This window comes from Crotalus tigris, unplaced genomic scaffold, assembly GCF_016545835.1.
Source record: "Crotalus tigris isolate CLP2741 ecotype Arizona unplaced genomic scaffold, ASM1654583v1 scf7180000024075.62781, whole genome shotgun sequence".
Taxonomy (NCBI): Eukaryota; Metazoa; Chordata; class Lepidosauria; order Squamata; family Viperidae; genus Crotalus; species Crotalus tigris.
This window is the reverse complement of record NW_024100368.1, coordinates 1-62,781: the sequence shown is the minus strand read 5'-3', so window position 1 is coordinate 62,781 and position 62,781 is coordinate 1. Positions and strand designations below refer to the sequence as shown.

Below are 62,781 nucleotides of genomic sequence, written 5' to 3'. Positions count from 1 at the left end.
TAATAATAATAATAATAAATAATAATAATAATAATCAAACATCCACATCTGCCTATCCCAGGTCCTGGGTAAGGACTCGATAGGTAGACAAAATGCCAAATCCAGTCTGAACATCTGGCTGACTGTGCGATGATCGATAATAATAATAATAATAAAGTTGGAAGGGACCTTGGAGGTCATCAAGTCCAACCCCCTGCTCAGGCAGATAACCCTATACCAGGGGTAGGCAACCCAAAACACTTAAAGAGCCACTTGGACCCGTTTCCCACCAAAAACAAAACACTGGGAGCCGCAAAACCCTTTTTATATCTAAAATGAAGATAACACTGCATATATCCTTTTTTACCTTTATTATAGGTGTGTATGTGTTTGTGTGTGTGTTTGTGTGTGTATGTATGTGTGTGTATATATGTATATGTATATGTATATATGTATGTGTGTGTGTATATATATATATATATATATATATATATATATATACACACACACACACACACACACACACACATACACACACAGGTAAAAAAGGATATATGCAGTGTTATCTTCATTTTAGATGTCAAAAGGGTCTCTCTCTCTCTCTCTGTCTCTCTCTCCCTCCCTCTCTATCTGCCTTTGGTCTGCCACTCCTCTTCCCCTGCTCTCTTTCTTTCTCTCTCTCTCTCTCTCTTTCCTCTCTCCCTCCCTCTCTCTCTCTTTCTCCCCCCCCTCCTATCTGCTGCTCACCTGGCAAGCTTCAAGCTGTTGTCCAACAACCTCCAGGGTAGGCAACCTGTCTCTTTTATGACTCATGGACTTCAACTCCCAGAATTCCTGAGTCAGCCTAGCTGGGCTAGCTAGCTCTCTCCTGCCCTTCCTGCTTCCTGCTTCCTGCAGAGATGCCGCAAAGGGAGGAGCTCCGCCCAGTAAGCTTTTCAGCTCCTCGGAGAATACTGTGAGTGCACTCTCTTTTACACATACAGACACACACACACACACACACAAAAACACAAACACACACACACACACACAGAGAGAGAGAGAGAGAGAGAGAGAGAGAGAGAGAGAGAGAAGCAGGGAAGCGCAATTGCCTCTCTCTGTCTCTGTCTCTCTCTGCAAAGGCAGAGGAGGCTGGGAGCCACAGCGGAAGGCTGAAAGAGCCGCATGCGGCTCCGGAGCCGCAGGTTGCCGACCTGTGCCCTATACCAGTTCGGCCAAATGGCTATCCAGTTTCTTCTTAAAAACTTCCAGTGTTGGAGCATTCACCGCTTCTGGAGGCAGGTTGTTCTACTGGTTAATTGTTCTAACTGTTAGGAAGTTTCTCCTTAGTTCTAGGTTGCTTCTTTCCTTAATTAGTTTCCATCTGTTGCTTCTTGTCCTGCCTTCAGGTGCTTTGGAAAATAGCTTGACTCCCTTTTCTCTGTGGCAGCCCCTGAGATATTAGAACACTGCTATCATGTCCCCCCTCGTCCTTCTCTTCGTTAAACTAGACATACCCAATTCCATCAACCGTTCCTGGTATGTTTTAGCCTCCAGTCCCCTAATCATCTTTGTTGCTCTTCGTGGTGACCGAAACTGGATGCAGTATTTCAAGTGTGGCCTTACCAAGGCATTGTAAAGTGGTATTAATACTTCATGTGATCTTGATTCTATCCCACTGTTAATGCAGCCTAGCACTAAGTTGGCTTTTCTGGCAGCTGCAGCACACTGCTGGCTCATATTTAAATGATTGTCCACTAGGACTCCGAGACCCCTCTCACAGTTACTACTATTAAGCAAGGTACCCCCTATACTATACCTATACATTTGTTTTTTCTTGCCTAAATGTAGAACCTTACCTTTTTTACCACTTAATTTCATTTTGTCAGATAGTGCCCAGTGTTCAAGTCTGTCCAGATCCTCCTGTATCTTAAGCCTGTCTTCTGGAGTGTTGGCTATTCCTGCCAGCTTGGTGTCGTCTGCAAATTTGATGAGTTCCCCATCTATCCCCTCGTCCAAGTCATTGATGAAGATGTTGAAGAGCACTGGCCCCAGAACAGAGCCCTGGGGCACCCCACTACACACTTCCCTCCATGTAGATACGGTTCCATTGAGGACCACACACTGAGTACGGCCAGTCAGCCAGCTATGGATCCATTTGGTGGTGATGCTGTCTAATCCGCATTTTTCTATCTTATCAAGTAGTAGGTTGTGATCTACTTTGTCAAATACCTTACTGAAGTCCAAGTAAATTATATCCACAGCATTCCTCTGGTCCATTTTGCCACTTGGTCAAAAAATGCAATAAGATTTGTCTGGCATGATCTGTTTTTGACAAACCTGTGTTGGCTTTTAGTAATGACTTGGTTTACCTGTAGGTATTCGCTGATTCATTGTTTGATTATCTTTTCCAGAATCTTCCCAGATATTGAGGTCAGGCTGATAGGTCTGTAATTTCCTGGATCCATTTTTTCCCCTTTTTTGAAGATGGGAACTACATCAGCTCTTTCCCAGTCCTCCAGTAGTTCCCCAGTGCTCCAGGATCTTTGAAAAATATAGTTCAGTGGTTCTGAGATCACATCTACCAGTTCCTTGAGAACCTTGGGATGTAATCCATCTGCTCCTGTGATTTGAACTTGTCTAGGCTGGACAGGTGCTCACTTACCATTTTCTTGCCTATCTTAACTTGTGTTTCTATTCTGTTTTTTATGGCACTATTTTTGATAGGTGGGTCTCCTTTTTCCCTTTGTGTAAAGACAGATGCGAAAAACGAGTTAAATAGTTCTGCTTTCTCCCTGTTGCTTGTCACCTTCTTGCCACTTTCACCCACTAATGGACCAATTGTTTCCTTCACTTTTTTCTTGTTTTTTACATGTTGAAAGAAGCTTTTTTTGTTATTTTCTGACTTTGGTCACAAGCCTTAGTTCATTTAGAGCCTTAGCTTTCCTCACTTCATCTTTGCAGGCTCGGGCTATTTGCTGATTTTCTGACTTAGTTATGTGACCCTCTTTCCACTTTCTATACTTGTCCTTTATATCTTTCAATTTATCAGAGAGTTCTTTGTGCAGTCATGCTGGTTTCTTTTGAGAGCTGTTATTTTTCCTCTTTGTTGGTATTGTACTAGACTGGACTTTTATTATCTCACTTTTCAAAATTTCCAAGCATCTTGAGTTGTTTTCCCCTGGAGGATTCTCATCCATGGAATCCTTCCCAAACCCTAAGTTTATTGAAATTAGCTCTCTTGAAGTCCAAGACTCTAGTTTGACTGTGTTCTAGTGCTTGTGCTTCCATAACGTTGAATTCCAATATTGCATGATCACTTCCTCCCAAGGTTCCTATGGCTTCAACACCTTCTATCATTTCATCTCTGTTAGTGAGAATTAGATCCAAACTGGCTAATCCCCTAGTTCCCTTCTCAACTTTTTGGGAGACAAAGTTGTCTGCTAGGTTTGTCAGGAATCTGTTTGATCTTCCACTTGGTGCAGAGTTTGTCTCCAGTTGCTGTCAGGGTAGTTAAAGTCCCTCATTACTATTGTGATGTGCTTCCTACATACCTTAGTTAGCTGACTAGCAAAAAGTTCATCTATTTCCTCTGTTTGGTTGGGTGGCCTATAGTATACACCTATGGCAATGTCATTTTTTCCCCTTTTATATTGACCCAAATGCATTCAAGATAGTTTTCATCATTGTTGTGCTCTATTTCTGTAGAGATATCGTTATTTCTTATATAGAGAGCCACTCCACCTCCTCTTTCATTTGGCCTGTTTCTTTTAAATAATTTAAATCCCTCTAGGTATGTGTTCCATTTGCGGGTTTCATCCCACCATGTTTCCGTAATGGCAACAATATCATATCTTCCCTCATTAATGTGAATTTTTAGTTCACCCTGTTTGCTGTTCATACTCTGTGCATTGGTGTATAGACATTTGAGTCCTTTATGACCGGCCCTGTGTTTACTTTCTATATAACCTGTATGGTGCTTGAGTTCCTCCATTGTCTTACCACCTGTTTCGTTAGTGCACTTTGTGTGGCACTCGCTATTAGAAGCAAGGTTGATGTTCTTGTCCACACACACATCTGTTAGAAAATTTTAATTTCTCTATTGGTGAAAAAATAAATCAGAAGCTCTCACAGTTGACTGCATTTAGCTGATTCAAAATAACTTCTTTATATTCATATAAAAATATTTACAATACCATACATTCTTCTTTACAGCAACATAGCTCAATTGAAGACTTCTTACAGAGAGATACAGAGACAAAACTGAGACTGAAAATTCAGCTTCTAACTCAATACCTTTTTTGCACAGACTCAGTAGCATTTTCTTCACATTGGCTGACTGAGTTACCACATGACTCTTCCTGCTCATGAATATTCCAACACTCCTCCCTTCATGACAGGAAGAGACATCAGGCCTATTGACTTAATACATTCTCCATAGTGAATACCACCCAATGGTTTAGTCATCATGTCTGCCAAATTATCCTCATAAGAACAATGATGTAAACTAATCAATTTTCCTTTTACAGCTTCTTTGACATTACAATACTTAATGTCTACATGTTTACTTCTGTTCTTCACCCTGTCACCAGTTGCCATTTTTATACAGGCAGCATTATCTTCAAATATCTTTACAGAATCTTTTACATTAATATTTAAATCATGCAACAACTGTACATACTTATTTGGCAATACCTTTTTCTTATATACCCACTTACAACCCACAGCTTTGGGTCCCTGTGGCAAAGTCACTGATTTAAATACTTCATGGTCTCCCATGGATTTCATCTCTTTATCCATAGCCTCCTTCCATCTTTCTTGTTCACCTTTTGGTAATGCCAACACCTCTTTATAACTTCTTGGCTCATACTACACATTGCAAACCTTTACCTTGCTGGCAGAATACCTGTCAGGCGGAATTCCGTTGTTACATCACTCTGACCTACGTGGTATTAACTGCTCCTGTGTCTCAAGTCTATCTGGCTTCATGTCTTGTTCAGCCTCTCTTCCCTGAACATTGACATCTTCAATAATAATTTTTTATCATTAGATGAGTTATTGTCATTAAATAGATCACCGTCATTAAGTGAGACATACCCAGAATTTGCATTAATTCTGTCCCAATTTTGGTCTGCAAAATTAGCAGACCTTGAAATTACAATTCTTTTACTTCCATCGCTAAAGCGATATCCTTTTGACCCTGGCTCATAGCCCACAAACCTGAGCTTTCTTGCCTTTTGCTGTCCCGTACTTCTGATTGCTTTTGGAATATGTACTCATGCAGTACTTCCAAAAATTCTCAAATGTGCCAGTGATGGCTTTCTCCCATATAGAATGGCATATGGAGTATTATTAATGGAGGAACTCCATAGCCTGTTAACTATATAATTGGCAGTCAATATGGCTTCTCCCCAATATGACCTGCTCATACCAGAATCTTCTAATAATGAATCTTTCATTGTTTGCAACACACCATTCCTTCTTTCAGCTATACCGTTCTCTGCTGCTGTGTAAGGATTTGTACGTCTGTGACTTATCCCCAACTGCCCCAACTATTGTTGGAATTTAGTTGACATAAATTCAGTACCTGTGTCAGTTTGCAACGGACACACTTGTTGTCTGTGCCTTCTCTCTACAAAACTTACCCACTGTTTGAATTGTTGTAGCACCTCTGTCTTTCCTCTAAGCAAGTAGCAAAAACTATACCTACTATAATCATCAACAATTACCAGTGCATATTTTGCTCCTCCCAAACTGGCTTGCATAGGTCCCACCAGATCTGCATGGACCAGCTCTAGAACTCTTTTTGTTTGTCTTGTGCTACATTTACTAACTGGGAATACCTTTGACTTCGATGCTTTGCATACTGCACAGTCCAAATATGTTTGGCATCCCTTCAAATTTAGCCCTTCTGCAAAATCTTGCATTTGCTGCAAAACTTTAAAGCTTGCATGGCCAAGTCTTCTATGTAGAAGATGAACACACGAATCATGCTCTGCAACATTCTTAAATATATGGGAACATTGAAACTTTTGTCCCTGCAATACATATAGATTATCTTCCTTTATGCCATCTGCACAAATATTCCCATTCCTTTTGATGAGACACTTCCCATTTACAAAAATGATCTCAAAACCTTGTTTGTCTAAATTAGACACAGTTAACAAATTATGTTCCATTTCAGGTACACAAAGCACATTGGTAAACTTTGATTCCAAATATGGAATTTTTACATCGCCTCTTCCAATGACTTGTGCTTTCTGGCCATTTGCCAAAGCCACAGTTTCTTGTGCTAGTGGAACAAACCTGCAAAATAATTCAGAGTCATTAACAATTGTTTGACTTGCCCCACTATCTATTAGCCACTTGTCTCTGTTGTTGCTATAGCAAACTTTTGTAACACCAAAATGTTCCTTTTGCAAATCAGTCCTTTTTGGTTGCACAAATGTCCTTTGCTGCAAATTGTTCCTTTGCAAACAGTTCCTTTTCAGATGTGTCTTTGCTCCACAAATGTAGCAATTATTTTCTCGCTTAGCTCTCTGCTTGCAAAATGTTTCTTCTTCGGAGACTTGCAGTCTGGACCCCCTCCTCAGGAATTTCACCTTCTTGTGGCTGCTTCTAAAATGGCGCTTTTCTTGTTCATTAAGCAAACATGCTTTTAAAGCCTCAAAATTTAAGTCTTGCTCTTCTTTACACTCAAATATAGTAGAAACTGTGCCCCAGGTTTTATCTAAACTGTTCAACACCAATAAAACCTTCCGGGACTCAGGGAATTTAATCCCACATTGTTCTAAGTCCAAAAATAAACTTTGCATTTTATTTAAATGCTGTTCCACAGATTCAACTGGTTGCAAACAGGCCCTGTAAAGTTTTCTTGACAATTGCACTATATTGCATGCAGAAACATTCACGTGCACAGCTCTCAACTTCAACCAAATCTCCTTTGCAGTCTTTAAATTTGCAACATTTAGAAATTGTTCATCATCTAAATTCAAGATGAGATAAGCCATTGCTTGATTATGACTCTTCTGATCAGCAGCTGCAAACACTTGTGGTGGATTTTCTACAATATGCCACAGCTCTTTAGCCTTGAGCAAGCATTCCATTTTAGCAGCCCACACAATGTAATTCTTCTGGCCCAAAGAAGGCACAGAATTTTCCTCAAATTCCATTGCAGCCTTTCTGCTAATTCTGCCTTGTTCTTATACTTTCTAAACACAGGCAATTTCTTCCAGCTTTAAATTACAATGCAGTCCTTAGTAAGCTCTGGGCCCATAGCCTGTTAGAGAATTTTAATTTCTCTATTGGTGAAAAAATAAATCAGAAGCTCTCACAGTTGACTGCATTTAGCTGATTCAAAATAACTTCTTTATATTCATATAAAAATATTTACAATACCATACATTCTTCTTTACAGCAACATAGCTCAATTGAAGACTTCTTATAGAGAGATACAGAGACAAACTTGAGACTGAAAATTCAGCTTCTAACTCAATACCTTTTTTGCACAGACTCAGTAGCACTTTCTTCACATTGGCTGACTGAGTTACCACGACTCTTCCTGCTCATGAATATTCCAACAACATCTATGTTACATGCACTGATAACCCTATAATTTTTAGATTTCCGGGGACAGGGATGTTCTGTATCAATTAGCTCACTGTCCCCGCTGTTTAGTTTAAATATTCCTCCAGAAAATCTGTGAATTTATAGCCGAGTAACTCAGTCCCTTTCTTTGATGGATGCAAACCATCTCTTTTGTACATTTTTTCATTGGACCAGCTGCTGACATGTGACTAATATATCCAAAGCCTTCCCCTTTACTCCACTCCTTTAGCTACATATTGAATTGTGCTATATGCTGGCCTTTTCCATTTTGCTCCTTATGTACTGGTAGAACCTCTGAAAAAATAAGCCTACAGCCCAGTCTGCTAAGTTCCTGCCCCAGACTCTGGAAATCATTCTGCACAGAGAGTACATGTTTTTGAGACAGACCGTTAGTGCCAAGATGCACAATAGCCTCCATATCACAGTCCTTGCTGGTATTCTTGATTATTTTACAAATACAGTTCTTGTCCCTACTGGCAGTAGCACCTGGAAGACACCTGACCTCTTTCGAAATCTGTGTCCTTTCCTAAATTTACATCCCTTATAATTGAATCACCAACCAGAAGGTGGCTTCTCTTTTTGGATGCCTTTCTGTTCTTGCATGTGTAATACCTGATTTGCACTTCTCCCTGTCGAAAACAAGTTCTTCATCTTGGACCAAGATCCCCTGCTTATTTGAGTTATCATCACAAATACTTTTACCTGTCTCCTTAATGTCCCTATTAAGGTCAGCAAGGGCACTGTATCTGTTGTGCAGGGACACACTGAAAGCTTTGTGTTTGTGGTTCACAGCTCTCACCCTGCCAGATCCCACGGTTGTCCACACTGCCCTTCTCCTGCAGGATCTTTGTGGTAGAGGGGGCTGATAGCGCGGAGGCTCAATGGAGTAGAAGGGCTGAACCGGACACCTAGTTTCTGCCTGAAGAGCAGAGATTACAGACCCTAGATAAATAATCTGTCCTTGTAGACTAGTGATTTGTTTACAGATAGGATAGTTTCCAAGATTGAAAAGGGTACTGCGAAAAACAGCTGCAAAACAAGTGTTGCACTGAACCATGCCAGACATTCTTAGATATAAGGAATCTCAGATGCACTTGCCCTAACTGTACCGCTGCTGTTTTGATTTTTAGTTATATAATTTGCACGCAATTAGGCAAGGAGGCTGCTACGTTTTGAGCAAATCCCGGCAAGCACTGGGTAGTTTGAACGCAATAGATCCAATCAGCAAGGCCTCCGCTATGTTTTGAGCTGCACCCCTGATAAAACTTACAGTTATAGCAAATCCCAGCAAGCCCTGGGTAGTTTGAATGCAAGTGTTTATATTCTTTTCTTTAATCAAAACAGACAACTTAGCCATCTCCGCCAACTCCATCAACTTCTGTAGCCATTCAATCCATAATGGGAATTGAAATGTCCTTCTATTTTTGTGCATACAGTAGTCTTACTGCCATCAACCTATACAAGATCAAAGTTCCCAAAAAAATTTCCAAGTCTTTTTCTATTAAACCCAAAAGAAAAATTTCTGATTTCATCTTTATCTTTACTTTAAGGATTTTTTGTATTAAAATATGAATCCTTCTTTCTTTGCTTTATAACATGTCCACCATAAGTGATAAAAGGTCCCTTCTTTACATTTACATCTCCAGCATTCATTTGAAATATCTTTGTACATTCTAGATAGCTTATTAGGTGTTAAATATCAATGATACATCATTTTATAAAAGTTTTCTTTTAAATTGTAATTCAATGTAAATTTTAAGCTTTACATCCATATATTCTCCGATTGTTCCAGCATCACATTATATCCAAATTTCCTTGCCCACTGTACATACAATGTTTTTATGTTCATTTTCCAAATTCAATTTCAATAGCATTTTATAAACTTCAGCAATAAGTTCATCACTACCTCACAATTATGTTTCAAATTCATTTTTAACGAAGTCAAGCCCATAACTTTTTATCTAGTTTAAATCTCTCTTTCAGTTGTTGATATGTAAACCAACAACAGGCATAACCTTTTGATTCTAACTCTTCTCTCGATTTAAGAGCAGGGTCATCCGAGTTGAAGAGTATTATTTTACCATAAGCCTACCAGTCCAGTTTTGCAACCATTTCTTTTCTAAAAAAAAAAAAAAGATATCCTTTGTCATCAGCATTGAGGAAATGGGCACTGAGTTGAATAAACAAAAGCTATATAATAATTCAGCAAGGTGATTGGGAAAGATAAAGCTATTGCTGTAATGGCGAAACCTGCATGCAAATTGTTGGAAATTTGTATGTTAATTCGTTACTAACCCCAGCTGTATTGTTGGATTTTTCTTTTGATATTTTTAAACCCTAACATTGTAACAAATCCTAGAGAAAAATATTGGATTTAAGTTTCTACTCCCCAGTTCTGTTTCATTAAGTTTAACAATGTTTTCTGGAAATGGTAAAAATAGTTTTTAGCTAAAGACTAAAAACAAAAAATGTTTTTGCTATTTGGCATATCAAAAACTATTGTCATTCATTTCATAGGAATGCAGCCTGCCTTAACTTTAAAAAGACAGTACTCTTTTTATTGAGGTGTCAGCATCAATTCCTTCAATAGTTCAGATGTTTCTCCTCTTACTCTTCATATAAATTTATTTCCTGAAAGAATAGTGCAACTGTTCCTGCTGGAAGAAATGAACAATTGTCTCCTGATGCTTTTCCAATTTGTTATATGAGAAGGCATATAATACAATTGTTATGTAAGTCTTGAATTTTTCAAATGTACAGTGTATATACTAACTAAAAACTTGTGAAAGTCCAGTAAAGGAAAAACTTGTCTATTTAACACTTGCAAAGATTTCACCAAATGAGGTGTCTGGCTAATAATTATTAATATATCAACAGAAAAATGTAATGAAATAAAATTATGCATAGCAATTCCCATAATATTATCTGTACTGAGAAATACATTTCACACGTATCACATTTTAAATATTTTTATTTTTGTAAAAAAAATTTTATACACAAGGGTCATGAAGTCTTTCACAAAAACACACAGCTAACATTGTGGTATTTAACAGATTTAATGGTACAAGGAAAGTGCTGTTATTTTCAAATATATCACATACAGAACATAAAAGGATGTACTTTAATAAAATACAGGATGTATTTTGACATAACTCAAAGACAACTAGAAAAACAAACACCATAACTTAGCAAGGTGTACAGATCAGGTCAACCATGAGAAATGTATTTATTTTACTTGTCTTCTATTTCTACCACATTGTTCAGATGGCTCATAAAATTAATACCTTACAGTAATCAATGCAAATGAGAGACAATTCTTGCAACTTCAAATGTGAGCATCATTTCTTAATAGTATGACAGGCATCTTTTATGATTACACTAGTAAAGCTTATTGTTGTTGTTGTTGTTAATTGCGAAGTCGTGTCCGACCCATCGCGACCCCATGGACAACGTTCCTCCAGGTCTTCCTGTCCTCTGCCATCTTCTGGAGTCCATTTAAATTCACGCCTACTGCTTCAGTGACTCCATCCAGCCCTCTCATTCTCTGTCGTCCCCTTCTTCTATTGCCCTCAATCTTTCCCAGCATTAGGCTCTTCTCCAGTGAATCCTTCCTTCTCATTAGGTGGCCAAAGTACTTGAGTTTCAAAGTAAAGCTTATATTCAGATTTAAATCATCTGGACTGTACTACAAAAGAATACAGAAAGAAATCCTCATAAGAATAATTACATGGTACTAATCAAAACAGTATGAAAAAATATATTACTCTAACCTTTCTGCAATCTAATTGGTCAATCGCCTTTTGGTGTAACAATTATTTTAGTGCTGTACCCAAAGAATCTCAGAATTGGAATTAGTGGTTGCAAAATTTAGCAACTGTTGCTATATTCAGAAGTTAAACTTACAAAGACATTAGGAGAGAGAGACCTGGCCATTTAATAACCAAAATTATTGTCTATTATTGAAAAAAATATTGTCCATGTTTAAGATGTAAATTAAAATACAATCAATTAAAACCTTTCAGACATGCCCAAATAAAATATACTGCAAATATTTAAGCATTTAATGATTTTCTATTTCCACTGTTAATTTTGCTTGATGTGTTTGATAAACCAACAAATAATTAATATTTATCCATTATAAGTCTAGTCTTCACTGACAAAAATAGTGCTGTTATCTGAATTCCAACTTATATAATCCTCTTTTAGCATTCCAGCTGTAGGTCTAAAATAGTAAGTTGCACCCCACTCATAAAATACTACAACTACTACTACAGTGTATAGTCATTTATCAGATGAAGATTTCTTAAATTATAATTTCAGAATTCAATAGAGAGAATAAAAGGGAAACAATTAAAAGGATAAGTGCAAAAATATTCTTTTTCATCATACTGATAGAATTCCTTACTCTAATTTCTGTTCTAATTGCTGTATACAGAAATACTTTTCCTAAACTTCATCTTTTTATGCATATTCAGTTGCACATTACAATTCAATATATCTGCCTCACTGAGTGCAGTGTTTATTAAAAGTCCCACTACATGAAACTGTTCATTTATAGAAGTAGTTGAATTACTTGCAGCATTATGCCACATCAAATAGTATGTGCCTCTATCACTCTTTAAATGAAGACTTGAAACAACTGCAGGAACTGCAGTGATCATCTCCATGCTCATATTTTTATTGGGAATGAATACAAATTAAGAAATAAGACTGGAATAGATTACTATATTTTTCAGATGTTAGAGAACTATTATTAGAGTAACACACAAATTCATAGTCAAAACATAGTTTATGCAATTAGTGCACATTTTAAAAAATATTATATACCATTAAAGTTGCACTGCAAATGATTATCATCAATGCTCTGGCATCCTCAGCAAATATTCAAAACTTCATTCCACCAAAAGCTGTACACTATCAGTCTGTTTCTGTGGTTGCTGCTGGTGGTCATATTTCCTTGCTAGAAAATAAATACATTTAGATATTAGGCTGCAATCCGAATGTATTTACTAGAAAGTGATCCACACAGCATCAATAAGGCTTACAACAAATAAACATACATGGTATTGCTTTCTAAATCTTTATTGAGAGATAATTGGTTGAAATAACAAACTGCAGTGTAAGTTTATTAATTTCCAATATAACATTTTGAGCCAAAATTAATCATTTCTCACAACTACCAAATGTACATTTTTAATTACAAAGAGAATTCTGTTGTTCAGTACTGAATTATAGTAAATCATAGCCTAAGATCTTCAGCAGTCAGGGGTGTCAAACTCAATTTCATTGAAGGCCGCATCAGCACTGCGGTTGTCCTCGGGGAGCCAGGTAGGTATGGTCAGGGAGGGTGTGGCCTACTGGGTGGGCATGGCTGGAGTGGGTGTGGCCTACTGGGTGGGCATGGCCAGCTCTTTATCATTCGCATCAAGGTTGTCTGTGGGGGCCTGGACAGGAGTGGGACAGATCTGAAGGTCTCTGACAGAAGGGGGTGGGCCTGGGGCAAATGCTAAGGCATGGTCCACTGGAAGAGCCTCACTGTTCCTCTCAGGCCATGCAAGGGGGGGCTGGATGGTGCTGCGGGCTTCCCGGAGCCCTGGGCAGCAGAGATCAAACACACAGCCTGGCCCTCAAGCACCCACGGCACCAAGCCCAGCCCCACTTCCCCAAGGGGGCACCCAGCTGCACTTACCTCCTCCTCAAGGCTGCTGCTGCTGTGCTTGCTCTCCTTAGTCAGGTTGCTCATGATGGGTATGAGGGCAAAGTCAGAGGGAGGCCCACTCCCTCTCCATGGGAGGAGATCCGGCTTTGTATCCAAAGCTTCCTTCGCAATAGGATGGAGATCCCCAGGATAGGCCAGGAGAAGGGGGCAAGGGGATGGTGAAAGGGCAGCAGGACAGGACTAAGGCAGGATTTCCCTCAGACCCACCCTCCCTCCCTCCCTCCCTCCCTTCCTTCCTAAGAACAGACTGGTGGAAAAATATGAGGGAGAAAAACAGGCAAGAAACGCAGCTGGGGAGGTATCACCCTTCATGGGGAATGAAGAAATGCACCATCGCCTGGAAGTGGCCAGCACATAGCCCTCGCCTACTTCACATATCTGGCTTGGTGGGCTTTGGGGGAGGGGACACCTTGAGCAACGTGAGAGTCGACACTACCTGCACAATGCCATCCAGCCCCCAGCCTGCCCAGTTTTGGCAGGCAGCGGGACACTCTCCTCACAACGCTGAGAGGCTGAGCCAGGCAGTGCGAAGCTCGCTAGCTTTGCATCTTGCTGCCTGCTGAAATCGGATAGCGGTGAGCTTCTTTTTGGATTCACGCCGCCTGCCTCAGCCTCGCGGCGCTGTGAGGACAGCGCCCCACTGCCTGCTGAAACCCCTCCCCCAGAGCCCATCAAGCCGGATATGTGAAGTAGGCGAGGGCCATTTGCGGGCCATTTCCAGGCGATGGTGCATTTATTCATTCCTCACAAAGGGTGACACCTCCCCAGCGCGCACCCAGGGAACAGGGCCAATGCAGCAGGGACCGGTCCCTTGCTGTTTCCAGACAGCCTCGTGGAACTAAGACTGAACACTTTTCAGCATAGATGGCCACCAAAAAATTGTACATTGACTCCTGGGCGGCCTGGGCCAGGGCCAAGGCAGCAGGGGCCATTCCCTCACTGTTTCCAGGATGTGGGCCACATGAAACCACGTCGCCGGCTGCATCCGGCCCCCCGGCCTTGTGTTTGAGATGTCTGGATTAAGTGAACTGGTCATATCCTTTAATTGCCCTGTTTAAATCAGAAAAAAATATTTCTAGACCTTAGTTATATGGAGGCACAGTTAAACTTCCAATTAGCTGTTTAGGACTTGGCTTTATATAAATCTCACTTAACAGAATTACAGGACTGGAAAGACCTTTCAGGTCTTTTAGTCCAACCCCGTTCAAGCAGGAGACCCTGTACCATTTCAGATAAATGGTTGTCCAATCTCTTATTTAAAAATCTCCAGTGATGGAACACCTATATTTCCTGAAAGCTAACAGTTTTACTGATTCATTATTTTCACTGTTAGGAAATTTCTCCTTATTTCTAAGTTGGATCTCTCCCTGATTAGTTTCCATCCATTGCTTCTTATCCTGCCTTAAGGTACTTTTGAGAATAGTTGACCCTGTCTTCTTTGTGGCAGCCTTTAGATATTGGAACACTAGTATCATGTTACCCTAAGTCCTTCTTTTCATTAGACTAGACATATCCAATTTCTGCAACTGTTCTTCATATGTTTTACCTTGCAGTCCCTTAAGAGCAGTCTTTGCTGCTCTTCCTTGCACCCTGAAAAAAAAAATAGAAATAAACATCTTTTTTATATTTTGATGACCAAAACTGGATGCAGTATTCCATGTGTGATCTTACTAAGGCTTTATAAAATGATATTAACACTTCACATGATCTTGATTCTATCTTTTTGTTAATGCAGCATAGAACTGTTTTGGCTCTTTTGGCAGCTGCAGCACACTACTGGCTCATATTTAATAATTGTCCACTACAACTCCAAGATCCCTTTCACAGTTACTACTGTTGAGCTAAGTACCACCTATTTTACACTCGTACGTTTGGTTTTTTTTGTCTAAGTGTAAAACCTTACTTTTCTCACCAATAGATTTCATTTTGCTGGATAAAGCTCAGTGTTCAAGTTTGTTAAGTTCCTTCTAGAACTTGAGCCTATCTTTTGAAGTATTGGCTATTCCTGCCAGCTTAGTGTTGTCTGCAAATTTGATGAGTTCCCCTTCTATTCCCTCATTTAGATCATTTATGAAGACATTGAAGAGTACTGGGTACTGTAGGTACTCTCCTACATACTTTCCTCTATGTAGATATGGGTTCCATTAACAACTACATATTGAGTGTGGTTAGTCAGCCACTTATGAATTCATCTGATGATGTTGTCTAGCTCAATTTTTTCTATATTACAAAAGAGAAGATTGTGGTCTACTTTATCAAATGCCTTACTAAAATCTAAGTAAATGATGTCTACAGCATTGTCAAAAAGTGTAGTAAGTTTTGTCTGATCTATTTTTGACAAAATATAGACTTTTGGTTATAACTTTGTTTGTCTCTAGGTGTTTGCAGATTCATTGCTTATCTTTTTCCAGGATCCTCCCAGCCTTCATTCTAAGCTTTAGTTTTCATCTTTGCAGTTTTGGGTTATCTGTTGATATTCTACCTTAGTTATATGCCCCTCTTTCTACTTTTTATATTTGTCCTTTTATCAGAAAGTTTTTTGTGCAACCAGTAGTATTGTGCTAGATTAAGTTTTTATAATTTCACTTTTTAAAGTTTCCCAAATTTCTTGAATTGTTTTTCCGTAGGGATTTCCATCCCTGGAATCCTTCCCAAGCACTCTTTGTTGAAATCAGCTTTCTTAACGTTCAAGACTCTTTGATTTTGCTCCATTGCCTGAGCTTGCAATAAATTCCAATATTGCATGACTGCTCGCCCACCCCCAAGTTCCTGTAACTTCAATCCCTTCTATCATTTCATCTCTGTTAATGAGAATTAAGTGCAGTATGATTGACTCTCTAGTCCCCTTCTCTATCTTTTGGAAGACAAAATTGTGTGCTAGGTTCATCAGGAATACGTTTGGTTTTCCAGTAGGTACAGAGTTTGTCTCCCAGCTGATGTCAGGGTAGTCAAAGTCCCCCATTAATATTGTGGTGTGCAATATTAAGTAGTGGCTAACTACAGGTTAGAAACCAAAAACCAGAGCAAGTTCAAAACACTGAAGGAATATCCAGTTAAACATTCTAGAATAAAATAATAAATATCAGATAAAATCAATATTAAAATCACAGTTTGGTATCCAATCTGTCACACATGAGCAAAACACAACATGGCCTAATTATACCCTAATAGCAATCCTTAAACTGTGAGGCTTGCAGTCATTATATACTAAAATGCAAAAGAGTAGTAATGCAAAAGGGTTCGCTGCATTGTATAAAATAGCTCTGATGAATTAATTATGTGTTTCCGACAAATTCCCAGTGCTGCTGCACAGAATCTAACCACCTGCACATAATCACAGTCTGTTCATTCTTAAGCAGCCACTGGAGATAAGTAGTGCTGGAATAGCCAGGATATCTATTGATTATTGGGAGAACATGTTTTTTAATATCTCTATAAAATGAACTTCAAAGGAATGTATGTCCAACTGTTCTCATCTCTCCTGACCCACTTTTTCTGAGCCACAGAATCTTTCAATCAATGGTATCTTTTTATATTTGCCATGCAGGATAGCCAATGGAAGTGCATGGCACCTTGCAAGCAAAAATGCTTTCCAGTGGTAAGTGTGAGATCTTTAAGAATTGTTTTACTGCCATTTCTAGCCTCAGTTTTGTGCATTTTATATGCTAAGGTCTTTCTTGGTTTCTACACAGTCTTTGTCAAACCATGCTTTGGAAGCAATTGCATGGCCTCTTAACTGAGAAACAAGGTCACGTGCTAGTAGTGGTTGTAGCTTATGAATTAGGTCTTTATATAGTTCCAGTAGCTAACTGATTAGCAAACAGTTCTTCTATTTCCTCTCTTTGATTAGTATTCACTAGTAATAGTGTATTACTATATACACTTATGGCAATGTCATTCCTTTTATATTAATCCAAATGGTTTCAAGAAGTTTTTCATCACTGTTGTGTTGCATTTCTATAGAAGTGTAGTTATTTCTTATATATAGTGCAACTCCACCTCTTTTATTAGGTCTGTTTCTTTTGAACAGTTTAAATCCTTCTAGCTATACATTCCAGTCATGAATTTCACCCCACCAAGTTTTGTAATGGTAGTGATGTCACGTCTGCCTTCTATACTAGAATTTCAAATTCATTCTGTTTGTTCCTCATATTTTGAGTATTAGTGTACAGGCATCAGAGTCCTTTATAACTAACGCTGTGTTTATTTTCTACTTCTCCTGTTTTGTGTCTGAGTTCCCCTTTTTAAAAAACATTTGGTTGATTTGAGCTTTGTGCTTGGAATTAGCTTCTAAAAATTTGTCTCCCTCTGCTTCCAGTTTTAGTTTAAAGCCCTATGGATAAGGAAAGGCAATTGGTTTCTAAGCTATTCTTCCCAGTTCTTGTGAGGTGTAACTCATTCCCTGCCAGAAATGAGGTATTGTAGTCCATGGGTGTAAGAATCCAAAGTTCTCTTGATAGCACCATCCCAAATGGTTTGTTTCAAAAGTCCTGCACATCTTCACTAGGTGTGAGAACACCACCTAGGCACTCATTTCTTTGACTTTCATGCCTAGTTGTTCATAGTCTCTTGATATTGTTTTCAAGGTCTTTGTGGTGTCATGGATGGGGAATAGAAAAGGAATAATAATCTGTGGATTTAATTATTTTAATAAGCCCCTCAGTAACATCTTTGATAATTGCTCCTGGGAGACTAACCTCACTAGATCGATTGTTCTTTGTTCTTTCTTTGTTTCCATCATGGGGATCAGAATACCTTGGAAAACAGAACATTTTACTCCATACTGTAATAGGAATAACTAATAGCAATCTCATTCCCTAAGTCTTATTCCTTTTGCAGCCCAAATGGCACAACTGTTACAAAGATAAACAGTTTTGCACATACTTTATCACCATCACTCACAAGTCTCAGAGAGTAATCATTTCCAAAGAGTCCAATGAGTAAGCATACACAAAATGCTAAATACTGGGGGTAGAGATACAGGAGAAATTGAGAATTCTAGAAAAGAACATGGGTAGAACCCTAACTGGGAGGACTAGATATGTCAACGTTTTATGAATATCCAATTCAGGTATTTTCTAGAGATCGTTAGATCTTCTAGAGATCTTTCTGTCTGATGACATTTTTTTTTTTTATTAAAAGTTTTATAAATTTTACAAAAAAAACAAAAACAATACAAAACAAAAGACAACATATACAAAAAAAGAAAACTAAACAATACATATATAAAAAAAAAACCCCATCCCACACCCCTCCCAAAAACCCTCCCTTCCCCCCCCTGAGCTTCCCAGAGCAGAATATAGGCTTAAGAAATAAAAATAAAAATTAAATTAAAAACTTTATATTTATATATATAAAAAAATATCTATAATATATGTAAAAATAAAACTTATGAAAAGGCTATATAATATTTTTGTATACCCAATCTAAATTGTATAAATTTTATCCATTTGTCCCAAACAGCAAAAAACTTCTCTTGCGTTTGTTGCTTTAAGAAAGCCGAAATCTTTGCCATTTCCGCCAGATAAGCTACTTTAAGAAACCATTCCTGCAATGTAGGCAAAGATTCCTTCTTCCAATATTGTCCTACTAACAGCCTAGCGGCTGTAATCAAATTTAACATCAATACAACCTCCTTTGTATCACAATCTGTAACAATGCCTAACAAAAATAATTGCGGAGTAAATTTTACCCTCCTTCTAAAAATTATCTGGATATTCCACCATATTTTAATCCAAAATGCTTTTATCTCTCTGCATGACCACCAAATATGATAATAAGAAGCCTCCTTATAACCACATCTCCAACATTTGGGTTGCACGTCAGGATACATATAAGACATTTTTTGTGGATCAAGGTGCCATCTATAAAACATTTTGTAAAAATTCTCCCTTAAGTTCTGTGCTTGAGTAAATTTGACATTTCTCACCCAAATAGTTTCCCAGGTGTCCAATGAAACTGGCTCACCAAAATTCTGCGCCCATCTAATCATACAATCTTTAATTAGTTCCGTTTCTGAGTCCAATTCAACTAAAACCCCATAAATTCTCTTAATGTGGGTTTGTCTTTGATCCTTCAGTTGCTTAATAAGATTTTCATCTTCTCTAAGAAAACCCACCTTATAATCCATCTTCCATCTATCTAGTAGTTGCCTATATTGGAACCAAGAATAAATAAGATTTTCTTGTGCTAACTCTTCCCGTGATTTTAATTGCCAGTTCTGTCCATCCCATTTAAGTAACTGTCTATAAGACACCATATCCATTTTAACCCCTCTTTTTATTCCTTCTATCGCATGCCAAGGTATAGCCCATAATGGTACTTTAAAATCACTTTTATAATATTTTCTCCAAGTCCTAAGTAAAGAAATTCTTAAAATATGAGATTTAAAAGCCCAATCTATTTTTTTATTAAATATTAAATAGGCATGCCACCCATAAAGTAGATCCCATCCCTCTAAGTAAAGTATCTCAGAATTTGTCGAATTTACCCAATCACTAATTAATGTTAAAACCACCGCATCATAATATAATTTCAAATTTGGTACCTTAAGTCCACCCCTCTCACAGAAGTCTTGCATTATTTTGAACTTAACCCTTGGTTTTTTCCCAGCCCAAATAAATTTATTGAGACCCTTCTGCCACTCATTTAAATTAATCTCATTTTTCAAAATTGGTAACATTTGAAACAAAAAAAGAAACTTGGGTAGAATATTCATTTTTATCACTGCAATTCTTCCCATGAGGGATAATTGTAGCTTTTCCCAGTTCTTCAAGTCCTTCTGTACCCTGACCCACAACCTTTCATAATTATTTTTAAATAATTTTGCATTAGAAACAGACAGCATCACCCCCAAATATTTTACCTTATTAACAATCTCCAAACCCGTCAAGTTGACCAAAATCTGCTTCTCCTGACTCGACATATTTTTAGGTAAAATTTTAGTCTTATTTACATTAATCTTAAAACACGAGACCAAACCATAATGGTGAATCAACTGTAATAAGTTTACTACAGAATAATCAGGTTGCGACAAAGTAACAACCAAGTCATCCGCAAAAGCTCTCAACTTATATTCTTTTTTATTAACATATATTCCTTTATTTTCCTGAGACTCTCGAATTTTGATCAATAATATTTCCAATGTTAAAACAAACAACAATGGCGATAAAGGACACCCCTGTCTAGTACCTTTCTCTATTGTAAAAACCTCCGACAGACCTCCATTAACAATAAGTTGTGCCGTTTGTTTTTGATATATTACCGTAAGGGATTGTAATATCTTTTCACCAAAATTCATTTCTTCCATTACTCTTAACATAAAATGCCAATTCAATTGATCAAATGCTTTTTCAGCATCTAAAAATATGAGCCCTGCAGGAACTTGGTTGTTCTTGTCTAAGTATTCTAGTAAATTAATAATTTGTCTGACATTATTTTTCATATACCTTCCTGTTATAAATCCTGATTGATCTTTATGCACAAGATGATGCACCACCCTCATAAGCCTATTTACCAAAATTTTTACAAATATCTTATAATCCACATTTAAAAGAGATATAGGCTTGTAATTTTTTGGTAAGGTAAGATCTTGATCCTCCTTTGGAATCAATGATATAAAAGCACTACGCCATGAAGGAGGAATCTCCAAACCCTGTAAAATACCATTAAAAAGATTATGTAATGGTTGGATCATCTCCTCTATTAGAACTTTATAATAAACAGCTGTTAACCCATCCGTACCCGGTGCTTTCCCTAATTTCAATTGTTGAATTGCTGAGGTAATTTCCTCCTTAGTAATTAAACCATTAATTTCATATTTCTGATCCTCAGTCAGTTTAGGAAAATTTGCCTCAGCTAAATATTTATTTATATCTAGCATTTGTACATTAGTAGATTTATATAAGTTTTGATAATAATCCAAAAAAGATTTTTTAATCAATTCCTTCTGAGAGACTAGTTTACCCTTATAGTTTATTTTCTCTATTATTCTCTGTCTCTGTTTCTTTCTTAATTGATAAGCCAACCATCTCCCAGGCTTATTGGCATTACAAAATGTATTTTGTTTCATAAATAATAAGTTGGTTGCAGCTGGGTCTGCTATCAACATATTAAATTGTGACCTTAATAACTTTACAGATTCTTTAATACTCTCATCAGAAGGATTTAAAATCAAAGCCCTTTCTTTTAATTTAATTTCATCTTCAAGTTCTCTACGTTTCTGAATCTGATTTCGCTTATAAAAATTATTCATTTTTATCAAAACACCGCGCATAAATGCTTTACCTGCATCCCATACCATTGACATTGAAGTCCCCTTGTACATATTCAAAGCAAAATAGTCCTTTAAACACTCCTTTAATTTTTGAACATTCTTCTCTTGTCTAAACAAATTTTCATTAACTCTCCAGGATCTTCTTTCCTCTTTCTCTTGAATCAGCTCCATCCAAACTGGACTATGATCCGTCAGTGATCTAGGAAAAATCTTTACATTCTTTACTTTATTATACAAGTCCGTGGTAATCAAGAAAAAGTCAATTCTTGAAAAAGATTGGTGTCTATCAGAAAAAAAAGTAAAGTCTCTCTCCTCTTGATTACGTTCCCGCCAATAGTCCCTTAATTCCCAGTCTTCTTTCATATCAAAAAAGGCTTTAGGTAGCCTTGCTTGTTTAAGAAAAGGAGAGGAACCTTTCTTATCCCTTTGTGTATCTAAGACACCATTCCAATCACCCATTAATACCACTGATCTATAATCAAGCAAAGTTATTTTTTGATGTAACTGTTTATAAAATTGTTCCTGTTGTTGATTTGGAGCGTAAAGTCCAACTATAAGTACTTTCTTACCATATATACCAAGTTCAATCATCACATATCTCCCCTGGGGATCTGATTCTACCAGACAAGCTGGTAGGTTTTGTTTAACATATATAACAACTCCCCCTTTCTTCCCAGGTGCAGGAGATATAAAATGAGATCCCAAACGAGCATTAACTAAATATTTCTGGTCTTTAAGTAAAATATGAGTTTCCTGTAAACAAATAACATCATTGGTATATTGCTTCAAATAATAAAAGATTTTTTTCCGTTTCTGAGGAGAATTCAATCCATTAACATTCCAGGTCAAAAACTTTGCCATCTCCCTTGGCACGCAGCCTGGAGAAGACACCATCAAATTCTGACAGAGCTGCGTGTGTTGCATAACTCTTGGGTCTTGCTCCTCCCACCGGCGGTGATGGACTTCCAGGAGAATTCTCTTTGGGCTCTTTTTTACGTTGCTCCTTCTCTTTACGCTTGTAGGCTGCACGAGTCATCCTCTGCTCTTTAGCCTCCGTCTGGCGTTGCTTTACCGCTTCTATCATCCCTGCGGAAACCAAATCTAATGCCTCAGATTGCTGCTCAACTTCCTTACCACTCAAAGATTTCCGACCAGATGAAGTTGAGCCTGCACTCAGGACCGAAGTATAAAAATCTCTAGCTTTGTCAACTGTGTTCAATCTGTAGCGTGTCCCAGCATGGCTCAAAACGATACCCATCAGAATTTCCCATCTAAATGGCATCGATCTAGCTTTAAGCTCATTGGTTAAAAAAGCAAAGTCTTTCCTACTTCTTAAAATTTTGGATGGGATTTCCTTTAGAATGATGACATCTTGGGCGGCAATCTGAAATCTTTTGTTGTAAAAAGCTTGTATGATCTCATTCCGCAGGGACTTCTTTGTAAAGTAAATCACCACATCTCTGGGCAAATTCTTCTGCTTAGCAATCCAGGAGTTGAGTCTATAAATTTTTTCCACTTCTCTCTGTAATTCTCCTTTATCCATATCCAAGGCCAGCGCCAGATCAGTAAGAACCACCTCCACCAAATCTTGATTCATATCTTCCTTGAGGCCTCTAATCCTCAAGGCATACTCCATCTGTCTGTACTGAAACATCAAGATATCTTCTTGTGAGGAGTCCACCTTCCTTTCCACGTCTTGAATTTTGTCATCCAGAGAGTCAACTTTGTCTTCCACTTCCTCAAGCCTTGCATCGAGCTTAACCACCACAGTAGCCAAACCTGAAACAGCTGCCAGTATATCTTGTCGTAATTCATTATTATTTTCTTGCAATTTAGACTTTATCCCCGTTATCTCTTCTTTGAGATCAGATTTAATTTCTGATTTAATCTGTGAAACAAATTGAGTCATTTCCTCTCTCATTTGAACTACAATCTCTCCCATTATGCCTCTAACCTCTTGTACTGAAAGTCCAGGTAGAGGAGGGGAGGGTGGTGGCTGAGCCGGTGGTGCATGTTTAGATTGTTGTTGTAGCTGTGCAGTGGAAGTTATAGGAGAAGAAATAACCTTGGGTATTGAGGAAGGCTGCTGCCTCTTTGAAGCCATTTTAAAAAGCACAATTGTCACTCCCTTTCCCCTCCAGCCAAAAAGGGAGGAGGAAAAAAAAGAAAAAAAATTTTTTTAAAAAGAGACAAACTATAGTCATTAAAAGTCCAGAGTAAATCCAAAGAATAAGTAATAAAAGAGCAAACAGTTCAAAAAAAAAAAAATTTCTAAGCCAAAAGCAAAAGCAAAAGCAAAAAACAGTCCTTAGAAAGGGAAAGTAAAACAAAAGAGAAAGGAAAAAAAAACTCCGACACTTTCAAAACGCCATCTTAAATCCTTTCACTAGTATAACAAAGAAAAGGAGGAAAAATAGTAAAAATCAAAAGATAAAAAAATAAACACCTAAAATATAACAAAAAATCCTTTAAACTGCTCCGTCCGTTTAAAAATTACTCACCAAAATGCTGTGAACACGGAGATAGAAGCGGCGGTTTCTTTTGCTTCCAGGGAAGCAAAAACAGCTGGGAGGCGGAGATCAGCAAGAGCTCCGAGGGAACACTCCTTTCACCCCCTCTAGAAATAAATCCAGAGGGGGTTCAGGGGTTCTACCTCTACTCTTGCGTTCTCTGTCCCTTCCCTTTGCCCGGGAAGGGATTTCCGAGCCGCGGGCCAGCTGATGCGCGCTGCGCTCCGCGGCTCTAACACTTCCCCAGCTGGACGGCTAAAAGCTAGCCGCCATCGCCGTCACCTCCCACCGGAAGCTCCCTCTGTCTGATGACATTTTAACATCCATTTCTCAGAACCATGTTATAAGGAAGAATACTATCCCAATTCTGCAAATAAACAGAATAGGAAGAAAAGCATGAGAAACACATGAAGATTCAACAGTGCTACTGTGCATTTCTGATCAGTGTAAAATGTAGAGTATGGATAGTAGAAGTAGTGTATACCTTTTTTTAATGAAAATTATCAGCACTTTTGATCAGTGACGTCATCAAAGTAAACAAACCCACGTGCTGATTACGTCAGCAGGGCACAGCCCTAAAAGGAAGTGACGTGCTCAGCCCCCACCCTCCGGATGTGACGTTTTGGCCTAATCCCATCAAGATTGGCAGTCAATCCTCTGGGTACATGATTAGGTTAACCCTAGACTAATTCTATGGACATTCAAAACCAAAAAGAGCTAAGTAAAGTGAATAATTAGCAGAGGCCTGTGTTTTTGGGGAACAAGCCCTACTTTGGGGAGCTGTTAACCCTAGACTATTTCTATGGACATTCAAAACCCAAAAGAGCTAAGTGAATAATTAGCAGAGGCCTGTGTTTTTGGGAAACAAGCCCTACTTTGGGGAGCTGTGAAATAAAAAATAAAAAAGGCTTTTTATTTCTAATCATTCTAGCCTAACGATGCTTTTAATTTTTGTGGAGTTTTAAAAATCAGTGCCTCAAAAGCTGGGGAAAAAGAAGCCCCTGAAAGGCAGCCAGAGCCTGCATTTAACCCCTTTTTTCTAAAAGATATTTTTTTCTAAAAGGTATTTATGTCTAGGTGGTTTTAAAAGCATTTCCTCGAATGCAGGGGAAAAAACAAACAAACACAGCCCCTTTTAAAACCCACAGCTGGTTTTTACCTTTGTAAAAAATCTAAAGACACATATTTTGCCATTTGCACCCTGAATAAAATTTATTCTGCCCCCCTCCCCACTATAGCAAAAGACAAGGAATATTAACAGGAATTAAAATGCTCACAAGAGGCAAGCAGCCAACCAGGCTCACAAGAGGCAAGCAGCAAGCAGCCATGCCTCTCTGTCTGCTAGTAAAAAAAGGGGGGGTTAGGCCTTGTTTGGGATGTGCCCGGGCATGTCATGCTCCCCGTGATCTGGGCATGCGCAATGCTCAAGGGCGTGTCATTGCAAGGGGCAGGGGAGTTTGCTCCCCGTGATCTGGGCATGCGCAATGCTCAAGGGCGTGTCATTGCAAGGGGCAGGGGAGTTTGCGCGGGCAGGGACATGCCCGGGCATGTCATGCTCCCCGTGATCTGGGCATGCGCAATGCTCAAGGGCGTGTCATTGCAAGGGGCAGGGGAGTTTGTGTGGGCAGGCCTGAACAGCTAGCGATTTAGTCCCAGCAGTCTTTTGAAGATGGCAGCCTCTGATTCCAAAGGTGTTTTTACACCAACAGCAAAAGATAGCTTCGGACACTCTGATACAAGGCCCCAGCCAACAGAATGCAACAAAATCTGTTGCAGGGGTTATGATAAAGAAAATTTTTTATTCAGACCTGTGTTACATGGCTGTAGCATGGTGTGTTGTAACTTTAACAATGAGATGCAGAGTACTTACCGGACAGCCTGTGAAATGGTGAATGATACTACATTATCTCCCAGCAATGGTAAGTAAATATGTTTTTATTTATGATAATGTAAATGATGCTGGAGCGGATACACTGCTAACAGAATGTGCTTTATATTTTGCAGACTCTGAATTAGTAATACCTAGACAGCAAACACTTCAAGACACCCCGCTTTTAGATTCCTGTGGTAATCGCCGTGGTCAGAAAGCTTCTGCAGATTTTTCTGATCTAGACTATAACAGGGATTATGAGTTATCCCAGAGACCACGCTATCTACCTTGTGAGTTAAAGAGCTGCAATTTGTGTAAAGACTGGTTTGCTTGTGACTACGGACGTGATTTATGGGGCACAGGCGGGCCAGAGTATTATAAAATAGCGTGTTATAGGCCTTTATCTTCTGATTCTGATAGTGGTGATGAGGGATATTTTTCTGATGGCGGTGCTGTGCGCCCTCTGAATTCTGTATAACCAATAAAAGACTGCGTTAATGTCAACACTTGAACATTTGTCAGTGGTCTTTCAGTATAACGATGCATGAAAAGGTTTTAAGTCGTATTTATTATACGCCGGGGTGTGTAGGGAGTTATGGAGGTGTGAATGCCCTTTTTCAGGAAGCTAGAAAACATGATAAAAACCTGACCATGAAACAAGTCAAGACGTGGTTGTCAGGGGAAGACGCTTATACGCTTCATAAGCCTGCAAGAATTAATTTTCCTAGAAATAAAACAGTAGTGTCTGGCTTAGATCATCAATGGCAGGCTGACCTCATAGATGTCTCCAAATTTTCTAAGGAGAATCATGGAAAAAAGTACATCTTAGCAGTTATCGATGTGTTATCTAAATATGCCTGGGCCTCCCCTTTATCTGATAAATCAGGGAGGGAAGTTACATCCGCCTTCCAGAATATCTTTCAAACAGGACGTGCACCCCGAAAATTACAGACAGATGCAGGTAAAGAGTTCTTGAATATTCCACTGAAGAAACTTTTAGCACGTTACGGCATTCATCATTTTGTCACTCATAGCGAAACTAAAGCAGCCGTTATAGAGAGGTTTAATAGAACCCTAAAAAACAAACTCTGGAGATATTTCACAGCTAGAAATACCCACCGGTATGTGGATATTTTAGCAGATACTGTTCAGGGGTACAATAGCGCTTACCATCGTAGCATCGGTACTTCTCCTAACACCGTAAATTTGTCTAACGAAAGGGGTGTGTGGATGAGACTTTATGGGGCAACTTTAAAAAGAAAAAGAAAGGAAAAATGTCTTAAGATGGGAGATCATGTCAGGGTATCCAGACTGAAGGGTAAGTTTGAAAAGGGCTATCAGCAAACCTATACGGATGAGATATTCATCGTCACAGAACTGCAGACAAGGGGGGAAAGAGTGGTGTATAGATTAAATGATTACACTGGTGACCCTGTAAAGGGGGTTTTTTACTTTGAGGAGCTCCAAAAGGTTCCTGCTGACCAACAGCGCATATACAGAATAGAGAAAATTATCCAAAAAAGAGGGCGGGGGAGACACAGAGAATTTCTAGTCAAATGGACTGGATGGCCAGAGAAGTTCAACAGTTGGGTTAAGGAGACTGAAGTACAACATCTTTGATATGGCAGAGTTTTACATCACCCTTCCCAGCAATGCGTCAGCAGCAATTTCCCCCCAAAACAGAAATTCTAATTTCACTATACAATTAGCAAGATCATTGGATCTTCCAGGGTCATGGGAAGTAGGGCTAGCAGAGATACAGTATCCGCATAGTTGGCACACATTAACTTCTCCTGGATATTTTGAAATTGCTAATGAGAGAAAGAGATGGCATTTTTCTTTGAGAAGCGGATACTATAGTAGCATCCGACAACTGTTAGAAAATATGAACAAGCTTATATCAAGTGCCAAGGACGGCCCTAAGACAACCCTACAGTATGATGCAGTGGGTCGAAAAATTAGCCTTAAAGGTGATGAACCGCATACCATTCTAGTTAGCGGAGAACTTGGACATCTGTTAAGTACATTCCCTGGATTCAACACCTTATATGTTTACACAGACATTGTAGAGCTCCAGATAGTGGGTGACTACTATGTGCCATTACTGCGCTGTGTGCCTGTGCAAGGGCAAGACAACGATTTCATCACAATAACCTATGACCGTCCACATTATGTACCGGTCAGCAAACATCACATCGATACCGTTACTATAGAAATCAAAACCGACCAGGACAAAAACGTGCGTTTTTATAACGGGAAGGTGATTGTCAAGCTTCATTTTAGGCCTCGGAAAAGTGAAGGATGGTTGTAATCAAGGAGCACGGAAACCCTCAAGACTATGTGGCTTACTACAGGGCACAAGCCGGTGGAGGCCTTCCAGGCTTCCGAGGAGCCCCCATTATGTACGGGACAGGGTTAGGGGGTCTGTTCCGTGGGCTTTTTCGAAAAGCAATGCCTTTTTTGAGGCGTGGGTTAGAAATCATTAAGCCGCATGTGAAATCTGCTGCCAAAAACATTGTCAGAGATGTTGCGGGGAATCTTGTATCCCAAGTTGTTGATAGGGGGCAGGCTGGATCAGGGTTGTTCATAGCCAGGAAGAATTATGCATCGGGCCCGCCTATTCCGCTTAAAAAGAGAAGACTTGTGAAAAAGCCCCGTCATACCAAGAGGAGACGTGCGCAGAAGAGGAAGCTCTGTGACAAGGAAGACATATTCTAATACAATATGTCATTTATTCATTCTGCTTCAGAGGAATGTGTTAAATCAGAACTGGATCTTTTTCAACTGGCGCCTACACAGACCAGTATTGAAAACAGTACCTATTTCGAGATCCCTCCTTTATCAGCGCTAACACCCAACGCACCCCTGGAATTTTTTATCACGGGGCATGGTGAACATTACACGGATTTAAACAACACTCTGCTGTATGTGAGTTGCAAGATTGTAAAGGCGGATGGGACGGATATTGATGATGGGGCAAGGGTGGGCCTGACCAACTACCCTATAGCATCACTATTTAACCAGCTGGATGTTACTTTGGGAGATCGGCTCATTACACAGAGCCATCATTGCTATTCTTATCGGGCCATGATTGAACTGATTCTGAACTTTGGTAGTGATGCACTGGGTACCCAATTTACAGCTGGGGGTTTTTACAAAGATGACTCAGAACTCATGGAGAGTACTCTACTGACAGCTGCTGGGAACTCCGGTTTCAAAGCGAGAGCAAGACACACGGCCGGTAGTCGTAAATGGGATTTGCTAGGGCCTCTGCATAGCGATCTGTTTTTTCAAGACAGACTGCTGATTAATGGCGTTGATGTGAAAGTCAAACTCACAAGAAGCAGAAATGAATTTTGTGTGATGAAGGATGGCAATGAGAATTATAAAGTGCAACTCCTGGCAGCTTCTCTCTTTGTAAAACGTGTAAAAATAGCCCCGGGAGTGCGCCTTGGGCATGCAGAAGCTTTGCTCACCTCCAATGCCAAATACCCCATTGATCGAGTGGGGATGAAGGTTTACAGCATTCCTGCAGGGAGCCTTGTGTGTAATCAGGAAAATCTATTTCTGGGGCAGCTACCTAAACAATTAGTGATTGGGTTTGTGGACAATGCATCTTTTAGTGGGGATTATGAAAGAAACCCGTTCAATTTTCAACACTGCAATGTCAATTTTTGCGCCCTGTATTGTGATGGCGAGCAGATCCCTGCAAAGCCTCTCCAGCCTGATTATGAACACGGTCTTTTTGTGAGAGAGTACATGCAGATGGTGCAAGCCACGGGCAAAGGCATGAAAGACAGGCCACTGATAATCAGCCGGGAAGAGTTTAACCGAGGGTATACTTTGTATTGTTTTGACTTGAGTCCTGATCAGGGGTGTTCTGAGCACTATTCTTTGATCAAGAATGGTAACCTCAGAGCCGAAATTAGATTTGCACAACCCCTCCCCAACACCGTCAACATGATTCTCTATGCAATTTTTGAAAACCTTATTGAAATAAGTCACACAAGGAATGTGCTTTTTGATTATATGTGAGTATGGACACACTGCAGCTCCTCCAATTGTTCTCTGGAAATACTGCCTTTCTAGGGGTCTACCCTTGTGATCTGCTACCCCAGAGACATATCTCCAAAAGACCTTTTGGATTAATTGTAAATACTCACCCTCACACTCTGCCTGGTGAACACTGGCTGGCCCTCTACTTCCCATCTCCTGGATATGGGGAATTTTTTGATTCTTATGGAAGACCGCCGGATAGCCCTGACTTTCCTGGCTCTATAGTGATGTTTTTAGAGCAGCAAGCTGAGAAGTACACATTTCACCAACGTCAACTGCAACACCCCAGCGCTGTGACCTGCGGGCAACACTGTGCGTTTTTTCTACTGAACCGGACTAAAGGAGTGGACTATGAAAATATTTTAAAGATGTACTCCAAAGCCGATATTAAAAATGATCAAATGGTAAAGCTGTTTGTAAAAACTATAAAGGTGGGAAGGGGGCTTGGAACCTGTAACCGTCACCAATGCATGCAGACATGCATGCCTTATTGTAAAATAAAGAAGAAGACTTAAACGTTTTTACTTGTTTCACTGTGTTTTTATTCATTTTACAAATTGAGCCAGTCACCAAACTTGAACCTACTTCTAGGATTTAATGTCCAAGGGCTAGAGGGGGTACCGGTAATCAGAGGCTTCTGAGTTCCAAAAGGGGGTGTCATAACAGAGACGGGGTTAGTAGCAGCTTCATCCTTAACAACCAGAGAATCTTTCAACTTTTCTATTTGCTCTTTAACAGTTGTAGATCCCAACACAGAGGTTGGAACATTCACCTCGGCCATAGCATTCATAAAGTCATCCCAGCCTTTAGGTTTCCGCTTCTCAGTAGGAGCTCGGTGTTGTGAGGCTCCTTTTACCAAGTCTAAAATATTAGTACCAGGAATAGGGACCCCTTTGTATAAAAAGGTACCACGATCATCCCAGGTTGAGACGTCCTGATGCTGCTTCATTTTGTTCAGTAAAAGTTCTGCATTTTTCCTGTAACGGGTGCTCACACCCCTTAGGATCTCATCCATCGCTGTGTCCTGCGGAGATGGCTGTGGCGACTGTTCTGGTAAAGTTGGAAGTGGTCGAGGCTCTTCCGGTGGATAAATGAGATTCAGTCTGTCCTTTTCAGATTCATTTTGCCTGGTCAGTCTTAGATACCTCTGCAGTGTAGAATTGTAGAGCTTAATCTTGTCATCCTCAGACAAATCAGCTCTCTGAAGAATGGTACGCATCTCATCATCCAACCGGTTAGTGGCTATAGCCCCCATAGTAGGGGGCCTACCCTGTAGTTGCTCCATCTGATGACGCGACACCAGGTACATTTTTTCAGCATGATCCATGGTTTATCCAGCTAACAGGCTAGTCAATAGCGGAATAGCTATCCCTAGTAAGGGCCCGATAAAACCGCCCGACTGAAGTATGATCTTCTTCTTCTTTTTGAGTGAGACCTTTCTATCACTCAACTTTTTAATGACCCCTTTCTTTCTCTAATTTAGAGACCGGAATTGTGAAGGTTTCAGAGGAAGGTTTCCTTTTAGGGTGTTCAGAGCTATTTCTGCTATTGCCCCCACCAGGTCATTGTTAGCATTGCATAAGATGGCTTTTCTCTGTCTTGGTCCAGCCTTTACTAAGATTTTTAAAAGCCCCCAATTTCTACGTACCCTCTCTGACATCTTAAATGAACTAGCGCTAGGGTAACTGAGCTACTGCTTTTTACACTTCTTTTTCATTGTGTAAACAGTAGGCCAATCAGGCGGGAAGAGGCCTGTTCTCAACCTGTAGGATTCTGGAGTGGTGGCTGCCAAATCTACCAAAAGGTACCCATGTGGTTTGCGAGTGGCATCTTGGAATACTTCTAAAAAATACTTTGTGTTAGTGGGATACATTTGTCTGGCCAGTGTGACAATTTGCATCTGATCACGGGGGCTGCTGAACAAAACCAAATATTTGGAATTCAGAGCTATTGTTCTCATTTTCTTACCTTGAAAGAACAGGTTTTGTAGTATGAGAATAATGCTAAGGTTTCTGTGATGGACGTACTGTGTAAAAGCCTTCTCTATTTGATCGCTGTCACCGGCCGATGCCATGAGATCATCTATCACAGCTAGAGTGATTTGTTTTGGCGGAAACAAATCATCATCTTCAAAAGAAGACGGAAGCCCCTCCATAAACTTAATATAAGGAATTTTATTAAGCAGTTCTTTGTACAGAGGTTGCCAACAACTATAAAACCATACAATATTTTGAGGCATTTGAGACAACACAACATCACCATGTTCTAACATTTGTTTGATAAAAAAAGATTTGCCAGAATTGGACGGGCCGCTTATAATACAGGAGAAAGGGTGTACAAATTGTGCAATGTTTTCCGCCATCCTTAATAACCGTAAGGCAGCGTACAGTAATCCTCACTCTTTAATAACCTTTTATTATACACTACTTTTAGAGTTTTTCGGAGGACCCGCGTTTCTAGGGTCCAATTTTTCTTAACCCTAACAATCCCCAACTGCTCTACCCCAATCTCCTTTTTTCTCTCTGCACCAGACACACAATAATCATCTACCAAATCTTTCAAGCTGTCAAAATTAACCTTGTTGCTATTACCACAGTTTAGCGTGATCCCCTTCACTTTTAGCACCGTTTCCCCGTTGGACAAAGCATAAGCATACGTTTTGGGACCAGCCGCAACAAACTCTGTTATCGTAGTGTTTGGTGGAATCTCACTTGTCAGCTGTCCTAAATAATCACCCAAAGGAGGTGTCCACGCCCCCTCTCTACTTACAAAAATGACTGAATCGGTGTCATGGTACAGGCACCTATCGCCCAGCCCATCCAGTAGTCTGTATAATTCCAGCCGGGCATAAGCAGTAGTAAAGCTGGCGATAAATACATTAGTGCATGTCGATTTGGTGGGGTGGTTCTTGGCTGTTTTCCATGTCACAACGGCTGTCTCTGTATCCACAAACTCACATGAGGAAACATCATAATAGGGCACAAAAAGGTATTTGAATAAATCCTCAGGGTTTGTCACCACGGATGTGGTCAGGTGATTGGTGCTCTGACCAAACTTGCCCCACAGCGAATTTAAAAACAGCTTGGCAATCTGTCTTTTAGCAGGATTTACTTCAATGTGGTCACGTCGTAAGCGGACACCTTCCATCTTTTCATAATCCTGAATATATTGCTCTTCATCCTGTTCTGTTTTGCACCAGTCAGGGTAACCACTGGCCTCCTGTTTCTGTCTGAGATGCGTGTTCATATAACCTGAAAATAGCTCATTTGATGTTCTTTCAAAATGCCAGATCTCATAGATTTCAACAATTCTGTAACCTTTTTCTAAAGCTACATTCAATTCAATGGTACACCATGTCCCAGTCAGAGCTCTTTCCTCATCACTGTGTTTACAGGGGGTGGTTTGCAGTTTTTCTGTGCAGGTTGCGCACAAACTAAACATTAATTTGCCCCCTGATTTGTGGGGTAGGATTGGGAAATAGAGATTCCTTGGTGGGTACACTTTGACTTTGGCCAACCCAAAATATTGCTTTATGTCCCCAAAGTTTTGGTAGATGATTTGCGGATGGCCAATTGGGTACTCCTTGGTCTTATTCACAAACGGGTACAAACTGGTGAAATCATAGTATAAGATTTGTTCACCGGGTTTTGGTTTGTAGTACAGGCATGTAGCATTTGTTCTACCACCAAAAAAAGCATCTCGAGGATTCAAAGGAGTTGGGAGCTTATTCTCAACTAGAAACTGCTTCAAAGAGGTGTCATCCTCCACCATGGCCCTCCATTCATGTTCCCAGATGCAGCGCACAGCATACCCCTGGCCCCTGAGGTACTCTTCTTTAATCCTAGTACGATTGTGCAGGCCTCCATATGTTGAATCAAGTAATTTGTTGAAGTCTTTTTCAGAGTAGCAGACAGGGCACCCATGAAAAAAACACCCGCGAAATTCAAAAGCTGTGGGAGTTCCATTTATGACAGCAAAACCATCCAAAAAATATTTGCCTACTTGCTTTTCACCCCCCTTCAGAGCATGCTGGATATTGAGATTCTCAGTGTGCTCTATATGCAACAACCATTGAATCGCTGGAGCTGAATACCTTTTCTGTGTCTTGTGATAATTGTCCAAAGGAGCTAATGCAATGGTATAGCTCTTCAAATACATGAACCGGTACTGGGCCATACAGACAGATGCCAGTGTGATATGTTGGAAGGGGTCAATGCCTCCAATCGCTATCTCCTCAACAATATCCCCCCCGACCCCCCTGAAACACTCTCGCTCAGTCATTTCCATCACCTGTTCCCTAAATCGAATACAGGCCTCTCTTAATATATCTACATCTTGTCTGCAATAGTAAGCCAGAGCCTTCTTTAGTTTAAACACAGTACCTGTATTAGCAGAGTGCCATTTCATGAATTCTTCTCTCTCCCCGGGCATCATGGTTTCAGGGCTGTAATATTTGATTTCAGGGAGTGGCCCCACGTAGTCTTGATTGGCCATTGTATTGAACAAGTGGGGGAAATATCCTTTGCTGCCTTGAAACCCCATAGCTTTGGGTAATTTGCTTAATTTAAGGGGCAAAAATGAGAGGCTATCAATAAACCGGATCTTATAATCTGGCAGGGTGATACACAACAGTTTCCCCCCCTGACTTATAAGCCGAACCTTAACCTTTTCACGGATCAACTGCTTCAGTACTAGGTACCCGTCATAACCTTTGGAGTTGTGAGCGATAAAAGTACATCCTTTAAACTTATGATTTATAAAATTCTTTACAAACTGCTCCAGGCATCTAACACCATAACAATCCCACCTCACAACATCTTTATCATCCTCATCATTCAACATATCCCTGGCGCAGGCATAATTAGGTATATGGATGCCTGTCTCTTGACAGCATTCAAAATCATAAATGATGTATCTTTTGCCAATTTGCGGCCGGTCCAATGAATTTAGAAAGCATAAATGCCCTTCCAAGCTTTCAACCTTCTCAGAGCACTGTCCACACTTGGTTTCCTTGCACTTTTTGTGGGGGCTAAAGACGTAAGCCCCACACGTTTCACAATATTCTTTATTCTTACAGTCAACTTTTCCCTCCATAGCAAGCTGTGTGTGTCTTTCAAGACACACCTTAGACCGGCAAAACTCTTTGCACCTACAGCAGCGCACCTTCTCCTCCACCACCTGCTGGCATTCTTGGTTGAGACAGGCTCTGCAGATATATTGACAGCCATGACTAAATTTGTGGTGGTAGGGTGTGTGGCAGAATTTACAGAAATAGCGTTCACCCAGGAAGCCCTTGATATTTTTGATGCCATAATAATGCTTGTCGTGTAACAATATAAACACTATTTTTTCTTGCTGGGGGCTACCTGTGACAAAAAACCGCCAACCGTCCTGCATATAAAACAAGATCTTTATAGTGACCCTTAAAGCTTCTTCAAAGAGGTGTATCTGAGAAAAGTCAATTCTGTTTTCTGTGGAAACACCCAGTCTATTGTGAAGTTCCCTGGCCCTGGTAATAATTTCTTGATTTCTAACATCCCCGCCAATCAGCCAGAGCAAACAGCTAGCAAAACATAGAAATTCACCTCCCACATTGAAATCTACTAGGTGCTGTCTTTTTTTCTCCAGCACTCTGGTGAGCAGCACAGTGCTTAACTTCCTAAGACCTCCCCCCTCCTTGTTCTTCACGACAGTAACCACTAATTGCAAATTACCCCCCCACAGTATCTCGGCCTTACTTTGCAGCAGATTTTCAATACCGGTCAGAAAATCCTCAGCATTTAAATCATTGATATTCCTCCTGAGAGAAAAGAGAGGATGATTTAACCCCTCTGCATCCAGCCGGAGTTGAACAAAATCATTTGGACCTATGTCCCTAGCAACATTATTCAAAAGAGGCTGTATCACATTATGAACAGCCTCTATAGCATCTACAAAAGACCGGATTTGGTCAAGATTAATAAATCTATAGCGTTGATAATATTCCACAGCCCTGAAATTCCTGATAGGCTTCTCCCATTCCTGTACCATATCCAAATAAACATTGTTCATATTCTGAGAGTTTGCAGAGTTAGGGGCTTGTAGCTGTGGTGTAGAATGACATATCTCCCCTTCTGGTTGAGATGCTGGCGTGGAATCACATTTATGACTGTCTGCTGGGGATGCGGGAAGTCCACCTCCATGCATTTTTGCTTTTTTGCAGGCCGGCTCTGGTTAAACAAACAAACAAAAGGCTATCACCAACATTCCTAATAATGTAATAACGCTCCCCTCCCTTTAGTTTCTAAAAAAATAATACTAATGATTTTGTAGTTGGATAAAATGCTAGATATTATACCTCCTAACAGCATTCGTGTTGTGTAGCTTGTGCATGGCTGGGCCTCTTGGGGCTCCTGGGGTAATGTAAGGTCTACATATGGCTGGTCATCCACCCATTCTGAAGGAAAAAAAGCCCCCAATGTTCAGAATTGTTGCAGAAATGTTTACCAGAATCTAAAATGTTATGAAAATATGAAAGACAAATACCTTCATACGCCCTCAAACATTCTGAGTCTGTCAATTGGTTCTCTACAGTAATAGCAACATCAGTGAATAACTGGTCATCCTCCCATTCTGAAGGAAAAGAGAAATCCTATGGTCAGATTTGTTGCAGAAATGTTTACCAGAATCTAAATGTGTGAAAGTATGAAAGACAAATACCTTCATAAGCCCTCAAGCATTCTGAGTCTGTCAATTCATTCTAGTGAAATAAAACAATCAATCAGTCAAACAAGCAAGCAGACAAGAATATTCTAAAACTCCATTTTGCATCTAAGTGTTTCAAAAATTAGCCATAAAACTACTTACAATAGTGGCTTCCATTCTGAAAAGGGTCTTCTTAGCAGATCAAATGGCTCCAGAGGTACAGATATGCCAGAAACCAGCAAATGTGACTAGACCAGTATGGACCCTGCTTTTGTATACGCTGGTGATGTCACAACTTAATCACATCAGAGGAGGTGTGTTTTTCACAACTTTTGCAAATCTGACCAGCCCCGCCTCATCAGGGAAACCGAATTGAATAATACCCCTTGAGTTTTGATTAAATTGTGTTTAACATCTGCCAAAGTTAAACAGGGGTCAGCAAAAGAAAAACATAATACATATTTCATGTGATTTGTAAAGCCCATTTTATTATAAATTTCATAGCATTAAGAGATTCTTGTAATTAATTTCTGTTACATTTTGGCATATGAGCCTCTTCAGAGACAATGGCAATTCAGATTCAATCTTTGACATTAATGACAGTGGTTTACGGCTCTTTTCAATACGCTGTATGAATGTCTTGACCTCATCAAGGGAACCCTGGGTGAAATATAAGTTATTCATTTTGTCAGAAATACTGATGATGATCCAGAGAACATGAGGCATAGAAAGTCTAAAGCATAAGCTTTTAATATGTTCTGTTTCACTGGTAGCATCCACGTGGTCTTCATCTGATTGTAGACACCCCATTAAACAGTGGTGTAATATTTTAATAATACACGCTTTCAGAATCTGAGGCATGCTGACATTTTGAGACTCCGCCGTTTCTAAAGCAGGAAATAAGGTAGATTTAGGCTAGCTGTTTCAACCAATCAAAATACTGTTTTCTTAATTTTATATATACCGTATTTTCCGGCGTATAAGACGACTTTCTAAGACACAAAAACCTTCTTAAAAGTTGGGGGTCGTCTTATACGCCGAGTCGTCTTATACGCCGGAAAATACGGGTATTCTATTTTATTTCTTTACACATGTGGTTTGGTATATTACTCATCAAGTTTTCTCTCCCCCCCCTCACTCAAAAAGAGTCCTTGATTGGTAGAGTGGCAGTGGGAAGAGCAATTAAACTCTAAGCTGTTTGTTTCAGCAATCCGTCCCCGCGGCTCACCTCTAGCAGGCGTGTGGTTTGCAGCTGCTTTTTGCTAACTTGAAGTCACAGGCTGATAAATGCCTGGGGGTCTCAATCTGTCTCCTCGCTGCTTCGCACTTTCTGAGCTGGAGATCAGGGTGGGAGGGAAGGATTGGAGGGAGAGGGAGGAGGGAAAGGAGGGTGTTTGTGTGTGTGTGTGTGTGTGTGTGTGTGCGTGCGCGCTTCTCCTCGCTGCTTTCTGAGCTGGGAAGGACTGGAGGAAGAGGGAAAGGAGGCCACGCCCACGCACACACACACGCTTTGCATTTTCCGAGCTGGAAATCGGGGTGGGAAGGGAGGATTGGAGGGAGAAAGGAGGCGTGCGTGCGTGCGTGCTTACTGGAAATCAATAGCCATTTTTACAGTACTGCACAAAAATTACTTTTTCCTTATCTCACTCCTTAATTTTCATTAATGTGCCATGAATAGCCAATGCAGATATGCATGCTTCAGCAGGTGAATCATTTTGTACAGAAATCAGCAAGGTTTAAATAAGTTAAAAATTACAACAAGCAACTACTGAAATATCTGTCAGCGCGTCCTCTTCGGTGCCCAGAAAAGAGCCGACAAACAGGAACGAATGACAAGCGAATGGCCTTTAATCCATACAGCAACAAAGTTAGCACTGGGAGTGAGTTGCTCCCAGTGCTTTACATAGGCTCCCACTTGCTGTTCCCACCCCCCCACCCGGCAAACCAGCATCCAGCCTGTGGTGAATAAAAGCAATTAGCAGAGGCGTCACCCCCCCCTCCGCTTGACGTGCCATTCTCTCCATGGCATTCCAGGAAACAGAGTAAGGCAAGTTCCTCTTTCCCTTGCTGTCTCTCATTGTGCTCCCAGCCCCTAAGTGTCTCTGGCAGTCTGGTGTGCACGCGCGCGCACACACACACACACTTCTCCTCGCTGCTTTGCACTTTCTGAGCTGGAAATCAGGGTGGGGGGGAAGGATTGGAGGGAGAGGGAAGAGGGAAAGGAGGCGAGTGTGTGTGTGTGTGTGTGCGCGTGCACGCTTCTCCTTGCTGTTTTCTGAGCTGGGAAGGATTGGAGGGAAGAGGGAAAGGAGGCATGTGTGTGTGTGCTCCTATCATCATCAGTTCAGTTTGGTTGACAGCTTAGAAAACAAACAGCATGGCAGCTCCCATGGTTTTATTGTCTTATCCTTCCTTTCAGCTTTAGAGTGAATTAGGAAAAGTTTAATCCACTTGCACTGTTTTATGTTTATATGTTTGATGACAGCCTTATGTTTATAAATGACAGTTTTTCTGCTAAGTACATGCATGTCATAAGCATTTGAATTAAAATTACCATATTGAAATCAAATCTGATGTTTTTTAATTTTTATTTGGTGTGCGTTGGAAGAGGGGTAGTCTTATACGGTGAGTATAGCCCAAACTCTATATTTTAACTGGAAAAGTTGGGGGTCGTCTTATACGCCCAGTCGTCTTATACGCCGGAAAATACGGTATATATATTTACTTACCATTTGATGTTTTGCAGAATCTGCAATAACAAGGTTTTATAAGTTTGTTCTCTTCAATGAAACTGTATAACTCAGGTCCTTTTCTTATTCTGCGCCCACGCTTGGGTGGTTTGGGGGTCAAATTTACATCAAACAAATCTCCATCAGAGGCTGCCATCTTCAAAAGACTGCTGGGGTTAAATCGCTAGCTGTTCAGGCCTGCCCACACAAACTCCCCTGCCCCTTGCAATGACACGCCCTTGAGCATTGCGCATGCCCAGATCACGGGGAGCATGACATGCCCGGGCATGTCCCTGCCCGCGCAAACTCCCCTGCCCCTTGCAATGACACGCCCTTGAGCATTGCGCATGCCCAGATCACGGGGAGCAAACTCCCCTGCCCCTTGCAATGACACGCCCTTGAGCATTGCGCATGCCCAGATCACGGGGAGCATGACATGCCCGGGCACGTCCCAAACAAGGCCTAACCCCCCTTTTTTTACTAGCAGACAGAGAGGCATGGCTGCTTGCTGCTTGCCTCTTGTGAGCCTGGTTGGCTGCTTGCCTCTTGTGAGCATTTTAATTCCTGTTAATATTCCTTGTCTTTTGCTATAGTGGGGAGGGGGGCAGAATAAATTTTATTCAGGGTGCAAATGGCAAAATATGTGTCTTTAGATTTTTTACAAAGGTAAAAACCAGCTGTGGGTTTTAAAAGGGGCTGTGTTTGTTTGTTTTTTCCCCTGCATTCGAGGAAATGCTTTTAAAGCCACCTAGACATAAATACCTTTTAGAAAAAAATATCTTTTAGAAAAAAGGGGTTAAATGCAGGCTCTGGCTGCCTTTCAGGGGCTTCTTTTTCCCCAGCTTTTGAGGCACTGATTTTTAAAACTCCACAAAAATTAAAAGCATCGTTAGGCTAGAATGATTAGAAATAAAAAGCCTTTTTTATTTTTTATTTCACAGCTCCCCAAAGTAGGGCTTGTTTCCCAAAAACACAGGCCTCTGCTAATTATTCACTTAGCTCTTTTGGGTTTTGAATGTCCATAGAAATAGTCTAGGGTTAACAGCTCCCCAAAGTAGGGCTTGTTCCCCAAAAACACAGGCCTCTGCTAATTATTCACTTTACTTAGCTCTTTTTGGTTTTGAACGTCCATAGAATTAGTCTAGGGTTAACCTAATCATGTACCCAGAGGATTGACTGCCAATCTTGATGGGATTAGGCCAAAACGTCACATCCGGAGGGTGGGGGCTGAGCACGTCACTTCCTTTTAGGGCCGTGCCCTGCTGACGTAATCAGCACGTGGGCTTGTTTACTTTGATGACGTCACTGATCAAAAGTGCTGATAATTTTCATTAAAAAAAGGTATACACTACTTCTACTATGGATCAAGGATCATTAGCAAGCCTGCAATCTAATAGATTTCATTACCTCCATGAGCCATACACATTATAGTTCCATGAGTAGAGGAGCAGAACAATCACAACCCTGGAGCATTAAATATTTTTACATTGAGAATAATAGTAACTTCAAGCTGTGCAAATGTTAGGAGTCAGATTTATGTTTCATTGTATATATTTAGTATCAAATTCCATTTTTTTAAAAAAATAGGATCTATAGGTTACCCAAACTTTAATAGTCTCAAAGTAAATATATTTTACTTACCAATAGAATACATCTCTAATTGCTGCCGAAGACGGACTTTTTTCATGCTGTCATAAAAATTTGGTTCAGATATTTCTACAGTTGGAGGTAATGTAAAAATCCTCATAATCTTCCTCTTATTTCTGAAACCCAAAAGGAATAAAAAAACATAAGTAATACAAAAGCAGATGTTTCCCTTAATGGTAAATGAAATTAGCAACCTGTCTTAATTTCTACAGCAAAGGAATAGAAATACAATTGGAATTTCAATTAGAAGTGGCAATGATTATCTCCAATTTCCTGAAAAAACAAATGTTACCATCACTGAAAGAAATTAGGCTATGAATGTTTAAATGTCACATAATAGAAAGGCTTCCTGTTCACTGCATTCTAATATCATATTTCATGCAAAGGCCTCTAACAGACATTTATGTCCTGTGAAGAGCCTGTGTGTTCACCTAAATGTAAAATGCATAGGTTCAGTATTTAGATGTTATACTTAGCATGGACATGAAAGCCAGTGTAAATTAGCTGTATCAGCTTGTACAGATCAGTCAGTGTACAGATCAGTCCTGCAAAGTTTTTCAATTACAGCAAGGAAATGTCTGCTTCTTTAACTGATATTCAAATAGCTAGTACCTGAGACTTTTCAAAAGAGTTAATATACAGTAAGTGTTTCAGAAACAGAGTTTGTAAATTAAGAACTATCCAATGCAAATTTCACATGTCCCTAATTGTCCTAAGTCTTTCATGCACACAATTTATTCTTTATTCTAATACTCAGTGAGGGATCAATATTAATTAGATTTTATCAGATTGCAGCTAGATAAGATGAAGTATTTTAAAAATCTGGCTGAAATAGATATTTAACAGCTTATTATTTCATCTTCTTGCCGTTCTGCTTGCAGATGTTTCTGTTATTGATAAAGGTATAGTTTCTTTCAAAGTGATTTTTAACACAATAGCAATAATGATGAGTTTTTATTTTTATGAAGTTTGTTTTTTTTCATATTAGCTAAACCACACTTATCCTAACTTATTGAAAAGGCAATTATTAGCTACTGAAAAAAATAAGGAAAGTTGCAAAACTCTGAACTCTTAGGCAGCAACTAATTCAACAATTGAAAACAGTCATACAATACTCATAATAAACACTTATTGAACATATCTATGAAGATTCTCAATCATCCAGGTCGTGATTGTCCCAATGATGCTTCAGCAGAACTGAAGAAGCTTCTTGGATGAGAAGCAAAATGTCTTCAAGCAAAAACAAAGAAAGTCTTTTGTAAAAGCAACTTTGGGACACTTATTTGAATAAAAACTAGTCATCATCCTCATAAAAATGCACCGATAGAAAGGGGTTGCTTAATACTACATGGTGAGATGTGAAGTGCTGAGACAGAACCAAAATAGGTAGGCATATTCTATGAACAGAACATATTTCTCTCTGACATCCTTTCTTCAAATCCCTAAATAAATAAATACAACTTATTTTATTCACAGAAATTCCTGTTTTGTTGCCACTTCCAGAGCTGTTAAAGTTTGTAACTATTAGCCTAGAAGCTTGGACCTAAATCTCGAGATAACCAATTGCTGATGCAACAGCCAGCATTTGCAAGCCTAGCCATATGACCTGAAAGTTTGTAACGTTATTGCCAGAAACTTTGGCAATATCACAAATTTCCACTAAGATCTATTATCTAGGAATTATCTAGGAAAAGCAGCCCAATACTCGATAAACCGTGAATTAGAAAGCCTAATTTGCCAATCAGAATTCAGCAAAAAGTGGTTTCTCTTGGCCTTCGCATCTACATTGGGCAGAAAAGTGTAATGATCTACCGGGTTAAGACGCTTACGTATTCTTAAACAATCTACAAATAGCAGTTGTAGGAGTCACTTCCTTCCCTATTGAGATTCCCACCTGCGGGCGTACACCAACAGGGCCAAGCTGGCCAGCACCGCCAGTAAGTAAATGTTGGTGGCTTCGTTCCAAGCCTCGTGTACTGAATAGTCCATGGCGGCTACACCACCCCCGCCACTTTCGCCCAGCGCCCGGGCACCGGCCATAGAGAATAGAAGAAATCGCTGACCTCCGACCCCAAACAGGAAACGAGACGTGACCTCAGATCCTTCAGACGCTTCCAGATCGAAAACAAAGGCTTAGCTTCCGGGTTGAGTTAACGCCGCTCATTGTGATGAAAACGAAAGCCGAGCGTTCTGGTGGTGTTACTGTGGGCTTTGCGCAATTGCGACCTGGTATTATCATTTTTTTTCTTATCCACCCGGATTGCCTCCCCTGGCATCCCACAGAAGTCTTTTTTAAAAAACGGGCATTGATTTTTCTCGTATCAACTGTTTCCAGCGGGAAAATGGGAGGCTTTGAGTGTTCCAAATGGCAAAATGTCTGAATGGAATGCATAATTTCTGCACGCGGAAGCCAGATTTGGACTGGAAAAGGAAACCAATAGCAAATTTGGAGATAAAATTTAAACTTCCCTTTTATCAAGAAGAATGGCCTATATCGGAGAACTTTTATCACGTGTATAGAAACTATTCGTCAGATTTATATACATTTTGTTATTAAAAAGCTATATATATTGTTATTGGGAGGGAACATGGATTGTAGAGGAGATAGTATAACTGCAGGCTAGGGAATTCTTGGAGTGGATCAGTAGTGGGATTCTGCCAGCTCGTACCAGTTTGGCAGAACTAATAGCTAATTTTTTTTGTTGCCCAGGCCCAGAATGGACTTCTGAAAGTGGCATCCACACAGAGAACCGGTTGTTCACACATTTGAATCCCACAACTGGAGTCAAAGACTACACATCTTAAAATTGGGGGCCTAGACAGATAAAACTTTATTGAAGCCTTAGACCAGCAGCTTAAAATAACATTTATTGGTCACATATCATAGTAATGTAGTGCAAAATAAAAACATCCATTAAAGAAAAAGAAAATGGAGAAACAGGATGTGAATACACTAATTGAAGAAAAGGATGTTACAAATTTTACAATAAGTCAATTCCAATTAAGTCCAGTAGCTTCTGACAGCAATTCAAATTGTATTGTTGTCAGACTCACTCAAAGATCCAAACAGGAACCAGAATTTCTCTCACCAAGGAGATTGGTTATGGTCATTAGGCAAAGACTGCATCTTTGTTAAGTGATGTCCTCACACTTTTCCTCTGCCTCAGTCATCTCTGCTTCAACTCTCCCCACTTGCCTGTCCCCCTCCCCATCACTGCCTTTTTTAATTGTCCTTCACCACCACCTAACCCTGTAAATCTTTCCAAATCCCTTCCTAGCCTAGAATTCTAAATATGTATTTGAGAGTAATGAAAGGTGGATACATGAAATGTGAAATGGTAGGTCTGTTGCAACCCTGAATTTTTTGTTTAACATCAGGCTTTTTTTCAGGCCATCATAAACAGAACTGGGCAAGCAATAAACTAGGATAAAATTTGATTTTAACTCTTGTTTCTTTTTATGGTATCAAAATGTCATGTCCCAAAGGATTTTGCCCACAGTGGACATAATTGATGCGATATGACATTGTGATTACAGCAATAACTTAAATTTGTAGAATGAACTGTCAACCATTGGTTAATAATCCTAATCTAATTTATCTAGTAGAAGAAAAACAAATAGTTGAAAGAAGTAGATGTAATCAATTGGTACATGAAATTCAATGGTGAGCAAAACAATTTGGAGGACAAAAAAGGAACAAAAACCTTTATTTTTGCGTGAAAAAGTGAATCTCATCCAAAAATGCGCTTGAGCCAGTATTTTAGCTAATATAATATTAATATTTGTATGTCACCTCAGAATCAGAATCACAGTCTCTTAGGTGGCCATATAAATTATTTTTTAAAACAAATCCATTTACAACATAAATCAAAATTCTTTCATGGTTGCCATAAATCTCTAGATTTGCCAAACCTACAGCTGTGTATGTAACCATTCAGACTTGATAAAAGTAGAAAGTCCTGTGAACTTAGTATTTGAATTTTATCAATAGCTTTTGGAAGGAAGGCATTTGTTTCTCAGTTGCTAAATTGTCTACCGACATCCACTGTTAACTAATTATTTTAGTTACTAAATAAGTCCTTATTATGTAATTTAATATTTTCTCCTTTGAAAGTATGTAATAATAGTATTCTGAGACATATTCTACTCTTTGTTTAGTTATAATATTTCTTTGGATAGTTCCTTCCAGAAAGGTGTATCTTTTCTCACATATTCAACTTTTGTTTAGAAACTGATAAAAACACATCTGATTTTCAAAGTGTTTGCCAATTCATAAATCCTCTGGATCTGTGGATTTTTCCATTTTATATCCTTTTGCAAATTTCAAGAACTACTGAACAAGAAATCTAAACATTGGGCATCTATTACAGATAGTTCTGGAAGAGTTAATCATACAAAATGTATGTTACCTTTTTAATCATACAAAATGTATGTTACCTTTATCCTATTGAATATGTAGAAATGTATAATCCTTTTGAAAAATTCAAGCTGTTTATTGTTGATAACTATATGACTATTAATATTAATTTTACAAATAATATTTTAAATGTATTTACCTTGAATTATCAAATTGATAATACTTATGCTTTAATAATAAAAATTAGGTTGAACTTTTGCTAGTTTTTAAATGTCCAGCTCTCCCCTTTTCCTTTCTAATAGCTGATATATATTGCTGATCCTATTCTATTTTATTTAACCCATAAATTGTTAACTTCTGAAGGCAATGCATTCATCGTCTACAGTATATACGTTCCTTTTTAATCTGTTCATTTGGCTTATACATCTACTTTTTATCATCTCCTTCCTGGCATTCCTTTCTGTTGTGAACCATGTACATCATTTTTATTAGTTATTCTTTCACTTGTTGAAAACAATTAAAATTTCAAAAATGAGTAAATGTGATATTTGTATCTAATTTCATAGAAACTCTTGTATGTATTTTTGTTCATTTCTTATTTATGGTTTGGCATTCTTTTGCTTACTGGGTGCAGAATCTAACTTTTGTCAGCAATTCCTCTCAACTTAGTGTCATCTGCAAATTTGACAAGATTTTTTTCTGTCTCCTCATCTAGTTTGTTTATGAAGATACTGAAGAGCAATGGGCCCAAACCAGAATATTAAAATACCGCACTGCATGCTTCCCTCTACATAGATGTAGTTCCATTGAGGACTATGTGCTGAGTGCAGTTGGTTAGCCAACTGCAAATCCATCTAGTGCTGTACTGTCTATCCTACATTGTTCTACCTTATCAAGAAGTAGGCTGTTGTTTACTTTATCAAATGCTTTATGGAAGTCTAAGTATGCTATATAGTATGCAGTATAAATATATACTATATGTCAGAATCCAATTATATTTCATCTTTAATTATCAAACATAGAAAACCCCAATTCTGCCTTCTCTGGATTCTGCCATAAGAGGGAGAGAAGGGGGAGAACAAAGGGGCTTTATGGCCCTCACTTCCTTCAGTACACTTCTAAGAAACTGAATGTGTTTATTGCACATCAAAGGAAGACTTTGAATGTAACTAGCATCAAAGAACCTTACCCTGACAAAGGGAGCTAATTACCTTTCATGTAGTTTATCTGAAATCTCTATACAGACGGAAGAAAGAAGCAAAGGGGTGGAATTGTGATGCCTGAAACTATCACTGGAAGGGGGGGTGATTGGGTGGGACTGCTGGGGAACCCCTTAAAACCTTGAATGGGAGAGCTTGGACCCCAAGTCCTGTCTAGCACGCCTGCAACCACTTCTTCTTAATAAAGGATTCCTGTTGGAAGAATTATTCCAAGAGTTCTGTCTTCTTAAGATGCAAAGTGGGGTGGGTCCTTACATTAGACAGGACTTGCAAAATTAATCCACCTGGAAGGGAGACCCTTGCCGGGGGATTTTGCAAAAATTTACCATGTCAGACAATGGAGCAAGAGAGGGGGAAAACTCCCTGGAAAGAGAGCCGCTGACCCAGTTGGAACCTTGCCAGATGTTGGGATCCGAGAGGTCAGATTCCTCGGGAGAAGAAGTGGTGGAGACACGGGACCACAAACCTCGCTGGTCAATGGGCGTTGGCGTTGGAAAGAAAAGTGAGTGGGGAAAGGAATCAAGAAAGGTGACCCTGAGACGGGGGACCAAGCAACCAGAATGGAAGCAGGAGATGGAGAAATCCCTGCACGCAAGTGAAGAGGGAGGAAGCTGGGCACCGTACTCAGACTGGATCCTAGAGAAAGCTATTGACCTGATGAAGAGAACTCTCAGCTCCCTAGGAGAGGAGAATCCTGAGCCCTACGGCCGCCCCAGCTCCTGGAGCCGCAAAGGGAGAGACACCGAGGGGGACGTGGAACCTGCAACCCCGGGGACATCTACTGATCCAGTAGCCCCCACCCCCTACGGACCACAGATGGCAATCTGGACGGAAGACACTACCACCAACAACGGAGGCACAGATCCATTCCAAGACGTCCACCGTTGGAGGTGAAATTCAAAGGGGAGCCAACACGCTTGGGGTTTTTCCTAACCCAAGTCCTCAGCTACATGGAGGAATATGGGCAGGACATTCCCAGCGACAAAGCCCGCATCCGGATCGTGCAATCTGCCCTGGATGGACCAGCTGCAGATTGGGTAGTGAACTTGCATGACTCCAATGCCCCAGAACTCAGTAACTTCAACCGTTTCATGTCCTCTTTGAGAAGACGATTTGAAGACCCCCTGGCTGATCGCAAAGCCCGTGAAAGGATAAAAACGATGAGGCAAGGCAAACGCCCAGTGGCTGAATATACACAAGAATTCCGGGCCATTGCCAGCAAACTGAATTGGCCAGAAGACATTCTCCTCAGCCATTTCAAAGACGGACTAAACTATGATCTATATGACGCTTGCCTGCCCCGAGGGGACCCACACCAACTTGAGGAATGGTACGTCTTGGCAGAGGAAGCAGAGATCGACATATTGAAGAGGCACCGCCGAGGAAAACAATGGAGCCGCTCCCCGCCTGAGCTGACACACCAACCGGTGAAATCATCGGATACAACCAAGAGGCAAATGGGATGTTTCAAGTGCGGAAGAGAAGGGCATCGAGCTGTAGAATGCCGCTCAAAGGCCCCCCAGCACAACCCAGACAGATCCCCAATCAACAAATCCGGAAAGTCTTCAGCTAAGCCAAAAGAAACGGCCATGAGAATGATGGAAATTGCAGAACCCCCCACTTCTGCTCACCAAGGAGAAAGAACTCCAGCCTACACCACCGGGCCGGTGGATGCCTCAGATGACAGCTCGGAGGGCGAACCCTTGGTAAGTGGATGCATCACACCCATCTTCAAAACAGTGACTATATTAATCCCCCCCATGCCCGAAGCTGTGAAGGTGAAAGCCTTAATAGACTCTGGCTGCACCCGCTGCCTCATTAGCCCAACACTAGTGGGGAATCTGGGCATCCCATCCAGGAGACTGGAACAACCAATCTCATTTGGCCAGTTAGATGGATCCATAGCAGGGGGGGTGCCAGCTACCCTAGCCACTCTACCAATACACCTCTCCCTGGGCAAACATGAAGAGGACATAACGTTTGTGGTGACCCCAGGTATGGAATGCCCAATGATTCTAGGGATGGAATGGTTGAAAAAATGGAACCCCTGGGTAAATTGGAGGATGACAGAAATCAAATTCCCAAAGGGGGACCCTATGGACTTAAAACCCCAAGGGAGGCTACCAGAATCAAGAATAGAAAAAGCATCCATAGGAGAGGAAAAAGATTAACAGAAATACCAGAGGAATATAGGGACCTTGCTGAAGTCTTCAGTGAGGAGAGGGCGAATGAGCTTCCCCCCCACCGACCCACAGACTGTACCATTGAATTCAAGCCTGGGGCAAAACTCCCGAAGCCCAGATTATACTCCATGAGCCCAAAGGAGAAGGAGGAAATGGAAAGATTTATAAAAAAAAACCTGGAGAGAGGTTTCATTGAGCCAGCCAAGCCTAAAGTGGCTGCCCCGGTCCTTTTTAGAGAGAAGAAGGATGGCTCTTTACGTTTATGCGTGGATTATAGGGCCCTGAATACAATCAGTGAAAGCAACCTATACCCGCTGCCCCTCATGAAAGACATGCTGTCACACCTATCGAAAGGGAAATTTTTTTCTAAACTAGACATAAGGGAAGCTTACTATCGCGTGAGAATCAAGGAAGGGGACGAATGGAAGACTGCATTTAACTGCACCATGGGGTGCTATCAATTCAAAGTCTTGCCATTTGGATTACAAGGGGGCCCTGCAGTCTTTATGCAATTAATCAATGACGTTCTAAGGGAGCACCTGTTTAAGGGGGTCCTTGTGTACTTGGATGACATTCTTATCTTTACTGAAACAAAAGAGGAACACGTCAACCTTGTCAGGGCGGTTTTAAAGAAGCTGCGAGCCACCCACCTATATGCCAAACTCTCAAAATGCGAATTCCACCAGGAAAGGATAGACTACCTAGGCTATCGCATATCCCCACAGGGCATTGAAATGGACCCAGAGAAGGTCAAAGCAGTATTAGATTGGGCGCCACCCTGCACAAGAAAGCAAATACAAAGTTTCCTGGGCTTTGCAAACTTTTACCGCCAATTCATCCCCTCATTTGCCCAGATAGCCTTGCCCCTCACTAACTTACTAAAAACGAAGGGAACATCCTCAGTAAAACCTAGCCAGCCACTAACATGGACAATGGAGTGCCAAGCAGCGTTGAGAGACTAAAGAGACTTTTTTCTGCCGAACCAGTACTAAGGCACCCAGATATGGACAAGCCCTTCATAATACAGGCAGATGCAAGTGATGTGGCAGTGGGGGCTGTGCTATTACAAGAAAATGATGATGCAGTATTGCAACCCTGTGCATATACATCCAAGAAACTCACGGAAACAGAACAGCGCTGGCCCGTATGGGAGAAGGAGGCTTATGGGATACGTTGGGCATTACTCACATGGCGACAGTTCCTGGAAGTGTGGACTGATCACAAAAATTTAGAAGCCCTGAAAACTTCCAGGAAACTCAATCCCAAACAAGACCGCTGGTCCCAGCATTTTCACCAGTTCCAATTTAAGCTCAAACATTTACCAGGAAGAAAGAACTTCCTGGCAGATGCACTATCTCGCATGCCTCAATATAACAGCGCACGAACCACAGACTCTAGACCAATAATGGCAGAGTCACAACTGGAAGCACCAGTAACCACAAGAACCCAAGCCAAATTAAAACCACAACTGGACAGCCAAACTGGAATTGAATTCAGAAAAAGTTTGGAAACAGATGAATGGTTCCAGAAAAACAAAAATGTGTGCACAATGAGAGACGGGTTGCCTTGGGTAGGGGAAAAGTTATATATACCAAAAACCCAAAGAATCACGTTCATGCAGCTTTGCCATGACACAAAATCAGCAGGACATTTTGGATTTGTAAAAACTTTACACTTAATTAAACGGCAATTTTGGTGGCCATCAATAAAAAAGGACATAGAAAGTTATGTTGCCAGCTGCCCAACATGTGCATCTGCAAAGAGGTTGCAAGGGAAATCGCCAGGGCTATTACAACCAGTGGCAAATCCCTCAGCCCCCTGGAGGGAAATAGCCATGGATTTTATAGTGGAATTGCCAGAAAGCAATGGGAATACTGTTATCTGGACAGTCACGGACTTGTTTTCCAAACAGGTGCACTTTATCCCTTGCCAAAAGATTCCCACTGCAAAGGCCTTAGCAAAACTTTTCATCCAGCACATTTACAGATTGCACGGGGCACCCCAACGCATCATCTCTGATAGGGGAGTGCAATTTACGTCTGCATTTTGGAAGGAATTTTTATCCCTCTTAGGGACCACTCAGGGACTGACATCTAGCCATCACCCTCAGACAGATGGACAAACGGAACGTTGTCATTCAGTACTTGAGCAATATTTGAGATGTTTTTTAAATTTCCAACAGAGTGATTGGACGGACTTACTCCCTTTTGCAGAAGTTGCCTACAATAATGCAGTCCACTCCAGCACAGGCTACACTCCTTTTCAAATAGCCAACGGTCAAAGTTTCTACCCCATGCCAGAATTAACCCCAAACGAACCAACGATCCCTTCGCTGAAAGAATGGATGGAAAAACTACAAAACACCTGGCCAATAGTTAGAAAAGCACTAGATGAAGCTAGGCAGGCATACAAAGCACAAGCCGATAAAAAAAGGGTTGAGCCTACACCATTCATTATAGGAGAAATGGTGTACTTATCTACAAAATACCTAAAGTCCCTACAGCCCTGTAAAAAACTTGGACCAAAATACATAGGACCTTTTCCAATTAAAAGAATCATAAATCCAGTAACAGTAGAATTAGAATTACCCAAAAATCTCAGGCAAATACACCCAATTTTTCATTGCAGCTTGCTGAAAAGAGAGCATCAATCACCTCTACGGCCAAAAATCCCCCCACCACCACCTCCAATCATGGTGGAGGGCGAACAACACTTCGAAATAAAAGAGATCCTTGACTCTAGGAGATATCATGGAGCAACTCAGTACCTAGTTGCCTGGAAACACCTCCCTCCCTCACAAAACGAGTGGGTCCATAAACGTCATGTCAGAGCCCCGAAGCTATTGAAGAAGTTTCACACAGAGTATCCTAACAAGCCTGACTAAGTCTTATACCTGTTTTGTTTTCTTTCAGGTGAATCTCTCTTATTTTTAAGAGGGGCCGGATGTCAGAATCCAATTATATTTCATCTTTAATTATCAAACATAGAAAACCCCAATTCTGCCTTCTCTGGATTCTGCCATAAGAGGGAGAGAAGGGGGAGAACAAAGGGGCTTTATGGCCCTCACTTCCTTCAGTACACTTCTAAGAAACTGAATGTGTTTATTGCACATCAAAGGAAGACTTTGAATGTAACTAGCATCAAAGAACCTTACCCTGACAAAGGGAGCTAATTACCTTTCATGTAGTTTATCTGAAATCTCTATACAGACGGAAGAAAGAAGCAAAGGGGTGGAATTGTGATGCCTGAAACTATCACTGGAAGGGGGGGTGATTGGGTGGGACTGCTGGGGAACCCCTTAAAACCTTGAATGGGAGAGCTTGGACCCCAAGTCCTGTCTAGCATGCCTGCAACCACTTCTTCTTAATAAAGGATTCCTGTTGGAAGAATTATTCCAAGAGTTCTGTCTTCTTAAGATGCAAAGTGGGGTGGGTCCTTACACTATATTTCCTTGATCCACTAATTTACTGCTCTTCAGTATCTTCATAAACTAGATGAGATAGAAAAAGACGTTGTCAAATTTACAGATGACACCAAGTTGAGGGGAATTGCTGACAAAAGTTAGATTCTGCTCTTAGACAGGAAAAATAAAATGCACAGCTACTGAATAGGTGGTACCTGGCTCAACAGTATTAACTATGAGATGGATCTAGGTGTCCTAGTCAGATCACCACTTAAATATAAGCCACCAGTATGCTGTAGCTGTCAAAAAAGCCAATGCAGTCCTAAATTGCATCAATGGAGGGATAATATCAGTATTGTGAGAATTATAATACTACTTTATATTGCACAAGTGAGTAGAAGATGATACAAAAAGATGCTGAGGTCCTAAAATGAGTGAAGAGAAGATCAATAAAGATGATAAGGGGTCTGGAAGCTAAATTGTATAATGAACAGTTAAGAAAAATAGATATATTTAGTTAACGAGGAGAAGAATTAGAGGTGACATGATAGCTGGGGTCGGCCTATTCTCCAAAGAATAGAGATGGGGTCGGCCTATTCTCCAAATTTTCTGAGGGTAGGACAAGAAGCAATTTATGGAAGCTTGTTAAAGTAAGATCCAATCTGGAACTAAGGAGAAACTTTCTGCCAGTGAGAACAATTAACCAATGGAACAACTTTCTCTCAGAGTTATAGGTGTACCATTGCTGGAGATTTTCAAGAAAATATTGGACAACCATTTGTCTGAAATAATATGTCACCTGTCATGAGCAAGGGATTGAAGTAGAACAGGGATCCCCAACCTGTAGCCCACTACTGGGACACTGCCTATTAGCCACCAGGCCACATGGGTGGCTGCTGGTGTGCGCATGTCTGCACAGCCCACTTGTGCAAGTGTCGCCATTCTCAGCTTCTTCCATAAGCTGTACTTTTGTTTAGGAACTTCATTTTTAAGTCTTGAATCTTTGGTTATTTTTTAACCCCAGCTATTGAAATATTTGTAACATTTATACAGCTGCCCATCTCACCCAGTATTCAGACTCTGAATATTGATTAAGCTAGATTTCTATCAGTATTTAGGGACTATGCTGTATTCTAATCAATGCATGTTATGGCTAAAATGAGTTAAGAGCTTATTCCAGGACATTTCCCCCTGATCTTGCAAAAGTGACAGTGACCAGGTTCAGTTCCCACTTTACATAATTCTGTTAGACCCGGAGGAACTATTCCTACCCCTAAACAAAACCCCTCTTTTCCAATCCTTTCATTGTTGATAAGAAAGCGTGTTACTCAGGATTAACAAAGGCAGAAGGAAATTAAATAAAGGCCACAAAGATGCAGTCTGATCTGATTGATTAAAGAAAATTTAATAATGAAATTGCAATAAAATATGTCCCTTCCATTACTGTTTCTCTGCTGCTAACTTTCAGCCCTGCTGCTGCCTATAACAAGTGTAGGTTTTGTAAAGAAAGCTCTCCTCCCACAATCAAACCTATCCAGTTTTCTTTTTATGGTTATGATCCTGTCAATAAATTTCCTGGTCTACAATTCAAAATTCTTATGAAAGGTCTTACTTTTCTATTGTTCTCTGTTCCTCTTTCTTATAAAGCTGAAATCTAACCATAATTGAAAAAATGGTTGCATCTCCTTAATGTTGTTCTCTATTCTGCTGAATTTTCTATTATAATGTAGACTTCTGAAAGTTATATATTTTCTCAAGTAAACTTGTCATTTTAGGCTCCAAATTATGCAAATCCCAGTAGTCAAGAAAGATATGTGTCTTAGAATCCCACAAAGCATTGAAAGCCCATTGTTTCTGATAAAAAAAGTTTTAATGTATTCTAAGACCTTTCTTATTTAACTTATGTAAAAAAATATGGAAGTGGTTTGCCACTGCTTTTTCCCAGGACTAGTTTGGAGGGTTTGGGGGGGGGGGTTATAATGGTTTAATGGTTTGCTTGTTTTAGATTTTTAAAGTTCCCAGTCTAATCTGTAGCTCTCAGATTTCCTGTATCCCTCATCCTAGTCCTAGCTAAACCCAAACTTGTTCAGCTTTGTGAAATCAAGCTGGCTAGGTGCTGCCAAAGCATCAATCACAATGCCCAGACCAGGTGACAGGTTAGTAACTGTCCATATACATATACTCCTTCACAGCAGAGGAATCTCTCCAGTGGTGGGATTCAAATAGTGAACAACCGGTTTTCTGTGTGGATGCCGCTTCTGGACGTCCATTCTGGGCCCAGGCAACAAAAAAATTAGCTACCAGTTCTGCCAAAGTGGTGCAAACTGATTGAATCCCACCACTGACTCTCTCCCCAGCAAGCCTGCTGATCTCACTCTTGACTGAGAACTACAGATATTAGATTTTCCAAGCCAGAGAAAACAGATGAAGTAAGGTGGTGGGATTTAAGATACTTTCGATAGTATTACATTATGTCCCACTTTCATGCCCTCCAGGATATGTGGAGGGCTAAATCTGCCCTCAGACCAGTTGCATTTCCCACTCCACCCTTCATTTAATCAATATTAGTTGTGGATAAATAGGCATTGTTATTGTAGATATTTGAGGAGAGAAAATTGTTAGCAAGAATGTGGGAGGGAGGTTGATTTTTTTGGAAAAATATGTATATGATCTGAAGATAAATTACAGTACAAAAATCAAATAAATTTAAATATTAGAAATACTGGTCACATTTTCAGAAGTCATATCAAATATGAGGGAATATCAAATAAAGGGAAGAGCAAAGGCCTTTCATTTTCTTTCAATGGAGAAAAGATTAAATAACATTGAGAAATGATAAATAGCAGTTAGACATAATAATTAAAGAACACAAAGAAACCCAAACTGTTATGGGAATCACTGAATACAAAGTTTTCTTTATACACATTATTTGAAACAGTGAATTGAAACTTTCAAGTTTAATTTGAAACTTCAAATTCAAGAAAATTACAGTACAATGGGCCTTCATATTCTATGAATAATTTTGCAAAGAGAAAATGAATCTTCTCATGGGAAACTCTGGCATGAGTTAAACAGTTTGTGGTATACTATCTTACACATCTTGTCATGCTTGAAACTTCTTTAGTCTAACAGGCATAATTGAACAGTATAACTTAAAAGACTCTAAAAAGATATTAATTGATTTAATATTTTCTTCTTCTTGTGCCATATTTGTTATCGGATGTTGGCGATCCTGTTTTTATCAGCAGCCACACGAAAAAGTGCTACTAAGTTTTGTCCAAACCAGTCCCCTAAATTTTGAAGCCATGATGTTCTTCTTCTGCCTGGATCTCATTTGCCTTCAATCTTTCCCTGGTGGATTAAATGGAGTATGCTGTATTTTTCTGGGTGTCACATCACATGTCCAAAATATTCTAATTTTCGGTTTTTAATTGTTTTGATGATTTCCCTTGGCTTCCTAGGCGGCTGATCACCTCATTTCTGATCTAATCAACCCAGCTTATATGTAACAGCCTGTAAGTCCACATTTCAAATGCTTCTAGTCTCTTCAGGTGGCCTTTAATATTTAGGGCTTAGATTTATAAGGGAAATGAAAATTAAGTTATATATGTATAACTTAAAATATATTGATAAGTGTTTTAATTGACTGAGCTATACTTAGAAATGTATTAATTTGAATGCGATGTAATAATCAAGGGAAAGAGAGAAGGGAATCTTTGATGATGTAGCCTGAGACATGTACGAAAGAGCCTGTTATTGGACTATTAATTGCCCAATCACCACGCTGCTTCCTAAACACTTGGATGTAAAACTGAAAATTAATAAAACTTGTTTATAAAAAAGTACTGAAATTCTTACTCTTCTCAGAAAAAACCCCCGGCAACTCAGTATATGGATATTACTTTAGAAGCAGCTGAGATTAAGGATACTGGATCTATTATAATAATAATAGCTTGACAAAGGTCGAACAGCCTGATTAGAAGACTGTGTAGTTTTAAAAGCACATTGTAACATCATCTTTTATTCTGTTTGTATCTACAGATGTTCAGAAGAGGGAGCGGAAGATGAAGAAGACTAATCCTACATATCTAGAGCACTGTTTATTATTAAATATTATATTATTAAATACATTATTTGTTATGCACTTTTTAATTGTTATCCTTTTCTTGAGGTTTAAAAACATTTCAGAATAACCACTCTCCCATTTCTAAAATGTTGGTCATAGATGTTGAGCCAATGTGGCAGAAGTGGAAGGTTACAGATCCTAGGAACCTGATTTGCTGGCAATGTTGGGGAAGTTTGGCAAGTCCTCGTCTGAGTACCTAGGGTTATTTCTTTTGTTAGGAAAAGCAACCCTTTCACAGGGGCAGCAGAGCGGTCAAAGTCCATTGTTAAAACATGGAACCTCAAGACAATAAGTCTGACTGAAGATGGAGGGATGAAGTTTGGTCAGAGCTGATCCCCAGAGACTGCCTAGAGAAGTCTAGAACTCCAAAGACAGGCTTAAGATACAGAAGGATCTTGACAGACTTGAACATTGGGCGCTATCTAACAAAATGAAATTAAATGGTGAAAAAAGTAAGATTCTACACACTAAGGTAAGAAAAAACAAATGCACAGGTATTGTACAGGTGGTATCTTGCTCAATAGTAGCAATTGCGAGAGCGATCTTGGAGTCCTAGTGGACAATCACTTAAATATGAGCCAGCAGTGTGCTGCAGCTGCCAAAAAAGCCAACACAATGCTAGGCTGCATTAACAGAGGGATAGAATCAACTTCCAGTTGGGATCTTGCAGTAATGCAGATGCAGGAAGACGGGACTCCATCTTTTACGTCTGGGTTCATCCTGCTGGGGGACCCAGGAAAGAGTTGAAAGTTGCCCCATAAGTAAGAAGGGTATTCTCGTTGATCGTGAGGGAGTGGCAGCCCCCCCCCCGTTTGATCCAAGGAAGCCCTCCAAACAGGCAAAGGAAAGACTGGCTGCATTCGTGTAGCCAGTCCTAAGCTGCGGACAATGGAAGTCAACAAGCACTACCAAGCAACTTTACAGCAACGTGGATGAAACTGGTGAGACCTGATCCTTTCTTCATGATTTTAAGACCTCTTCCTAAAAATCTGCCCAAAATTCCTTCCCCCAGATGAAAGAGGGAATTTCTGCCCCATTCCCTCAGAAAAGAAAAGCAGCAAATTAATACTTGGGGACACTGGCGAAAGCTATAAGACTTATTTGGAATTAAAATATACTTACAGTTTGAAAATTTGGGGACCAAAAGTGTTTTTAAGATCTTTTTATTTTTTTTCTAAAGAAAAAGTTTAATAATATAAGTTTTGGATTTAAAAACCGGAGTGTGGTGTTGATATCTAGTGGTGAATTACGGCAGTACAACTTATTTATGCCTAAAAGACATCTGGCTTGAAGCCCAGAACTAGATAAGATTTTGGCTGGCCTTTGAACTATTTTATTATTGAGAATTACATTTGAAAAAAAAGGAACAAGCTTGGGGGCTGCTTATCTATGTGGCAGAGATGATAAACATTTTAAATTTGGTCTGTATGAATTTTGAACATAAATACTGACTTTCAGAATTGTATGGTGGATTTTTTTGGAGGGAACACTTTGAATTAGAAATCTTGATTGTTAAACAATCCTCAAAGATTCTCCTCAATCCCTGGACAGAAAGGATTTTTTTTTTATTGGACAGAAAAATTTGAATTTTACTTATATATGCTTAGGGAAAATTCAGGAGTGGACAGTCGGTTGGATAAATCTATAAAGCAGTGGTGGCGAACCTATGACATGGGTACCAGAGGTAGCACTCAGAGCCCTCTCTGTGGGCACGTGTGCCGTTGCCCCAGTCCTAGGCCTTCAGCTGGGTTTTATAAAACCTTTTCACTTTAGGCCTCCGCCGCCATGTAAAAAAAAAAAAGGTTCAATCAGTCAATTTCAACTTCTTGCAGGAAAAAAAAGATCTTGCATAGTTGGAATTGATTGATTGAACTTTTTAGTCCCACCCAGTCTGCTGTTACCACTGCAGCCACACCCACCCAACAGGCCACACCCACCCAATGGGCCACACCCACCCGGCACCCGACGATGCATAAGTGGGTTTTGGGTTGCAGTTAGGACACACGGTCTCTAAAAGGTTCGCCATCACTGCTATAAAGGCTACTTATAAAAATAAAATAAATGGATGTTTCATACTCAGTGTTAAACAGTAAAACATCATCTTTAACATTTGTTCCTAGCAGCCTTAACTTGCCATATCATCAAGAAATACTGATAAAATACAGAAAGAAATTCTTTCCATGCTGAAATTAACACAAAAAACAATTATTCTAGCTTGTGAGCAGGTTACTAATAACATAACATAACATTAGAACAATTTTCTAATTCAAATCTACAAACTCAGAAGACAACTACAGAGAAGGAACCAGCAACCCATAAAATAGAAGGAAAACTAGAGAATGCTGACATAAACATTGATGATCCAAAGAAAGAAAGAAATGACAATACCCAGATAAATGAAAATTCAGAAGATATAACGATAATATTACAACAGAAAAGACATTTTATAAACTAAGGTTTCAGAACATACTGGATGACAAGGAAGGAGAGCTGATGGAATGGAAGATAAAGTCGTTATTAGAACTGTGGGGTACTGGAGACAGAGGGAGGCAGTTTAATGAATATCAACAGGCTAGCTAGCTCTTCCAAAAACATTTTAACCAAATTGTTTTTCTTGTTCCAAATAATATATACAAAAATAGAGGAAGAATTATTTGATGATCCAAATGCACTGATTTGGAAAGTTAGTTGGCAAAGAAAGCTAGAATAAGATTGAAAGAAATAGAAGCTTTGACCTAACATAGGGGATTGATTGATTAGAGCAGTGTTTCCCAAACTTGACAATTTTAAGGCATGAGGACTTCAACTCCCAACGCTGGCTGTGGAATTCTGGGAGTTGAAATCCTCATGCCTTAAAATTGTCAAGTTTGGGAAACACTGGATTAGAGGTTTGAATATGATTAAGAATAGATTGTTAGAAATAAAAGCATTTTTATAACTAGATACCTAGGATTTGTAATCAGAATATTATATCTTGGTATGAAAAGGGAAATAAGAATATGTTAATAACTTTGAATAAGGGATTATTGATTAGAGGTTTGAATATAGTTAAGAATAGATTGTTACAAATAGAAGCATTTTTATAACTAGATACCTAGGATTTGTAATCAGAATATTATATTTTGGTAGGAAAAGGGAAATAAGACTATGTTAAGAACTTTGAATAAGGGATTCCTTTGGTTGCCCAAATATAACTTGTTTTGAAATTATAAATGATTGGGACACTTTGAACATGGATGGGAAATTGAAATTGAAAATAAAGCAAAAATAGGATATGGATTAAATAAGTGGAAATTGAATGCAAATGCAGTTAAGGTATGTTTTAGTTAGGAAACATATTCTAAATTGATATTATTGATATTATTAGAAAAATGTAACAACTGTTGATATGTAATTGTATGTTTACTAGCAATAATAAGAATTGTATTTGCTTAATGCGAAAAAATTGTTACTACCAGAAGAAGAAAGATATACTGGCAGGTATAATATTGGACCGACTTGGAAAAACTTATATGTATTACCGAATTTTTAATGGACTCAATCATTATGTTGTCTGTTGAGCGCTTGTTTGTGAAAATAGAAAATTAATAAAACATTAAAAAAAACCAGAGGGATAGAATCAAGATCATGTGAAGTGTTAATACCACTCTACAATGCTTTCGTAAGGCCACACTTGGAATACTGCATCTAGTTTTGGTCACCATGCTGTAAAAAAGATGTTGAGACTCTAGAACAGTGGTTCTCAACGTTTGTGTGACGGCGACCCCGTCACACAAATGTGCCGTGCATGCGCGGCGTGGTGCGCATGCGCGGCGCCGCCCCATGTGCGGTGCGCATGCGCGGCACTGCCCCCTGAGGGGGGAAAATGGCGGATCGCCTTCTTTGGCGACCCCCGAAAAATGGTCGATCGACCCCAAATGGGGTCGCGACCCATAGGTTGAGAACCACTGCTCTAGAATGAGTACAGAGAAGAGCAACAAAGATGATTAGGGGACTGGAGGCTAAAACATATAAGGAACAGTTGCGGGAATTGGATGTCAAGTTTAATGAAGAGAAGGACGAGGGGTGACATGATAGCAGTGTTCCCATATATCAGGGGCTGCCACATAGAAGAGGGAGTCAAACTATTCTCCAAAGCACCTGAAGGAAGGACAAGAAGCAATGGATGGAAACTAACCAAAGAGAGAAGCAACTGAGAAGTAAGGAGAAATTTCCTGACAGTTAGAACAATTAATCAGTGGAACTATCTGCCTCCAAAAGTTGTGAATGCTTCAACACTGGAAGTTTTTAAGAAGAGACTGGACAGCCATTTGTCTGAAATGGTATAGGGTTTCCTGCCTGAGCAGAGGGTTGGACTAGATGATCTCCAAGGTCCCTTTTTATTTTTAGTTGTTGTTGTTGTTGTTATTGGCACTTCACTGCATTGGGTCTCTTTCCATGTGCCATGTGTAATTCCCTTATTATGGCAATCCTTGAACTGTCCTGTGATTCAGTGAGGACGCTTCCATTCTTTGCTTTAAATGGAATTGTAGGGGATTCGGGAGGGGGATAGGCAGAGTCAGCAAAAAGAAAATCCGTGATAAATTTGTCTCAGACCTCAATAGGATCATTTTCCATTTTTTTTCTCATTCATGGTAATCCAACCACATAATTTCTGTTTTGAAGCTACACCTGAATCCAAATTTGATTTTGAAAAGCCAGTTCACTAAAAGGTGACCAGAGTTGGAAGTGAGCTTAATTTTCTCATATTTTCAATCATCTAGCCTAGTAGAAGTTGGCAGTCCTCAGTATTGTCCGTCTGATGAGCAAAATTTCAGCACTTGACCCCCCAACAATGAAAAGAAGAATGTGGCACAGATCATAGTTTATTCTCACCACCGATGGATAAATCTTTTTTCATCAGATGATACTGTGTTGTTTTTTGCTTTATAAATCAAGTCCGGCTTTCTTTCACTGCTCATACTGTATTTTTGTCTGACAGGTATCTTCTAAATGTATCTGGATTTCTCCGAAAGAATAATTGTTAAAGCTTAGTGTAGAAAGCAAGAATGTCCTCCTAATTATTTTTTGATCTGGAAGTCTGTAACAGTGAGGACAGGAAGATATTGCATTTTGGTTAAGTAGAGAGTTAACATGTAGAGCGACACTCTCCTACTTAGAATGGAATGCTAATTCCTTTTGATTTGCGCATTTAGTCCATCAGAAATCATTTTTAAGTGTCCCACGAAAAACTAGCCTTTTCTTTGTAAAATATGATAGAAAAATCCATGTCAGAATCATAACTTTTAAGGGGAGTCTAGTATAATCGCGGCGCCCGAATACTATCAAGCAGAGATAATCTAAATCAGACATGCCAAACACAAGGCCCGGGAACGGATGCGGCCCACAAAATGGTTTCAGGTGGCCCGCAAAGCCATCCTGGAAATAGTGAGGGAACGCCCCCCCCCCGCTGCCTTGGCCCTAACCCAGGCCAGCCAGAAGCCAATGTACAATTTTGTGGGGGCCATCTATGCTGAAATGCATTCAGTCTTAGCTCCACAAGGCCGTCTAGAAACAGCAAGGAACCAGCCCCTGCTGCATCTGCTCTGCTTCCTAGATGCACGCTGGGAAGTGTCAACCGTTGTGAGGAATGAAGAAATGCACCATCACCTGGAAGTGGCCAGCAAATGACCCTCACCTACTTCACCTATCCGGCTTGATGGGCTCCGGGGAAGGGATTTCGGCAGGCAATTAGGCTCCTCCAGTAGACCATGCCTTGGCACTTGCCCCGGTCCCACCCCCTTCTACCAAACACTCTCAGATCTGTCCCACTCCTGCCCAGGCCCCCACAGGCACTCTTGATGTGAACGATCTAGAGCTGGCCATGCCCATCCAATAGGCCACCCCCACTCCATCCACACCCAAGCAGTAGGCCACCCCCACCCTCCTCCGGACAACCATAATGCTGATGCGGCCCTCAATAAAATTGAGTTTGACACCCCTAATCTAAATGGTAGCAACGAATAGACTAATTTCCTGCTATAATTTGCCTTTTTAAAAAAAGATAGGCTGGTCAATGCAAGCCTCACCTTAGTATAAGCGTACGTCTGGGAAAAGCGGCGACACGGCGGGATCACAATGGCATTTCCCCTCTCCCTCGCCTTAGCAATAGATACTGGAAGGCAAATACGCTGCTTCGGTACTGAAGATAATAGGCGCAATTGATAACTGATCATGAATGTGCCTAATCGCTACCTATTGTCATCGCTATTTTGTGGTATTTGTTGTGCAGATTTCAGAGTACTTCGGGATACTTTGGAATTCGTACTGTAGCTGTACGAAACAGTAGTCTCTTTTTGCGTCCAACGGATCTAGAAAAGGAGGAAGCAAAAGCGTGTTATTGCCCAATCTCATTAGTTCAATTTCTCCACTTGAAGCTGCCGTTCTCAATCTCAGA

At 40.0% G+C, this 62,781-nt stretch overlaps 1 protein-coding gene across 7 annotated transcripts; it reads right to left on the bottom strand.

The window, feature by feature from the left end:
• Nucleotides 1–11,106: 11,106 nt before the first annotated feature.
• On the bottom strand, nt 11,107–43,361 carry LOC120298542 (small integral membrane protein 19-like). 7 transcript variants are annotated; one of them, XR_005554122.1, is made up of 6 exons: nt 42,951–43,361; nt 41,051–41,172; nt 17,983–18,040; nt 14,832–14,875; nt 12,394–12,526; nt 11,107–11,246 (listed from the first exon to the last, which is right to left on the bottom strand). XR_005554122.1 is itself a non-coding variant. In XM_039322331.1 (5 exons), the coding sequence occupies exons 1-5, from the start codon at nt 43,094–43,096 to the stop codon at nt 12,459–12,461; spliced, it is 438 nt and encodes a 145-aa protein (XP_039178265.1). In that variant the 5' UTR covers nt 43,097–43,360; the 3' UTR covers nt 11,107–12,458. The 7 variants fall into 7 exon arrangements, 4 of the variants coding, with proteins under 4 accessions (XP_039178265.1, XP_039178267.1, XP_039178266.1 ...); XR_005554121.1 differs by having other exon boundaries at nt 11,107–11,251; nt 42,951–43,353; XM_039322331.1 differs by having other exon boundaries at nt 11,107–12,526; nt 42,951–43,360.
• Nucleotides 43,362–62,781: the final 19,420 nt, after the last annotated feature.

Coding starts and splice junctions, on each gene's coding strand:
- LOC120298542 (XM_039322331.1), bottom strand. CDS start 43,096: ATGGCCGGTGCCCGGGCGCTGGGCGAAAGTGGCGGGGGTGGTGTAGCC. Junction 41,173..42,950: donor CTGTTGGTGTACGCCCGCAG/GTGGGAATCTCA, acceptor TTTGGGTTTCAG/AAATAAGAGGAAGATTATGA. Junction 12,527..14,831: donor TGCTCTTAAGGGACTGCAAG/GTAAAACATATG, acceptor TTTATTTTCTAG/CAAGGAAATATGACCACCAG.